The sequence below is a fragment of the Triticum urartu genome, chromosome 2A (genome assembly GCF_056163025.1).
Source record: "Triticum urartu cultivar PI428250 chromosome 2A, HENAU_Tu73, whole genome shotgun sequence".
NCBI classification, from domain to species: domain Eukaryota; kingdom Viridiplantae; phylum Streptophyta; class Magnoliopsida; order Poales; family Poaceae; genus Triticum; species Triticum urartu.
In genome coordinates, this window is record NC_141874.1 from 740,000,577 (window position 1) to 740,062,186 (window position 61,610).

At 45.6% G+C, this 61,610-nt stretch overlaps 1 protein-coding gene across 2 annotated transcripts; it reads right to left on the reverse strand.

The window, feature by feature from the left end:
• Positions 1-3,940: 3,940 nt before the first annotated feature.
• On the reverse strand, positions 3,941-60,003 carry LOC125534458 (WAT1-related protein At5g64700-like). 2 transcript variants are annotated; one of them, XM_087545361.1, is made up of 8 exons: positions 59,640-60,003; positions 43,216-43,387; positions 43,042-43,104; positions 42,445-42,561; positions 42,005-42,245; positions 5,889-6,047; positions 5,014-5,165; positions 3,941-4,100 (listed from the first exon to the last, which is right to left on the reverse strand). In XM_087545361.1, exons 1-8 carry the CDS (start codon positions 59,878-59,880, stop codon positions 3,941-3,943), a joined length of 1,305 nt encoding a protein of 434 aa, XP_087401487.1. In that variant the 5' UTR covers positions 59,881-60,003. The 2 variants fall into 2 exon arrangements, 1 of the variants encoding a protein (XP_087401487.1); XR_015617677.1 differs by lacking the exons at positions 3,941-4,100; positions 5,014-5,165; positions 5,889-6,047; ... (2 more) ...; positions 43,042-43,104; positions 43,216-43,387 and adding an exon at positions 54,928-55,181 and having other exon boundaries at positions 59,640-59,837.
• Positions 60,004-61,610: the final 1,607 nt, after the last annotated feature.

Consider the following 61,610-nt stretch of genomic DNA (forward strand, 5'->3'; position numbering starts at 1 on the left):
AATCCCCAACTATTTTATCCATCCCCCGTCGCTCTCCACCCAATTCCCGCCCTTTTTCCCACCCTCTCATTCCTTCCACTGTCAACGCATGGAACCAGAGGAGAACCTGTCTGAAGTGGGGGTGGCGGAAGTGCCATAGGATCTGAGCATCACGCTCGCCCGGAAGATCAGCTCGGCTATGCGGCAAATTCACCGCGTCAAAGTCATGTCCTCAAAGGAGGAGAAGCTACGAAGCAGTTGGGCGCCATTAGGCGTCATTGGGTGTGGTGGTTGTGGAGGTCGCGGCCTTGCCCGCGGTGCCCCGATGAGCGAGCCCATCGTACAACCGGCACCATGGCCAGAGCATTAGAAGCCTCCATACTTCTACAGTGCCAAGCAGCTCGAAACTGCCGCCGGGAAGGTGCCTCACATCGTGGATGTAAACGCGGCGCCGCTCTTCTCCGAGTGTTCTTCGTCGTAGCTCGTCTGAGCACGGACGGGTGCCTGCATGCTATTCGCTACAATGCCTAGAGGCGGGGAGCCGCCATACAATGACCCGGACTGGGAGATGCTTGACATCATCCACGAGGGAGGCAGAGGAGGCGGAGGTGGCTATGAGTTCAGGCAGGTGGAAGCCTCGGATCCTACCCAGTCCGATAACTACACGTAGCAGCAGTCCTATACCAAGACGGGAATGCAATAGTCCTACACCCAGAGCAGCGTGGGCACACAACAATAGCATCATTGGACTGCAGGACAGCAGCATGATGATGAGGAGGATGGCGAGGACGATGATCCAGATGATACTGCCAGCGATCCGAAGAAGAAGGGTAGAGGATAAAGGTTCAACATGCGGGAGGACGAGCTGTTGTGCGATGCATGGTTGGTGACTAGCCTTGATTCGATACATGTCATGGAGCAAAAAGGGCACAACTTTTTGGAACAACATTCACACTTGGTTCATGGACACATGCATGTCGTCTCCTACTCTGACGCGGTCATCCACAACCATGAATCAAAGTCCCTCAACCATCGATGGTATACCATCCAAGAGGGCGGGTCCAAGTATTGCGGGCACTTGAAACATCTCATCGCACGGTGACCTAGCGGCGCAAAAATCACCGAGCAAGTAAGTTGATCACTAGCCGGATATGCATAGTATTGTTGATCACTAGTCAGACATACATACTTTTGTAGCCGTATATGCAAATTTTATTGATCAATAGCGGGATATGCATAGTTTAGCTGAATATGCATAGTTTTGTTGATAGGTAGCCGGATATGCATAGTTTTGTAGCCGGATCACTAGCCGGATATGCATAGTTTTGTTGCTCACTAGCGAGATATACATTGTTGACAATGTTTAACTTTGTAGCCTTCTCGTGCTTGTTTGGTGTTCAAGAAGTTGGAGAAGAAAACTTCCACTGTCATGCATTGCTGGTTGAAGTTGAATGGGCAACTGAAGTGAAACCATTTCATATCCAAGACCACCGTCCAAGTCACCGAGGAACAAACCAGTGACCCTACCGACTCAGTCCAAGAACCGCCGAAGAAGGTTATAAGAGGGTTTCAGGAAAATAAGTGGGAGGAGGAAAGGGCGAAGCGAGAAGGTGCGGCGGCCAAGAAGGTGGAGGTTGCCTATGCGGCAGCGACGACACCTTGATTGGGGAGGAAGGCTGGGATTGCCGGTGGGGCTGATGTTCTTTTGGATTGGGGCATGTAAAAACTAAGCATAATTGCCTCTTTTTGGTTGTGATCGGGCATGTGATTCGGTGATGGTATGATCTGTCACGCTGTGTGGATTGGACTATATTTGAATTTCGAATTTCCCTTTACTAGAGGGCATATACATGATAGTATTGGATGGCCACCTCCCGTATCCTTCAATGTGATACGTCTCCGTCGTACCTATAATTTTTTATTGCTTCATGCCAATATTATACAACTTTCACATATTTTGGCAACTTTTTATATGATTTATTGGACTAACCTATTCATCCAGTGCCCAGTTCAGTTCCTGTTTTCTGCATGTTTTTGTATCGTAGAGAATCCATATCAAATGAAGTACAAATGCAATAAAATTTCACGGAGAATTATCTTGGAATATATGTGATTTTTGGGAGTTGGAATCACTGCAAACGGAGGCCCACACAGCCCACAAGACACCAGGGCGCGCCAGAGGCCCGTGGCGCGTGGTGGTGGGTTGTGCCCTCCTCGAACGTCGGTTGGAGCTCCACTTCGGGCGCAAGGAAGCTTATATCCGAAAAAACTCGTGTTAAAATCTCAGCACAATCGGAGTTACGGATCTCCCGGAATATAAGAAATTGTTTTCGGCCAGATCTGGGGAACGCGAAACAGAAGAGAACAGAGAGGGAGATCCAATCTCGGAGGGGCTCCCGCCCCTCCGCGGCCATAGGAGACCATGGACCAGAGGTGGAATTCTCCTCCCCATCTAGGGGGGAGGCCAAGGAAGAATTAGGGGGGCTCTCCCCCCTCGCTTCCGGTGGCGCCGCAGTGCCACCGGGGCAACGATCTAGACGGCGATCTACATCAACAATCTTGCTACCATCAACACCAACTCTCTCTCCCCCTCTATGCAGCGGTGTAAAACTTCTTCCCCCCACTGTAATATCTACTTAAACATGGTGCTCAACTTCATATATTATTTCCCAATGATCTATGGTTATCCTATGATGTTTGAGTAGATCTGTTTTGTCCTATGGGTTAATCGTGATCTTGGTTGGTATGATTGCATATTTTATTTATGGTGCTGTCCTACGGTGCCCTCCGTCTCGCGCAAACGTGAGGGGCCCTCTTTGTAGGGTGTTGCAATATGTTCATGGTTCGCTTACGGTGGGTTGCGAGAGTGACAGAAACTTAAACCCGAGTAGGTGGGGTATGACGTATGGGAATAAAGAAGACTTGATACTTAATGCTATGGTTGGGTTTCACGACCTTAATGATATTTAGTAGTTGTGGATGCTTGCTAGAGTTCCAATCATAAGTGCATACGATCCAAGTAGAGAAAGTATGTTAGCTCATGCCTCTCCCTCATATAAAATTACAAGAATGATTACCGGTACTTGTTATCGATTGCCTAGGGACAAATAACTTTCTTGTTGACAAAAGCTCTCTGCTAAAACTAATTTAGTTGTGTCTTTATCTAAACAGCCCCTAGATTTTATTTACGTGCTCTTTATTATCTTGCAAACCTACTATCACACCTACAAAAGTACTTCTAGTTTCATACTTGTTATAGGTAAAGCGAACGTCAAGCGCGCGTAGAGTTGTATCGGTGGTCGATAGAACTTGAGGGAATATTTGTTCTACCTTTAGCTCCTCGTTGGGTTCGACACTCTTACTTATCGAAAGAGGCTACAATTGATCCACTATACTTGTGGGTTATCACAATGCCGTGGAGAATTTGCGGGTTGGCGTTTGAGATGCCCTTAGACACTCTTTTTACAAGCAAAACAAATTAACTTGAAAGTTTTGACTTTCGCTCCCTTATTGGGTTGATCTTTCCATATATGTACAAAATGAAGAAAACACAATAACAAACGCAGCTTGCTGCAACAACATACAAAACAAGAATGCATCACCGAGAGATACAAAGTTTACCAATAATGTCATTGTATGACAACATACAAAGTATTAGCTTAACAAAACACTAACACCTTGCGCGTCGGTGGGTCCTACTAATACATTGAGCGAAAGTTTCATGATGTAGACACATAAGACCAAAATCACCAATTTGTGTGCATGTATTGTGGAGTTGAAGATATTATCCTATATGGTATCACAATTGTACAATCCAATAAGAAAGATACCCTACAAACTAGTGGTTTACTTCACTCGAAAATACTAATGCACCATCACACATCTTAGGATTGGTCAAATCATTAACAAAGTGGTATCAACTTCTAATATAAAGCTCACTCGAGACTAGCATCCTAAAAAATCAAGGACCAAATCTTGGAACCTCAAACTTTGAGTCATGGGTAGGTTGCGCCTGAAGCTTTTCATTGTTTGACCCTGATGACGTCTTCGCATGGAGTTCTCTGGCCTTTCCATAGAGGTACATATACAAACCACTGAAAACCAATGCACTACCTAACAAGCTGCCAAATAATAGCAAAATGTATTACTTATGGAACAAAAGAGTACGCAAGTGTAAACGTTAAAACAAGAAATGGTCAAGCTATTATATTTGATGTATTTCTAATGAAAATGTTAAGCTAAGGGCCAGTTCGTTTAGGTGGCTTAAAAATAAGTTGCCTCTTCCCAGCTTAAAAAATAGCCGCCTCCAAAATTTGTTGAGACTTATAATTAGTTATTACATAATTAGTTTAGAAGCCCCAATAAATAATAGAGATGGCTTATGGAAAAATTTGGGAAGCAGGTGGCTTATTTTTTAAGATGCCAAAAGAACTGACCCCAAATCACAACATTCGTTAAGGAACATTTTTACTCTCTCTATTCCAAACCACTGATGGCTATAGCGTCGCTACATTTACACACAACACATCAATTATACACAGGGACAGAGCCAGGGAGCATGTTGAGGCCATGCCCCCTTAGCTTTTTTCTCAAACAACCTCCTATTTATTATCTCAAGATAATCTAAATTCGTGTTTTTGCCACCTCCAAAATTTTATATCTTCCCATTGCTACCCCCTTGTATCACATTCCTAGATCCATCCTGATTATGCATTCACTAATCATATTGATCACAAGAGACGCTTACATGTCCATACATCATGATAAGCACAAATATATTTAAGCACCATTTTCTTGTAATTTAATAAAGGCACTTTTATATTTGTCACAAGAATGAGCTCGCCCTAGGCTATTGTGTCTTGAAGTCACACTTAATAATTTTGTGTAACTTCTTTAGATAATGGTAAGTACATTTAGAATACACACACCCCAGGGCGGGGACCTTACGTCCAATTACAATACATGCATAAATACATATACGAAAAAGCAAAAGCTTTGAATATGAGTCCGAGTATTAGAACAAAATACACGTACCTCCCAACCGTGATGCTTTCTCCTAGTAATAATGCCCCAAGAACCATGGTGAAGACAATCGATAATGTGTTGAACATTGGTGGAAAAACAGGTCCGCGCTTTTCCACGGCGTATAGATTCAACCAATAATTGGCGGTTGTGCCAAGTGCAGCCTATGTTCCAAATCAAGTATGGACACATTGTTTTCTATTGTTTTTAACTATCAAGTTAAGAGAAAATATAGAAACAAATGCTTTTAATATTCAACATCATGAAGCATTTGGATCTCAAACCATATGGGAAGTCCTTGCAAGCAAGTTTTACTACTTTGAACTGAGTTAACTTTTAACGGAGATATGCCCATTGGAATCCTATGATTCAAAGGATTTTCATAGGAAATTTGGAGGATTAGAATCCTTAGTAAATTTTCCCTATGTTGGTTATTTATTCATAGGATTGAATCCTAGTTCTGAATTATTCCTTTGCACCACTTCCCATATGATTTCTAGCATCCACTCAAATCTCTTTGAAATAATACTTTGTTTTTCTATGATGTAATAAAACCGAAATCCTATAGGATTGAGATGGTATTGACATTCCAATACTACTTCTTTCCTATTCCCATGTTCTTACAATCCCGCGAATCAAACATTCCCTGATTCTGGTAGCTAGAGTAAAGGTTGAATACACCACAACTCTAACCAATCTTGTCCTTAAAAGTCTCCTATGACTACAATCAGAACCTATCGTGCTTGTGTTCCTTGATTTTTTGCTTGGTAAACTAAGATTAGCTTCTACATATAGTGGAGTTATCAGTTAGATTGAACAAAAGTAATGCAAATTCAGGCAATAGCAAGGGATTTTCTAAAATTGAATGTATTCTAGAAAAGACTTACCGAGTAGACAATTGTTAATAGTTGAATGTTCCATCCTACTTGCCAAGCAAGTTTGTCCCTCCTCAAAAACATTCCTACGACACCTGTTTGTAAACCACCTAGAACACAGGTCAACATTGATGACCAATGTTTCCATGGGCACACCTTTAAAACTTTCACCTGCATTATTAGAAATTCTTCATTGTTACCGGTCAAGAACAAGGATAAAAAACTCAAATCATGTTATGCCTATTATGGGAAATCTGAAGGAAATATGCCCTAGAGGCAATAATAAAGTTGTTATTTTATATTATATTTCCTTATTCATGATAAAGGTTTATTATTCATGCCAGAATTGTATTGATCAGAAATTTAAATACATGTGTGAATGCATAAACAAATATCGTGTCCCTAGTAAGCCTCTACTACACTAGCTCATTGATTAAAGATGGTTAAGAGGTTTCCTAACCATAGACATGTGTTGTCATTTGATAGTGGGATCACATCATTAGGAGAATGATGTGATGGATAAGACCCATCCGTTAGCTTAGCATAATGATCTTCAGTTTATTGCTATTGTTTTCTTCATGTCAAATACATATTCCTTCGACTATGAGATTATGCAACTCCGGGATACCGGAGGAATACCTTGTGTGTTATCAAATGTCACAACATAACTGGGTGATCATAAAGATGCTCTACTGGTATCTCCGAAGGTGTTTGTTGAGTTGGCATAGATCGAGATTATGATTTGTCACTCCAAGTATCGGAGAGGTATCTCTGGGCCCTCTCAGTATACACATCATAAGAAGCCTTGCAAGCAAAGAGACTAATGATTTAGTTGCAGGATGATGTACTACGGAACGAGTAAAGAGACTTGCCGGTAACGAGATTGAACTAGGTATGAAGATACCGACGATCGAATCTCGGGCAAGTAACATACCTACAGACAAAGGGAATAATGTATGTTGTCATAATGGTTCGAACGATAAAGATCTTTGTAGAATATGAAGGAGACAATATGGGCATCCTGGTTTTGCTATTGGTTATTGACCAGAGAGGTGTCACGGTCATGTCTACATAGTTCTTGAACCCGTAGGGTCCGCACGCTTAATGTTCGATGGCAATATTGTATTATATGAGTTATGTGACTTGGTGACCGAATGTTGTTCGGAGTCCCGGATGAGATCAGGACATGAGGGAGAGTCTCAAAATGGTCGAGAGGTAAATATTAATATATAGAACGATAGTATTCGGACACCGGAAGCATTTCGGAAGGTATCGGGTATTTATTGGTGTACCGGAGGGGTTACCGGACACCCCCGGGGGAATATATGGGCCATATGGGCCGTGAGAGGGGAGCACACCAGCCCACAAGGGGTGGCGTGACCCCCTATGGAAGGAGGCTGATTGGGATAAGGAAAAAAGGGGGTTCACCCCCCTTCCTTCTCTCTTCCCCCTTCCCTTTTCTCTCCGGTGAATTATGGAAGGGGGGGCGCCACTTGGGGACTTGGGGCTGATGGGGAACGTAGCAGAAATTCAAAATTTTCCTACATGTCACCAAGATCTATCTATGGAGAGACTAGCAACGAGGGGAAGGAGAGTGCATCTACATACCCTTGTAGATCGCTAAGCGGAAGCGTTCAAGAGAACGGGGTTGATGGGGTCGTACTCGTCGTGATTCAAATCACCGATGATCCTAGTGCCGAACGGACGGCACCTCCGCGTTCAACACACGTACAGCCCGACGATGTCTCCCACGCCTTGATCCAGCAAGGAGAGAGGGAGAGGTTGAGGAAGACTCCATCCAGCAGCAACACAACGGCGTGGTGGTGATGGAGGAGCATGGCAATCCTGTAGGGCTTCGCCAAGCACCACGGGAGAGGAGAAGTACTTGGGAGAGGGGAGAGGGCTGCACTAGAACATTGGTATGGCTGCCCTCCCACCCCCCACATATATATAGGGGCAAGGGAGAGGGGGGAGGCGCAGCCTTGGCCCTTCCTCCAAGGAAGGGTGCGGCTAGGAGGAGTCCCTCCTCCCCAAGGCACCTCGGAGGTGCCTTCCCCCTTTAGGACTCTTCCTTTCCTTATCCCTTGGCGCATGGGCCTCTTGGGGCTGGTGCCCTTGGCCCATATAGGCCAAGGCGCACCCCCTTACAGCCCGTGTGGCCCCCCGGGGCAGGTGGCCCCACCCGGTGGACCCCCGGGACCCTTCCGGTGGTCCCGGTACAATACCGGTGACCCCGAAACTTGTCCGGTGACCAAAACAGGACTTCCCATATATAAATATTTACCTCCGGACCATTCCGGAACTCCTCGTGACGTCCAGGATCTCATCCGGGACTCCGAACAACATTCGGTAACCACGCACAAGCTTCCTTTATAACCCTAGCGTCATTGAACCTTAAGTGTGTAGACCCTACGGGTTCGGGAGACATGCAGACATGACCGAGACGTTCTCCGGTCAATAACCAACAGCGGGATCTGGATACCCATGTTGGCTCCCACATGTTCCACGATGATCTCATCGGATGAACCACGATGTCAAGGACTTAATTAATCCCGTATGCAATTCCCTTTGTCTAGCGGTATTGTACTTGCCCGAGATTCGATCGTCGGTATCCCGATACCTTGTTCAATCTCGTTACCGGCAAGTCTCTTTTACTCGTTCCGTAACACATCATCCCGTGATCAACTCCTTGATCACATTGTGCACATTATGATGATGTCCTACCGAGTGGGCCCAGAGATACCTCTCCGCTTACACGGAGTGACAAATCCCAGTCTCGATTCGTGCCAACCCAACAGACACTTTCGGAGATACCCGTAGTGTACCTTTATAGCCACCCAGTTACGTTGTGACGTTTGGCACACCCAAAGCACTCCTACGGTATCCGGGAGTTGCACAATCTCATGGTCTAAGGAAATGATACTTGACATTGGAAAAGCTTTAGCATACGAACTACACGATCTAGTGCTATGCTTAGGATTGGGTCTTGTCCATCACATCATTCTCCTAATGATGTGATCCCATTATCAACGACATCCAATGTCCATGGTCAGGAAACCGTAACCATCTATTGATCAACGAGCCAGTCAAGTAGAGGCTTACTAGGGACATGGTGTTGTCTATGTATCCACAAATGTATCTGAGTTTCCTATCAATACAATTCTAGCATGGATAATAAACGATTATCATGAACAAGGAAATATAATAATAATCAATTTATTATTGCCTCTAGGGCATATTTCCAACAGTCTCCCGCTTGCACTAGAGTCAATAATCCAGTTCACATCGATATGTGATTAACACTCAAGGTCACATCCCCATGTGACTAACACCCAAAGAGTTCTGGGTTTGATCATGTTATGCTTGTGAGAGAGGTTATAGTCAACGGGTCTGAACCTTTCAGATCCGTGTGTGCTTTACAAATCTCTATGTCATCTCCTAGATGCAGCTACCACGTTCTATTGGAGCTATTCCAAATAACTGTTCTACTTGGAGCTATTTCTAAATTGTTGCTCCATTATACGTATCCGGTATCTCTACTCAGAGCTATCCGGATAGGAGTTAAGCTTGCATCGACGTAACCCTTTACGACGAACTCTTTTACCACCTCCGTAATCGAGAAAATTCCTTAGTCCACTAATTACTAAGGATAACTTTGACCGCTGTCCTGTGATCCATTCTTGGATCACTTCTTGTACCCCTTGATGACTCATGGCAAGGCACACTTCAGGTGCGGTACACAGCATAGCATACTGTAGAGCCTATGTCTTAAGCATAGGGGACGACCTTCGTCCTTTCTCTCTATTCTGCCGAGGTCGAGCTTTAAGTCTTAACTTCATACCTTACAACTCAGGCAAGAACTCCTTCTTTGACTGATCCATCTTGAACACCTTCAAGATCATGTCAAGGTATGTGCTCATTTGAAAGTACCATTAAGCGTTTTGATCTATCCTTATAGATCTTGATGCTCAATGTTCAAGTAGCTTAATCCAGGCTTTCCATTGAAAAAACACTTTCCAATAATCATATATGCTTTCCAAAAATTCTACGTCATTTCTGATTAACAATATGTCAACAACATATACCCATCAGAAATTCTATAGTGCTCCCACTCACTTCTTTGGAAATACAAGTTTCTAATAAACTTTGTATACACCCAAAATCTTTGATCATCTCATCAAAGCATACATTCCAACTCCGAGATGCTTACTCCAGTCCTCAGAAGGATGGCTGGAGCTTTGCATACTTATTAGCATCTTTCAGGATTGACAAAACCTTCCAGTTGTATCACATACAACCTTTCCTCAATAAAATCGTCGAGGAAACAATGTTTTGACATCCTATCTGCAAGATTTCATAAATAATGCAGTGACTGCTAATATAATTCCAACAGACTCTTAGCATCGCTACGGGTGAGAAAGTCTCATCATAGTCAACTCCTTGAACTTGACGGAAAACATCTTAACGACAAGTCGAGCTTTCTTAATGGTGATACTTACCATCATTGTCCGTCTTCCTTTTAAAATCCATTTGTACTCAACAGCCTCACGACCATCGAGCCGTTCTGCCAAAGTCTACACTTTGTTTTCATACATGGATCCTCTCTCGGATTTTATGGCCTCGAGCCATTTATCGGAATCTGGGCCCACCATCGCTTCTCCATAGCTCGTAGGCTCATTGTTGTCTAGCAACATGACTTCCAAGACGGGATTACGTACCACTCTGAAGTAGTACGCATCCTTGTCATCCCACGAGGTTTGGTAGTGACTTGATCGAAGGTTCATGATCAATATCATAAGCTTCCACTTCAATTGGTGTAGGTGCCACAGGAACAACTCTTTGTGCCCTGCTATACACTAGTTGAAGTGACGGTTTAATAACCTCATCAAGTCTCCACCATCCTCCCACTCAATTCTTTCGAGAGAAACTTTTCCTCGAGAAAGGACCCGATTCTAGAAACAATCCCTTATTGCTTTCGGATCTGAGACAGGAGGTATACCCAACTATTTTGGGTGTCCTATGAAGATGCATTTATCCGCTTTGGGTTCGAGCTTATTGGCCTGAAACTTTTCCACATAAGCGTCGCAGCCCCAAACTTTCAAGAAATGACAGCTTAGGTTTCTCTAAACCATAGTTCATACGGTGTCATCTCATCGGAATTACGTGGTGCCCTATTTAAAGTGAATGCGGTTGTCTCTAATGCCTAACCCATAAACTATCGTGGTAATTCGATAAGAGACATCATGGTACGCATCATATCCAATAGGGTGCAGTTATGATGTTCGGACACACCATCACACTATGGTGTTCCAGGCCGTATTAGTTGTGAAACTATTTCCACAATTTCTTAATTCTATGCCAAACTCGTAATTCAGATATTCATCTCTATGATCATATCATAGATATTTTATCCTCTTGTCACGACGATCTTTCAACTTCACCCTGAAATTACTTGAACCTTTCAATAATTCAGACTCATGATTCATCAAGTAAATATACTCAACATCTACTCAAATCATCTGTGAAGTAAGAACATAACGATATCCACTACATGCCTCAGCACTCATTGGACTGCACACATCAAAATGTATTACTTCCAACAAGTTGCTTTCTAGTTCCATTTTACTGAAAAACGAGGCTTTTAGTCATCTTGCCCATGTGGTATGATTTGCATGTCTCAAGTGATTCAAAATCAAGTGAGTCCAAACGGTCCATTTGCATGGAGTTTCTTCATGCATATACACCAATAGACATGGTTCGCATGTCTCAAACTTTTCAAAAACGAGTGAGCCCAAAGATCCATCAACATGGAGCTTCTTCATGCGTTTTATACCGATATGACTTACGTGGCAGTGCCACAAGTAGGTGGTACTATCATTACCATCTTTTGGCATGAACATGTGTATCACTACGATCGAGATTCAATAAACTATTTATTTTAGGTGCTAGACCATTGAAGGTATTATTCAAATACACAGAGTAACTATTATTCTCCTTAAATGAATAACCGTATTGTGATAGACATAATCCAATCTCGTCTATGCTCAACGCAAACACCAAATAACAATTATTCAGGTTTAACACCAATCTCGATGGTAGAGGGAGCGTGCGATGCTTGATCATATCAACATTGGAAACACTTCCAACACATATCGTCAGCTCACCTTTAGCTAGTCTCCGTTTATTCCGTAGCTTTTGTTTCGAGTTACTAACACTTAGCAACCGAACCGGTATCTAATACACTGGTGCTACTAGGCGTACTAGTAAAGTACACATCAACACAATGTATATCCAATATACTTCTATCAACCTTGCCAGCCTTCTAATCTACCAAGTATCTAGGGTAATCCCGCTCCAGTGGTTGTTCCCCTTATTACAGAAGCACTTAGTCTCGGGTTTGGGTTCAACCTTGGGTTTCTTCACTAGAGCAGCAGCTGGATTGCTGTTTCATGAAGTATCCCTTCTTACCCTTGCACTTCTTGAAACTAGTGGTTTCGCCAACCATCAACAATTGATGCTCCTTCTTGATTTTTACTTTTGTGGTGTCAAACATCGCGAATATCTCAAGGATCATCATATATGTCCCTGATATATTATAGTTCATCACGAAGCTCTAGCAGCTTGGTGGTAATGACTTCGGAGAAACATCACTATCTTATCTGGAAGATCAACTCCCACTCGATTCAAATGATTGTTGTACTCAGACAATCTGAGCACAAGCTCAACAATTGAGCTTTTCTCCCTTAGTTTGCAGGCCAAGAAAAATCGTCGGAGGTCTTATACCTCTTGACGTGGGCACGAGCCTGAAATCCCAATTTCAGCCCTCGAAACATCTCATATGTTTTGCGACGTTTCAAAAACGTCTTCGGTGCCTCAACTCTAAACCGTTTAACTGAACTATCATGTAGTTATCAAAACGCGTATGTCAGATGTTCGCAACATCCACAGACGACGTTCGAGGTTCAGCACACTGAGCGGTGCATTAAGGACATAAGCCTTCTAAGAAGCAATGAGGACAATCCTCAGTTTACGGACCTAGTCCGCACAATTGCTACTATCAACTTTCAACTAAATTTTCTCTAGGAACATATCTAAACAGTAGAACTGAAGCGCGAGCTACGGCATAATTTGCGAAGACCTTTTGACTATGTTCAGGATAATTAAGTTCATCTTATGAACTCCCACTCAGATAGACATCCCTCTAGTCATCTAAGCGATTACATGATCCGAGTCAACTAGGCCGTGTCCGATCATCACGTGAGACGGACTAGTCAACACCGGTGAACATCTTCATGTTGATCGTATCTTCTATACGACTCATGCTCGACCTTTCGGTCTTCTGTGTTCCGAGGCCATGTCTATACACATGCTAGGCTCGTCAAGTTAACCCTAAGTGTTTTGCATGTGTAAAACTGTCTTACACCCGTTGTATGTGAACGTAAGGATCTATCACACCCAATCATCACGTGGTGCTTCGAAACGGAGAACTTTAGCAACGGTGCACAGTTAGGGGAGAACACTTCTTGAAATTTTAATGAGGGATCATCTTATTTACTACCGTCGTTCTAAGCAAATAAGATGCATAAACATGATAAACATCACATGCAATCAAATAATAGTGACATGATATGGCCAATATCATATAGCTCCTTTGATCTCCATCTTGGGGCTCCATGATCATCTTGTCACCGGCATGACACCATGATCTCCATCATCATGATCTCCATCATCGTGTCTTCTTGAAGTTGTCTCGCCAACTATTACTTCTACTACTACAGCTAACGGTTAGCAATAAAGTAAAGTAATTACATGACGTTTATGTTGACACGCAGGTCATAAATAAATTAAGACAACTCCTATGGCTCCTGTCGGTTGTCATACTCATCGACATGCAAGTCGTGATTCCTATTACAAGAACATGATCAATCTCATACATCATATATATCATTCATCACATCCTTTGGCCATATCACATCACAAGGCATACCTTGCAAAAACAAGTTAGACGTCCTCTAATTGTTGTTTGCATGTTTTACGTGGCTGCTATGGGTTTCTAGCAAGAACGTTTCTTACCTACGCAAAAACCACAACGTGATATGCCAATTGCTATTTACCCTTCATAAGGACCCTGTTCATCGAATCCGATCCGACTAAAGTGGGAGAGACAGACACCCGCCAGCCACCTTATGCAACTAGTGCATGTTTGTCGGTGGAACCGGTCTCACGTAAGAGTACGTGTAAGGTTGGTCCGGGCCGCTCCATCCCACAATACCGTCGAAACAACATTGGACTAGTAACGGCAAGCATATTGAAAAAAATCAACGCCCACAACTACTTTGTGTTCTACTCGTGCATAGAATCTACGCAATAGACCTAGCTCATGATGCCACTGATGGGGAACGTAGCAGAAATTCAAAATTTTCCTATGTGTCACCAAGATCTATCTATGGAGAGACTAGCAACGAGGGGAAGGAGAGTGCATCTACATACCCTTGTAGATTGCTAAGCGGAAGCGTTCAAGAGAACGGGGTTGATGGAGTCGTACTCGTCGTGATTCAAATCACCGATGATCCTAGTGCCGAACGGACGGCACCTCCGCGTTCAACACACGTACAGCCCGACGATGTCTCCCACTCCTTGATCCAGCAAGGAGAGAGGGAGAGGTTGAGGAAGACTCCATCCAGCAGCAGCACAACGGCGTGGTGGTGATGGAGGAGCATGGCAATCCTGCAGGGCTTCGCCAAGCACCACGGGAGAGGAGAAGTACTTGGGAGAGGGGAGAGGGCTGCACCAGAACATTGGTATGGCTGCCCTCCCACCCCCCACATATATATAGGGGCAAGGGAGAGGGGGGAGGCGCAGCCTTGGCCCTTCCTCCAAGGAAGGGTGCGGCTAGGAGGAGTCCCTCCTCCCCAAGGCACCTCGGAGGTGCCTTCCCCCTTTAGGACTCTTCCTTTCCTTATCCCTTGGCACATGGGCCTCTTGGGGCTGGTGCCCTTGGCCCATATAGGCCAAGGCGCACCCCCTTACAGCCCATGTGGCCCCCCGGGGCAGGTGGCCCCACCCGGTGGACCCCCGGGACCCTTCCGGTGGTCCCGGTACAATACCAGTGACCCCGAAACTTGTCCGGTGACCAAAACAGGACTTCCCATATATAAATCTTTACCTCCGGACCATTCCGGAACTCCTCGTGACGTCCGGGATCTCATCCGGGACTCCGAGCAACATTCGGTAACCACATACAAGCTTCCTTTATAACCCTAGCGTCATCGAACCTTAAGTGTGTAGACCCTACAGGTTCGGGAGACATGCAGACATGACCGAGACGTTCTCCGGTCAATAACCAACAGCGGGATCTGGATACCCATGTTGGCTCCCACATGTTCCACGATGATCTCATCGGATGAACCACGATGTCAAGGACTTAATTAATCCCGTATGCAATTCCCTTTGTCTAGCGGTATTGTACTTGCCCGAGATTCGATCGTCGGTATCCCGATACCTTGTTCAATCTCGTTACCAGCAAGTCTCTTTTACTCGTTCCGTAACACATCATCCCGTGATCAACTCCTTGATCACATTGTGCACATTATGATGATGTCCTACCGAGTGGGCCCAGAGATACCTCTCCGCTTACACGGAGTGACAAATCCCAGTCTTGATTCGTGCCAACCCAACAGACACTTTCGGAGATACCCGTAGTGTACCTTTATAGCCACCCAGTTACGTTGTGACGTTTGGCACACCCAAAGCACTCCTACGGTATCCGGGAGTTGCACAATCTCATGGTCTAAGGAAATGATACTTGACATTGGAAAAGCTTTAGCATACGAACTACACGATCTAGTGCTATGCTTAGGATTGGGTCTTGTCCATCACATCATTCTCCTAATGATGTGATCCCATTATCAACGACATCCAATGTCCATGGTCAGGAAACCGTAACCATCTATTGATCAACGAGCCAGTCAACTAGAGGCTTACTAGGGACATGGTGTTGTCTATGTATCCACACATGTATCTGAGTTTCCTATCAATACAATTGTAGCATGGATAATAAACGATTATCATGAACAAGGAAATATAATAATAATCAATTTATTATTGCCTCTAGGGCATATTTCCAACAGGGGCGCACCCTGGTTGCCTCCCTTCTCCCTCCCACCTATATATATATGGGGGGGCACCCCTAGCACACCCAAGACAATTACCTAGCCGAGTGCAGCGCCCCCTCCACCGTTTACCCCCTCGGTCATATCTTCGTAGTGCTTAGGCGAAGCCCTACGACGATCACTTCACCATCACCGTAACCACGCCGTTGTGCTGACGGAACTCATCTACTACCTCGACAACTTGGTGTATCAAGAAGGCGAGGGACGTCACCGAGCTGAACGTGTGCAGAATGCGGAGGTGTCGTGCGTTCGGTAGTTGATCGGTTGAAGCACGAGGAAGTTCGACTACATCTACCGCGTTGTTTAACTCTTCCGCTTATGGTCTACGAGGGTGCGTAGACACACTCTCCCCCTCGTTGCTATGCATCTCCATGGATAGATCATTGCGTGTGCGTAGAATTTTTTTGTTTTCCATGCAATGTTTTCCAAACAGTGGTATCAGGGCCAGGTTTATGCGTAGATTATATGCACGAGTAGAACACAAAGAGTTGTGCGTGGTAATAGTCATGCTGCTTACCGCCAACGTCTTATTTTTATTCGGCGGTATTGTGTGATGAAGCGGCCCAGACCAACCTTACATGTCCACGCACATGAGACCGGTTCCACCGATAGACATGCAACTAGTTTTGCATAAAGGTGGCCGATACGTCTCCATATCTATAATTTATGAAGTATTCATGCTAATATAGTATCATTCTTGGATGTTTTACAATTATTTTATAGCAACTTTATATCATTTTTTGGGACTAATCTATTGACCCAGTGCCCAGTGCCAGTTGCTGTATTTTTGCTTGTTTTTTACATCGTAGAAAATCAATATCATATGGAGTCCAAACATTGCGAAACTTTTTGTGGATTTTTTATGGGCCAGAAGACTCCTGATGGGCCAGAGCAGCACCTGGGGGTGAGGGGGGCACAACCCACTAGGGCGCGCCAGGGCCCCCTGGCGCTCCTAGGTGGGTTGTGCCCACCTCTGTGGCCTCCCATACCCCTTCTTTGCACTATAAATTCCCAAATATTCTGAAACCCGTAGAGGTTAACCTAGATCAGAAGTTCCGCCGCCGCAAGGATCTGTAGCCACCGAAAACCAATCTAGACCCCGTTCTGGCATCCTGCCGGAGGGGGGAATCATCTCCGGTGGCCATCTTCATCATCCCGGCGGCCACCACGATGAGGAGGGAGTAGTCCACCCCCGGGGCTGAGGGTTTGTACCAGTAGATATGTGTTTAATCACTCTCTCTCTCTCTCTCTCTCGTGTTCTTGAGATGCCGCGATCTTGATGTATCGCGGGCTTTGTTAATATAGTCGGATCATATGGTGTTTCCCCCTCTCTATCTTGTTATGATGAATTGTGTTTTTCCCTTTGAGATTTTGTTGTTACCGGATTGAATACTTTTATGGATTTGAGAACACTTGATATATGTCTTGCAATCGAATACTCGTGGTGACAATGGGGTATCGTATTGATTCACTTGATATATGTTTTGGCACTCAACTCACGGATTCCTGAGGTGACATTGGGGTAATCTATGCATAGGGGTTGATGCACGTTCTTGTCTTTGTTTCTCCGGTAGAAATCTTGGGGTACTCTTTGAAGTTCTTTGTGTTGGATTGAGTATTATATGAATTTGCTTTGGTGTTATTTTAGTATGAAATCTAGGATAGATCGAACAGAAAGAATAGCTTTGTGTTATTTTAGTATGAACTCTTGAATAGATTGAACGAAAATAATATCTTTGAGGTGGTTTCGCACCCTACAAACAATGTATTCTTATGTTCTCCGCTAGATAGGAACTTTGTAGTGATTCTTCATCGCACTTTGAGGGGTAATTATATGATCCAATTATATTAGCACTGTTGAGAGATTGCACTAGCGAAAGTACGGACCCTAGGCCTCATTTTCAAGCACTGCAATACCATTTTGTGCCCATTTACTATTTTCTACCTTGCTGTTTTTATTTATAAAGATTATAAAAATATATTTCTACCATCCATATTACACTTGTATCACCATCTCTTCGCTGAACTAGTGCACCTATACAAATTGCCATTGTATTGGGTGTGTTGGGGACACAAGAGATTTCTTGTATTTGATTGCAAGGTCGTTTGAGAGAGACCATCTCCATCCTACACCTCTCACGGATTGATAAACCTTTGGTCATCCACTTGAGGGAAAATTGCTACTGTCCTACAAAACTCTGCGCTTGGAGGCCCAACACGTGTCTACAAGAATAAAGTTGCGTAGTAGACATCAGTGGCTGGCGGGTGTTTGTTTCTCTTACTTTAGTTGAATCGAATTTGACTGCGGACGGTCCTTGAAGAAGGTTAAAATAGGAAACTTGACGAAACACCATTGTGGTTTGATGCATAGGTAAGAACGGTTCTTGCTAGAAGCCCGTAGCAGCCATGTAAAACTTGCAACAATAAAGTAGACGTCGTCTAACTTGTTTTTGCAGGGCATGTTGTGATGTGATATGGTCAAGACATGATGTGATATACGTTATTGTATGAGATGATCATGTTTTGTAAAAGTTATCGGCAACCGGCAGGAGCCTTATGGTTGTCTCTTTATTGTTTGAAATGCAAATGCCATGTAATTGATTTACTTTATCACTATGCGTTAGCGATAGTCGTAGAAGCAATAGTTGGCGAGACGACCACGATGCAACGATGGAGATCAAGGTGTCAAGCCGGTGATGATGGAGATCATGACGATGCTTTGGAGATGGAGATCAAAAGCACAAGATGATGATGGCCATTTCATGTCACATATTTTGGTTTCATGTGATGTTTATCTTTTATGCATCTTATTTCGCTTAGTATGGCGGTAGCATTATAAGATGATCCCCTCACTAAATTTCAAGGTAAAAGTGTTCCCCCTAAGTATGCACCGTTGCTATAGTTCGTCGTGTTGAGACACCACGTGATGATCAGGTATGATAGACTCTACGTTCGCATACAATGGGTGCAAGATAGTTTTGCACATGCGGAATACTTGGGTTAAACTTGACGAGCCTAGCATGTACAGACATGGCCTCGGAACACTTGAGACCGAAAGGTCGAACGTGAATCATATAGTACATATGATCAACATAGAGATGTATTGATGACTACCCCATCTCACGTGATGATCGGACATGGGTTAGTTGATTTGGATCACGTATCACTTAGATGACTTGAGGGATGTCTATTTAAGTGGGAGTTCTTAAGTAATTTGATTAATTGTCCTTAATTTATCATGACCTTAGTCTTGATAGTTTTGCATGTCTATGTTGTAGATCAGTAGCTCGCGATATAGCTCCCATATGTTTTTGATATGTTCCTAGAGAAAACTAAGTTGAAAGATGATAGTAGAAATGATGCGGACTGGGTCCCTAATCTGAGGATTATCCTCATTGCTGCACAGAAAAATTATGTCCTTGATGCACCGCTAGGTGACAAACCTATTGCAGGAGTAGACGTTATGAAAGTTTTGCAAGCTCGATATAATGACTACTTGATAGTTTAATCCGCCATGCTTTACGGCTTAGAATCAGGACTTCAAAAATGTTTTGAACACCACGGAGCATATGAGATGTTCCAAGAGCTGAAAATTGGCATTTCAGTTCATGCCCGTGTCGAGAGGTCACTACTAGGGAAAACCTTATACACAGAATGTTACCAGCAGCGCTCTTCAAAATACGACGCTACTGCTATTTAGCAACAACGTGTGCCAGAAAAACGCGCTGCTGAAAGAAAAATAACAGTAGCGCGTCATCTCTAAACCGCGCTACTGCTCTAATTGCCATGACCCCGCCGTCCAGCTAGATATAGCAGTAGCGCCTTACACCGTATCGCGCTACTGCTATTCTCCTTACATGTAGCGCTTTTTCATACCAGCGCTACTACTAACCCTACCTTATCACCACGCGGCCGACCCTCACTCTCCCTCTCAGTCACTCTCGCCCGCGCCGATAACCATTGTTGTTCGTCGCCGCCGCCGCCGCCGTCCGTCCGCCACCGAGGTACTCCCTCCTTCCGTCCCTCCTCCTCCCACCGCGCCCTCTACCCTCCTCCTCCCACCGCTCCCTCCCCCCTCCGCCTGCGGCCGCCCCCTCCTCCCTCCTCCGCTGGCAGCCCTCCTCCCACCGCCCCTCCCTCCTCCTCCTCCAGCCGGCCCCTCCCCCTCCTCCTCTGGCCGCCCCTCCCCCTCCTCTCTCCTCCCTCCCTCCCTTGTCTCTGTTTTTGCAAATCGTAGGTAACTAGTTTATTTAGCAAGTGATTAATATAACTAGCTTATTTATATTAAGTGCTTAATGGACCTAGTTTATTTAGTAAGTGCTTAATAGAACTAGTTTATTTAGTAAGTAGTTAATAAAACTAGTTTATTTAGTAAGTAGTTAATAAAACTAGTTTATTTAGTAAGTAGTTAATAAAACTAGTTTAATTAGTGTTAGGATTATATATAAGATATTTTCGAATATGTTTTTTCATATTTTGAACCATTGAAATGCAATGACAATCGATAAGTGGCCTATGTTTTGCCGGAGTGTTGATTAATTTCCGTTCCGGCAAATTTTAGGCGCTTGATGTGTCCTTTTTTAGCAAAGGTCATGCTAGATTTTTTGGGTTTTGCTGTCGAGTTATAATCTCTGAATTTTGAACACAGGAGATGTGTGATGACGATGGGATCCCGGAGTGCGGGTACTGCTATGATGACCAGGGTGTGTGCGACAGGTTTCCTCACCTGCAAAATGATAGGTTTTTCACCGTGAAGCTTGAAAAGACCTTCGATGTTTGTACGGTATGCAACGACAAGCATTTCATCGTAATTAATATCATCACTTGTGCTTCTTTTGTTCAACCTGTAATTTATGGATTTTTTTTCAATTCGATTATTACATCCCGTGCCATGCTAGACCATATGTATTGGAGAAGCTTGGTTTTGTTTTAGATGACTTTGAGAATGTGGAGACGAGGAGGGCTCACTTAAGAACTAAACATGGTTATGAGTTTCTGGTTAAGTTCTACAATGCGGTCGATCGCTCCCATTTCGGTTGCTCTAATTGGGAAGCTCTCTGCAAGGCATATGAATTTGAGGAGGGAATGCAAATAAGATTTGATATTCGTCCCGAAGATTATGATGATGATGATAATATCGACATCTGGGTGGATGTGGATATGCCTCCAGTTTTGCCTAGATGTGAGTTTGTCAAACTAATTTGTTAAGTTCAGTAATTTATGTTGTTAATTTAAAAATATTTGGTGTTAGTCCATAGTAAACTTATTTATTTATAATTTTCAGCTTATTTCTTATCTTCAAGAAATACTCGGAGGTAGTAGACAACACATACTACAGCTATGACTCCGAGCTTAATTGTGAGGAGAAATGTTATCTTGTCTCATTCATAGAAGATGTTGAGGCCTTCAAAACCAGTCACTCTATCAGCCAAAATTATACTAGATACGTGCCACTAGTCCATACATTGCTTGATGATAACTTCATTGCTAAAAACTTGGTAAGATTTTGTTAATGATGGTAACTTCATTGCATACATTATTCTTAAGTAAACCATTGCTAACTATATATGTTACTATTTCGTTTTTGAACAGAGGCTCCCGAAGCAGGTTGTGCCTGACATGCTATTTACCGAAGGTGATATGCATATGGTTAGCTTACGACCAACTCCTTCGGTTGCTTACCATACTGCATACTCGATTTCTTCAAACGATGGAAGGCTCAAAATCAAAGAATGGAGCAAAGTGATGAATGCGCACACGCAAATAATTGGAGACAAAATGAATGTGCGCAAGCCACAAGTTGGAGATAGGTTTATGTCCATTCTTCATTATGGTGAAGGACCGGTTTATCTGTTTTATGGTATTTTAGCTAGGAGAGAGGAGTAGGTGCTAAGTATTAAGAACAATTAGTTAGTGTTGATTATATATGACTACAATGTCTTAGACTTGATGGTGATGCTGAGTAGGAGTAGTGACTATGAGTACTATGATGATGATGAGGACGAGTTGTTATTATAACTAGTGACGAAGTTGTTATATGATGTCCCATCATGGACGAAAATGATGATTATGAGGAGTTATATGACAATGATATATTATGATGATAAGTTGTTAATGATATTATGATGATGATGAGAAGTTATTATGTCATTGGGTGAAAGAACATCCGATTAGTTTCACATGGATGGATCCAAAGTGACCATTGGTTACTTTGGATCCATGCACTTTAAACTAATCCAAGGTTCTTTCACCTAGTGATTTAATAACTCATTACGATGTAAAAACAATCTCTAAATTGCTACTGTATGAAAAATTGTATACAGGTATATGAATATGACCTAAAATTCAAAAGAAATGGAATAGGGAATAATAGTAGTAGCGGTTGTTTTCGAAAGCGCTACTAATAATTAGCGGTAGTGATTGACTTGGAAAGCGCTACTACTAAGTAGATATAGCAGTAGCGAGTGCCACTAGGCGCTACTGCTAAGCATTAGCTGTAGCGCCTTATCAGTAGCGCGCTTACCCGCGCTACTGATAGGCCAAAAACTAGCGCTACTGCTAGGCTTTTCCCTAGTAGTGGGTATGAGACCTCTGACATGTACTTTGCCTACAAGATGGAGGAGAATAGCTCAGCCAGTGAGCATGTGCTCAGAATGTCTGAGTACTACAATCACTTGAATCAAGTGGGAGTTAATCTTCCAAATAAGATAGTGATTGTCAGAGTTCTCTAGTCACTATCACCAAGCTACTAGAACTTCGTGATGAACTATAATATGCAAGGGATGACGAAAACGATTCCCGAGCTCTTCGCGATGATAAAATCAGCGAAGGTAGAAATCAAGAAAAAGCATCAAGTGTTGATGGTTAACAAGACCACTAGTTTCAAGAAAAAGGGCAAGGGAAAGAAAGGGAACTTCAAGAAGAATGGAAAGCAAGTTGCCACTCCCATGAAGAAGCCCAAAGCTAGACCCAAGCCTAAAACTGAGTGCTTCTACTGCAAAGGAAATGGTCATAGAAGCGGAACTCCCCCAAATACTTGGCGGATAAGAAGGATGGCAAAGTGAACAAAGGTATATATAATATACATGTTATTGATGTGGAATTTACTAGTGTTCGTAGAAACCCCTGGGCATTTGATACCGGTTCAGTTGTTGATATTAGTAACTCGAAACAGGAGTTGCATAATGAAGAGAGACTAATTAAGGGTGAAGTGACGATGTGTGTTGGAAGTGATTCCAAGGTTCATACGATCACCATCGCACACTCCCTCCACCTTCGGGATTAGTGTTAAACCTAAAATAAATGTTATTTGGTGTTTGCATTGAGCGTGATATGACTAGATCATGTTTATTGCAATATGGTTATTCATTTAAGTCAAAGAATAATTATTGTTCTGTTTACTTGAATAAAACCTTCTCTGGTCATACACCCAAGGTGAATGGTTTATTGAATCTCGATCGTAGTAATACACATTTTCATAATATTGATGCCAAAAGATGCAAAGTTGATAATGATAACGCAACATATTTGTGGCACTACCGTTTAGGTCATATTGGTATAAAGCGCATGAAGAAACTCCATGCAGATGGGCTTTTGGAATCACTTGATTATGGATCATCTGATACTTGCGAACCATGCCTCATGGGTAAGATGACTAAAACTCCGTTCTCCGGAACAATGGAGCGAGCCAATGACTTATTGGAAATAATACGTACCGATGTATGCGGTCCGATGAGTGTTGGGGCACGCGGTGGGTATCGTTATTTTCTGACCTTCACAGATGATTTGAGTAGATATGGGTATATCTACTTAATGAAACACAAGTCTGAAACATTTGAAAAGTTCAAAGAATTTCAGAGTGAAGTAGAGAATCATCGTAACAAGAAAATAAAGTTTCTACGATCTGATCGCGGAAGCGAATATTTGAGTTACGAGTTTGGCCTTCATTTAAAACAATGTGGAATAGTTTCACAACTCACGCCACCTAGAACACCACAGCGTAACGGTGTGTCCAAATGTCGTAACCGTACTTTATTAGATATGGTGCGTTATATGATGTCTCTTACCAAGTTACCACTATCGTTTTAGGGTTATGCATTAGATACAACTGCATTCACGTTAAATAGGGCACCGTCTAAATCCGTTGAGACGACACCGTATGAACTGTGGTTTGGCAAGAAACCTAAGTTGTCATTTCTTAAAGTTTGGGGTTGCGACACTTATGTCAAAAGGCTTCAGCCTGATAAGCTCGAACCCAAATCGAAGAAGTGGGTCTTCATAGGATACCCTAAGGAAACAATTGGGTACACCTTCTGCCACAGATCCGACGGCAAGTTCTTTGTTGCCAAGAATGGAATCTTTCTAGAGAAGGAATTTCTCTCGAAAGAAGTGAGTGGGAGGAAAATAGAACTTGATGTGGTAATTGTACCTTCTCTCAAATTGGAAAGTAGCACATTAGAGAAAACCGTTCTCGTGATGCCTACACAAACTAGTGAGGAAGCTAATGATGATGATCATGAAACTCCAGATCAAGTTACTACCGAACCTCATAGGTTGACCAGAACACGTACCGCACCAGAGTGGTACGGTAACCTTGTCCTAGAAGTCATGTTGTCAGACAATGGCGAACCTACGAACTACGAATAAGCTATGATGAGCCCAGATTCTGATAAATGGCTTGAGGCCATGAAATCTGAGATAGGATCCATGTGTGAGAACAAAGTGTGGACTTTGGTGGACTTGCCCGATGATCGGCAAGCCATTGAGAATAAATGGATCTTCAAGAAGAATACAGACGCTGATGGTAATGTCACCATCTATAAAGCTTTACTTGTCGCGAAAGGTTTTTGATAAGTTCAAGGAGTTGAATACGATGAGACCTTCTCACCCGTAGCGATACTTAAGTCAGTCCGAATCATGTTAGCAATTACCACATTTCATAATTATGAAATTTGGCAAATGGACATCAAAACAGCATTCCTTAATGGGTTTCTTAAAGAAGATTTGTATATGATGCAACCCGAAGGTTTGGTCGATCCTAAAGGTGCTACCAAAGTGTGGAAGCTCCAGCAATCCATCTATGGACTGGTGCAAGCACCTCGAAGTTGGAATATATGCTTTGATGAGGTGATCAAAGCATACAGTTTTATACAGACTTACGGTGAAGCCTATATTTACAAGAAAGTGAGTGGGAGCTCTGTAGCATTTCTGATATTATATGTGGATGACATATTGGTGATTGGAAATGATATAGAATTTCTGGATAGCATAAAAGGATACTTGAATAAGAATTTTTCAATGCAAGACCTCGGTGAAGCTACTTACTGTAACACCCCGGATGTAACTTTCCCTATTTGTATCCAACTCTTGCCCTTTCCGGTGTTAAGTTATATTTATTTCTCGGGTTCGGGTCTTTGTCTCCGTGTGTGTTTTTCTTTTCCATGCATCTCTTATCATGTCATCTTGTGCATTGCATTTGCATACGTGTTCATCTCATGCATTCGAGCATTTTCCCCGTTGTCCGTTTTGCATTCCGGCGCTTCGTTCTCCTCCGGTGGTCATTTCTAGCTTTCTTTCGTGTGTGGGGATTAAACATTTCCGGATTGGACCGAGACTTGTCATGCGGCCTTGGTTTACTACCGGTAGACCGCCTGTCAAGTTTCGGGTCATTTGGACTTCGTTTGACACTCCAACAGTTAACCGAGGGACCGAAAAGGCCTCGTGTGTGTTGCAGCTCAACACCCCCCAAATTTGGCCCAAAACCCACCAAACTCTTCTCCATGTCCTAGAGCGTTCGACCACGATCGCGTGGGCGAAAACCACACCTCATTTGGACTCTCCTAGCTCCCTCCATGCCTATATATACACCCCCCATTTCAGATCTCGTCTTCCTCCCCGTCCTCCTCGTTTTAAAAAAAAACAGCTCCACCGCGCCGACGGACGTGTCCGCCCCGGCCGGACAACGTCCGCCGCCGCCGCCTCCCGTCCAGTCCGCGCGCGCCACGTGGGCCGCGCCCACATCGCCGCCGCCGGGCCCGCCTGGCCCGCGCGCCGGCCCCCTTCCTCCTCCTCCCGGGCCAGAGGTGGCCGCCGCCACCGACCGCCGCCGCCCGAGGCCACCGGCCTCCGCCGCCGCCCGTAGCTCCGGTGGCCTAAGCCACCACCGCCGCCAACGCCGCCGCCTCTCCTCGCCCCGCCGCCTCCTCGCCGCGCCGCCGCGGGACGCCGCCCCCGCCGGCGCCGCCGACCGCCGCCGCCCCGGCCTCGCCCCGCCTCGCCGGCCTCCTCCCCAAGCTCCGGCTACGGCGAGCTCCGCCGGCTGCTACAGTAACTCCGGCGCCGCCTCGGGAAGCGTGCCGATCCCGATCTGGATCTGGATCTGGGATCCCCCGGTAGACTTTTATCTCCTAACCCTAGTTTTTTATGCGATGTTTGACTGCTCGTAACTCCGCAACCGTAGCTCCGTTTTGAGCATATGATATATCAGAATCTTCGCCTCGACATGTACATCATTTTGTTCCATTGCATCATTTGAGTTTGAGGTCATCTTGATGCCCAAAATGCTGTTAGAAGGAGGCTTCGTGAGTTAAATTGCAGATCCGTTAGTTCATCATGCACATTTGTCATTTTTGCCATGTTTAATCCGTGCATGATATGCCTGTGCCCCTTTGGGATGAATTGTTAAGCATTTTGTCTTCTTTCCAGAGGTGCCACCCATGCATTTTTAGGATGTGTGTGTTGTCTTGTGCAAGCTTGCGAAGAGAGGTACCTGAGATTGCTGATTTCAGGGACTTAGTGATTTTCACCAAGTCTGGGATATTTTAGTTCATGATGCTATATGTCCAGCTTGTTTCCTAGTGATCCGTGCCTCTTTTGAGGATGATCAGTAAGGGAGATTTGATATTCATGTTATGCTCTATCCATCCATGTCTTTGTTTGTATATGTGGAGTGCTCTAGGTTGACTCAATCGAGCTCAACTTTTGCTTCATTGTTAATCTGGGCAGATCGTCAACTTGTTTGCGATTTTGCCGATGCTACCGTTAGTGTTCCATGCATGCTATGCCTTTGTTCTTGCCATGTGTAGCTAGCATATTGTGTCATCTTTCGGGATATATGCTTGCCTCGCCATGACTTGCACCCTAGTGAGTGCATCGAGCTCGTTTACATGCCTTCGTGAGTTATAATTTCAGCATGTCTCCGTTTTCACTAAGTCTGAAAACTGATTGTGTTCGAGCTACGTTCGTGAGCTCGGTAGGGTATTTTGTGAACCCTTTTGGCCCCAGGTCACTTTGGGTGTTTTGTTAAGCTTGTTGAGTAGCTCCATGCCATGTTCTTACTTGTCATGGTCAGGTCGTGTATCATGTTGTTTTGCTGCTCCGAAGAGAGCATCGTGATCTGAAATTTCAGGCTAGTGTTAATTTCACTAAGTCTGGAATCTGTTTTGCATATTCATTTTTGCCATGCTTGTTTGAACCTCTTAATGGATGAATTTGCCTATGGCTCAGTGCTAGTGTTTTGTTAACCATCTTGTGTATATCACTGCCATGTATTTTGTTTTCATGTTTGGTGGCTGTAGCATGTTCATTTCGTTGCGTTTAGATGCCTACTTGCTGTAAATCGCAGACCGGTGTCATATCGTAAAACGCTTGCCATTTCCAATCCGTAACTCCGATTCCAATGATCTTTATATCGTTTTCAAGCGATTTCATCCCCTCTATCCAGTGGCACACTTGGTTTCCCAAGTTGAGGCCAGGTTCATGCATTCCCTGTCATATCTCGCATTTTGCATCCCGCATCGCATCCCGCATAGCATGTCATCATTTCATCATATTGCTTGGTCTTGCACGTGGTTGATTGTATCCTTGTTGCTTGTTTGTCTTGTTTGGGTAGAGCCGGGAGACGAGTTCGCTACCGAGGAGCCCGTTGAGTTTGCTTGTGAGGATCCAGTCAGCTTTGACAACTGTGCAGGCAAGATGATCATACCCTCGAAATCACTACTATCTTTGCTATGCTAGTTTGCTCGCTCTTTTGCTTTGCCACTGCTACGATGCCTACCACTTGCTTGTCAGCCTCCCAATTGCATGATTGAGCCTCTAACCTACCATTGTCCTAGCAAACCGTTGATTGGCTATGTTACCGCTTTGCTCAGCCCTCTTATAGCGTTGCTAGTTGCAGGTGAAGATTGGAGCCGTTCCTATTGGAACATCTTTTATTTGCTTGTTGGGATATCACTATATTGCTATGTTATCTTAATGTATCTATATACTTGGTAAAGGGTGGAAGGCTCGGCCTCTCGCCTAGTGTTTTGTTCCACTCTTGCCGCCCTAGTTTCCGTCATATCGGTGTTATGTTCCCGGATTTTGCGTTCCTTACGCGGTTGGGTTATAATGGGAACCCCTTGATATTTCGCCTCGATTAAAGCTTTTCCAGCAATGCCCAACCTTGGTTTTACCATTTGCCACCTAGCCTTTTCTTTCCCTTGGGTTCTGCAGACTCAAGGGTCATCTTATTTTAACCCCCCCCCCCCCCCCCGGGCCAGTGCTCCTCTGAGTGTTGGTCCACCTGTCAGCTACCGATGGCCACCAGGGGCAACTCTGGGCTGGCCTACCCGTACCTAGGACAATCTGAGTGTGCCCTAAGAAAGAGATATGTGCAGCTCCTATCGGGATTTGTCGGCACATTCGGGCGGTGTTGCTGGTCTTGTTTTAACCTGTCGGAGTGTCTTGAGTTACCGAGATACCGAGTCTGATCGGAACGTCTTGGGAGGAGGTCTTTTCCTTCGTTGACCGTGAGAGCTTGTCATGGGCTAAGTTGGGACTCCCCTGCAGGGATTGAACTTTCGAAAGCCGTGCCCGCGGTTATGGGCAGATGGGAATTTGTTAATGTCCGGTTGTAGATAACTTAAACCTTAATTAATTAAAATGAATCAACTGAGTGTGTTGCCGTGACGGCCTCTTCTCGGCGGAGTCCGGGAAGTGGACATGGTGTTGGAGTAATGCTTGCGTAGGTTGTACCTTTAGCTTCTCGCTCGTGCTTCGCCTTCTCTTCTCGCCCTCTTTGCGTATAAGTTAGCCACCATATATGCTAGTCGCTTGCTGCAGCTCCACCTACACTTGCCTTATCCTTCCTATAAGCTTAAATAGTTTTGATCGCGTGGGTGTGAGATTGCTGAGTCCCTGTGGCTCACAGATACTACAACTCCAGATGCAGGTCCAGGTGATTCCGCTCCAGGTGACGAGTACGAGCTCAAGTGGGAGTTCGACGAGGACTCTCAGCGTTATTATGTTTCCTTTCCCGATGATCAGTAGTGGTGCCTAGTTGGGGTTATCGATTCAGGGCCTTGTCGCATGTTGGGGGTCTTTTCCATTTTGGCACCGTAGTCGGGCCATGAGTGATTTGTATGATGGATGTTATTTATGTACTTTGATGTGACGTGGCGAGTGTAAGCCAACTATGTACCTCCCCTTTATAGTATTTATGTACATGGGATGTGTGATGATTTCCTGACTTGCGACATTGCTTTCAATGCGGTTATGCCTCTAAGTCGTGCCTCGACACGTGGGAGATATAGCCGCATCGAGGGTGTTACAAGTTGGTAATCAGAGCCTTCCCCGACCTTAGGAGCCCCACTGCTTGATCGTCTTAGCAGCCGAGTTGTGTCTAGAAAAATGTTTTGAGTCCTTAGGAATTATATATCGGAGAGCTTAGGAATTCTTTTTACTTCCCAGTCTCCTCATCACTCTGGTAAGGCATCCTGACGTAGAGTTTTGACTCTTCTCTTCTCAAATTTCACTAAAAAAAAATTTTAGGATCACGCGAGTATCTTGGTTTTGTTCCGATGGTTTTGTGACGAGAACATTGTTCTTGGTGCCTCCTGTCTTTAGGGGTTGTGGCAGTGTCCCGGGGAGTCGAGCTCCGAGGTGTTGTCGTCACAATTTTATCGTTGCAATTCTGGTATACTTGAGATTTGTGCGCGACATCGAAAATCTCTTTTATGCAGTTCGTTGGTGAGATAACCTCGACGCCACCCAGTACTGGGGCGGGAGTTCGGGAGTATCGCCATAACTTGTATAACGGATGCTTTTCGAAGGTTGAGATAGATGGTTTCCGAAGGTTTCTGGGTTATGTGTTGAAGGATGGATACAGCTGGATGTAGGATTTGCTAGCTTGGGTGAGATATTATGCTTCCCCTGTATCCCCAACACCTGATTGCATAACCGGGAAAATTTTGGGAATTTCATAGGTGGGAATTCAAGTAGCCTTAGGATATCTTTCCGACAGATGTATGATTTGAAATTGGGGTTCGACGTCTAGTGGTTCGCCTATTCACGGTCGATTTTACAGTGGTCTCGTTGTGTCTTAAAGAGTCCTTGGCTATGCTGACTCGGGGACGCTTCGTATGTCATGTGCACTGCCTTGTACATGATGGTGCTGTACGATCGAGCCCGTGTAGGTCCCACCACGAAAACTTCGGACGAAATTTCTATCATGTATTTGTTCCGGCTTATTCCGCAAGCCAACCCTTGGTTTTATTTTCAGTTGTGGCATTCGAGTTGCTCCGACGTCATATGATGATTCCATCCCTCGTTGTTGTACCCCTTCTACCTGATTCTTCGTGGCTTCGCAATTTAGGAATATGTGACCACTTCAAAAGAAATGCATTCGTTCATTTTGTTCGGATGTGAAGACTATATGTTGCAATTTTCATTCCGTTGGATTCAGCTTCAATATTTATCTATCAATGTGCTAATGGTGGTCAACATCTTCAGGATGGCTCCTCCAACGCGCACGACTCCGAATCCTGATCCGCCTCCACCTCCGCCTCCTCCAGAAGCATGGCAAGCTGTGATGGCCGCTACTAATGCAAACACTCAGCTGATCATGCAAATTCTCCAAGAGCGCAATCAAGGCAGTCAAGGGAATCAAGGCAGCAATCAGAGCCACTTTGCTACACTCAACCAGTTCCTTGCTAACGGGCCAAAGACTTTCAGTAATTGTGTTGAGGCAACCGATGCTGACGATTGGCTTGTGGATCTGTGTAAGCATTTCGAGTGCAGTAACGTCAGGCCGGAGGACTTTGTGAAATTCGCTTCCTTCCAACTCAAAGATCAGGCTGCAGAGTGGTTCCAGCAGTACAAGGATTCCAGAGGTGGACGTTTGATCACTTGGGATGATTTCCGTCAAGATTTCCGCGCTCATCACATTCCGCAGAGCGTGGTTGAAAGCAAGCGTGAGGAATTCCGCAATCTGAAGCAAGGCTCTTTGTCTGTCTATGACTACAACAAGTTGTTCCAGAAGCTTGCCCGTTTTGCCAAGCAGGATGTTCCTGATGAGAAGAGCATGATATATCAGTTCAGGGGTGGTCTTCGTGAAGAAATTCAGCTCGCTCTTGTCCTCTTTGAGCCGTTGAGATACGATGAGTTCTACAACATGGCACTGAAGCAAGAGGCTGCTCAGTTGAGGTGTGATGCTTCCAGGAAGCGAGTCAGAGATGTTACTCCTTCTTCCTCTACTCAAGTGGCCAAGTAGCAGAAGTATTGGCTTCCTCCTCCTCTGTTCCGTCAGCCATATCAGCAGAAGAGCAAAGGTGGCAGTGGTTCTTCCCACCCACCCAACCCAGGCTTTCAGAACAAGACTTCGTCTCAAGCTCCAAGACCGAGTGCTCCGTATCACCGTCCGCTTTCAGAGGTCACGTGCAACAAGTGCCAACAGAAGGGTCACTATGCCAACAAGTGTTTCAACCAGAGGCGTCTTCCTCCTCCTCCTCCTGTCAGATCGGCAAGTACAGCTGTGGTCAAGCATAATCTTAAGCACGCCAAGGTCAATTTGATGAATGCAGCTCAGGCAGAGGACTCGTCAGATGTGATCATGGGTAACCTTCCTGTTAATGATATTCCTGCAAAAGTTCTTTTTGACACTGGTGCATCGCATTGCTTCATCTCGAGACCGTTTACAAATAGGCATGAATTGGTTTCACAAGTTTTGCCTAGTCCTTTAGCAGTTGTCTCTCCCGGCAAGCGCATGCAGGCTAACTCCATCGTTCCGGATGTTTCTATCACGATGGGCGAGTTCAAGTTTCTTGCTTCTCCTACGGTTCTCGGTGACTCGGACATTGATCTTATTCTCGGGATGGACTGGCTCTCTAAGCATAAAGCTCAGCTTGATTGTGCAGCCAGGCAGATTCAACTGACTCATTCGTCTGAGGATGTCATTGTCTTTGCCGCTCGGGATAATACCATCCGGTTGTTTTCTCTCAATGAGAAGGGTGAATTGGATGCCATCTCTCAAATTCCTGTCGTTTGCGAATATCAAGACGTTTTTCCAGAAGAACTCCCAGGGATGCCTCCAAACCGGCCGGTTGAATTTGTTATTGAACTTGAGCCCGGTACGGAACCTGTGTGCAAACGCCCCTACAAGCTCGGCCCCGAAGAGTTGAAGGAGTTGAAGAAACAACTCGATGAGCAAGAAAGATTGGGTCTCATCCGGCCTAGTACTTCTCCGTGGGGTTGTGGTGTTCTTTTTGTGAAGAAGAAGGATGGATCGAGTCGACTTTGTGTTGATTACCGTCCAGTGAACAAGAAGACCATCAAGAACAAATACCCACTTCCCAACATCAATGAGCTGTTCGAACAACTCAAGGGTGCTCAAGTATTCTCCAAGCTTGATCTCCGTATGGGTTATCACCAGATTCGCATTCGTGAAGAAGATATTCCCAAGACAGCATTCAGAACAAGCTTTGGTTCATACGAATACACTGTCATGTCTTTTGGCCTCGTCAACGCTCCTCCGACGTTCTCTCGCATGATGAACTTCATCTTCAACGCCTACACCAATGACTTCGTTTTGGTCTATCTCGATGACATTCTGGTTTTCTCGAAGAACAAGGAAGATCATGCCAAGCATTTGCGTTTGGTTCTCGATAAGCTCAGGGAACATCAGTTCTATGCCAAGTTCTCCAAGTGTGAATTTTGGCTCGATGAGGTTCTTTATCTTGGTCATATCATCTCTGCCAAGGGCATTTCCGTGAATCCTGAGAAGGTGTCCGCAATTGTGAATTGGGAACCTCCTCAGAACGTGAAGCAACTCCGCAGTTTTCTCGGTCTCGCAAGCTATTGCCGAAGATTCGTTGAAAACTTTTCTAAGATCGCCAAGCCTCTCTCGAATCTTCTTCAGAAGCACGTCAAGTACGTTTGGTCTCCGGAGTGTGATATTGCTTTCAACACTTTGAAAGAGAAGTTGATCACTGCTCCAGTTCTGACTCCACCTGACGAATCCAAGCCGTACGAGGTCTTTTGTGATGCCTCTCTCCAAGGTCTCGGTGCAGTTTTGATGCAAGAGAAGAAAGTTGTTGCTTATACATCTCGCTAGTTGAAGCCTAATGAGAAGAACTACCCCACTCATGATCTCGAGTTGGCGGCAGTTGTGCATGCTCTTTTGACTTGGAGACATCTTCTATTGGGAAGAAAAGTGGACATTTTCACTGACCACAAGAGTCTCAAGTACATCTTCACTCAGCCTAATCTCAACCTAAGGCAAACTCGATGGGTTGAGATGATTCAAGAGTATAATCCGAGTATTGAGTATACTCCAGGCAAGGCCAATGTGATTGCTGACGCTTTGAGCAGAAAGGCCTATTGCAACAGTCTGATTCTCAAGCCTTATCAACCCGAGCTTTGTGAAGCTTTCCGCAAGCTGAATCTTCAAGTTGTTCCTCAAGGTTTCCTCGCCAACCTTCAAGTTTCTCCTACCTTAGAAGACCAGATTCGCCAAGCCCAGCTTCTTGATGCTATGGTGAAAAAGGTGAAGATTGGAATTGCAAAGAGTCAGTCCAAGTACAAGTGCTACCGCCTTGATGACAAGGACACTCTCTTCTTCGAGGATCGTATTGTTGTGCCCAAAGGTGAACTTCGTAAAGTGATCATGAACGAGGCTCACAACTCTCTCCTCTCCATCCACCCTGGTAGTACGAAGATGTATCAGGATCTCAAGCAAGCTTATTGGTGGACTCGAATGAAGCGCGAGATCGCTCAATTCGTGAATGAATGTGATGTCTGCAGAAGAGTGAAGGCAGAACACCAAAGGCCAGCAGGTCTCCTCCAACCTCTTGCCATTCCAGAATGGAAGTTTGACCACATCGAAATGGACTTCGTGACTGGGTTTCCAAAGTCCAAGCGTGGCAATGATGCTATATTCGTCGTCATCGACAAGCTCACCAAAGTGGCTCATTTTCTGCCTATCAAAGAGTCCATCACTGCAGCTCAATTGGCGGAACTCTATACCTCTCGCATTGTCTCTCTGCACGGTATTCCTCAAGTGATCTCTTCAGACCGTGGCAGCATCTTTACCTCCAAGTTTTGGCATTCTTTTCAGAAGACCATGGGCACCAACATTCGCTTCAGCACAGCTTTCCATCCTCAAACAAGCGGTCAAGTCGAGCGTGTCAATCAGATCCTTGAAGATATGCTCAGGGCTTGTGTGATCTCCTTCGGCATGAAGTGGGAGGATTGTCTTCCTTATGCTGAATTCTCATACAACAACAGTTTTCAAGCAAGTTCGGGCAAGGCCCCTTTTGAAATTCTCTATGGCAGGAAGTGCCGTACCCCTCTCAACTAGTCTGAAACCGGTGAACGTCAGCTGCTAGGTAATGACTTAATCACAGAAGCAGAAGATATGTGCAAAGTCATTCGTGATAACCTCAAAGCAGCCCAATCCCGCCAGAAGGGCTACTATGATAGTAAGCACCGTGATTTGGCTTTCGAGATCGGAGATCATGTTTACCTCCGTGTCTCTCCTATGAAAGGTACTCGTCGCTTCGGTATCAAAGGGAAGCTTGCCCCTAGATACGTGGGACCTTTCAAGATTGTCAGCAAGAGAGGCGACCTCGCCTATCAACTTGAGCTTCCTTCAAACTTTGCAAATGTTCATGATGTGTTCCACGTCTCTCAGCTGCGAAAGTGCTTCAAGACTCCTGACCGCACCGTTAACTTCGAGGACATTGAGCTCCAAGAAGATCTCTCCTATCGTGAGCACCCAGTTGCTATTCTTGAAGATACTGAACGCAAGACTCGCAACAAGTCAATCAAATTTCTCAAAGTCAAGTGGTCACACCATTCCGACCGTGAAGCTACCTGGGAACGCGAGGATCACCTCCGTTCTGAGTACCCGGAGTTCTTTCAGTCCTAGATCTCGGGACGAGATCTTTTCGTAGTGGTGGAGTGTTGTAACACCCCGGATGTAACTTTCCCTATTTGTATCCAACTCTTGCCCTTTCCGGTGTTAAGTTATATTTATTTCTCGGGTTCGGGTCTTTGTCTCCGTGTGTGTTTTTCTTTTCCGTGCATCTCTTATCATGTCATCTTGTGCATTGCATTTGCATACGTGTTCATCTCATGCATTCGAGCATTTTCTCCGTTGTCCGTTTTGCATTCCGGCGCTTCGTTCTCCTCCGGTGGTCATTTCTAGCTTTCTTTCGTGTGTGGGGATTAAACATTTCCGGATTGGACCGAGACTTGTCACGCGGCCTTGGTTTACTACCGGTAGACCGCCTGTCAAGTTTCGGGTCATTTGGACTTCGTTTGACACTCCAACAGTTAACCGAGGGACCGAAAAGGCCTCGTGTGTGTTGCAGCTCAACACCCCCCAAATTTGGCCCAAAACCCACCAAACTCTTCTCCATGTCCTAGAGCGTTCGATCATGATCGCGTGGGCGAAAACCGCACCTCATTTGGACTCTCCTATCTCCCTCTATGCCTATATATACACCCCCCATTTCAGATCTCGTCTTCCTCCCCGTCCTCCTCGTTTTAAAAAAAAACAGCTCCACCGCGCCGACGGACGTGTCCGCCCCGGCCGGACAACGTCCGCCGCCGCCGCCTCCCGTCCAGTCCGCGCGCGCCACGTGGGCCGCGCCCACATCGCCGCCGCCGGGCCCGCCTGGCCCGCGCGCCGGCCCCCTTCCTCCTCCTCCCGGGCCAGAGGTGGCCGCCGCCACCGACCGCCGCCGCCCGAGGCCACCGGCCTCCGCCGCCGCCCGTAGCTCCGGTGGCCTAAGCCACCACCGCCGCCAACGCCGCCGCCTCTCCTCGCCCCGCCGCCTCCTCGCCGCGCCGCCGTGGGACGCCGCCCCCGCCGGCGCCGCCGACCGCCGCCGCCCCGGCCTCGCCCCGCCTCGCCGGCCTCCTCCCCAAGCTCCGGCTACGGCGAGCTCCGCCGGCTGCTACAGTAACTCCGGCGCCGCCTCGGGAAGCGTGCCGATCCCGATCTGGATCTGGATTTGGGATCCCCCGGTTGACTTTTATCTCCTAACCCTAGTTTTTTATGCGATGTTTGACTGCTCGTAACTCCGCAACCGTAGCTACGTTTTGAGCATATGATATATCAAAATCTTCGTCTCGACATGTACATCATTTTGTTCCATTGCATCATTTGAATTTGAGGTCATCTTGATGCCCAAAATGCTGTTAGAAGGAGGCTTCGTGAGTTAAATTGCAGATCCGTTAGTTCATCATGCACATTTGTCATTTTTGCCATGTTTAATCCGTGCATGATATGCCTGTGCCACTTTGGGATGAATTGTTAAGCATTTTGTCTTCTTTCCAGAGGTGCCACCCATGCATTTTTAGGATGTGTGTGTTGTCTTGTGCAAGCTTGCGAAGAGAGGTACCTGAGATTGCTGATTTCAGGGACTTAGTGATTTTCACCAAGTCTGGGATATTTTAGTTCATGATGCTATATGTCCAGCTTGTTTCCTAGTGATCCGTGGCTCTTTTGAGGATGATCAGTAAGGGAGATTTGATATTCATGTTATTCTCTATCCATCCATGTCTTTGTTTGAATATGTGGAGTGCTCTAGGTTGACTCAATCGAGCTCAACTTTTGCTTCGTTGTTAATCTGGGCAGATCGTCAACTTGTTTGCGATTTTGCAGATGCTACCGTTAGTGTTCCATGCATGCTATGCCTTTGTTCTTGCCATGTGTAGCTAGCATATTGTGTCATCTTTCGGGATATATGCTTGCCTCGCCATGACTTGCACCCTAGTGAGTGCATCGAGCTCGTTTACATGCCTTCGTGAGTTATAATTTCAGCATGTCTCGGTTTTCACTAAGTCTGAAAACTGATTGTGTTCGAGCTACGTTCGTGAGCTCGGTAGGGTATTTTGTGAACCCTTTTGGCCCCAGGTCACTTTGGGTGTTTTGTTAAGCTTATTGAGTAGCTCCATGCCATGTTCTTACTTGTCATGTTCAGGTCTTGTATCATGTTGTTTTGCTGCTCCGAAGAGAGCATCGTGATCTGAAATTTCAGGCTAGTGTTAATTTCACTAAGTCTGGAATCTGTTTTGCATATTCATTTTTGCCATGCTTGTTTGAACCTCTTAATGGATGAATTTGCCTATGGCTCAGTGCTAGTGTTTTGTTAACCATCTTGTTTATATCACTTCCATGTATTTTGTTTTCATGTTTGGTGGCTGTAGCATGTTCATTTCGTTGCGTTTAGATGCCTACTTGCTGTAAATCGCAGACCGGTGTCATATCGTAAAACGCTTGCCATTTTCAAACCGTAACTCCGATTCCAATGATCTTTATATCGTTTTCAAGCGATTTCATCCCCTCTATCCAGTGGCACACTTGGTTTTCCAAGTTGAGGCCAGGTTCATGCATTCCCTGTCATATCTCGCATTTTGCATCCCGCATCGCATCCCGCATAGCATGTCATCATTTCATCATATTGCTTGGTCTTGCACGTGGTTGATTGTATCCTTGTTGCTTGTTTGTCTTGTTTGGGTAGAGCCGGGAGACGAGTTCGCTACCGAGGAGCCCGTTGAGTTTGCTTGTGAGGATCCAGTCAGCTTTGACAACTGTGCAGGCAAGATGATCATACCCTCGAAATCACTACTATCTTTGCTATGCTAGTTTGCTCGCTCTTTTGCTTTGCCACTGCTACGATGCCTACCACTTGCTTGTCAGCCTCCCAATTGCATGATTGAGCCTCTAACCTACTATTGTCCTAGCAAACCGTTGATTGGCTATGTTACCGCTTTGCTCAGCCCTCTTATAGCGTTGCTAGTTGCAGGTGAAGATTGGAGTCGTTCCTATTGGAACATCTTTTATTTGCTTGTTGGGATATCACTATATTGCTATGTTATCTTAATGCATCTATATACTTGGTAAAGGGTGGAAGGCTCGGCCTCTCGCCTAGTGTTTTGTTCCACTCTTGCCGCCCTAGTTTCCGTCATATCGGTGTTATGTTCCCGGATTTTGCGTTCCTTACGCGGTTGGGTTATAATGGGAACCCCTTGATATTTCGCCTCGATTAAAGCTTTTCCAGCAATGCCCAACCTTGGTTTTACCATTTGCCACCTAGCCTTTTCTTTCCCTTGGGTTCTGCAGACTCAAGGGTCATCTTATTTTAACCCCCCCCCCCCCGGGCCAGTGCTCCTCTGAGTGTTGGTCCACCTGTCAGCTACCGGTGGCCACCAGGGGCAACTCTGGGCTGGCCTACCCGTACCTAGGACAATCTGAGTGTGCCCTGAGAAAGAGATATGTGCAGCTCCTATCGGGATTTGTCGGCACATTCGGGCGGTGTTGCTGGTCTTGTTTTAACCTGTCGGAGTGTCTTGAGTTACCGAGATACCGAGTCTGATCGGAATGTCTTGGGAGGAGGTCTTTTCCTTCGTTGACCATGAGAGCTTGTCATGGGCTAAGTTGGGACTCCCCTGCAGGGATTGAACTTTCGAAAGCCGTGCCCGCGGTTATGGGCAGATGGGAATTTGTTAATGTCCGGTTGTAGATAACTTAAACCTTAATTAATTAAAATGAATCAACTGAGTGTGTTGCCGTGACGGCCTCTTCTCGGCGGAGTCCGAGAAGTGGACATGGTGTTGGAGTAATGCTTGCGTAGGTTGTACCTTTAGCTTCTCGCTCGTGCTTCGCCTTCTCTTCTCGCCCTCTTTGCGTATAAGTTAGCCACCATATATGCTAGTCGCTTGCTGCAGCTCCACCTACACTTGCCTTATCCTTCCTATAAGCTTAAATAGTTTTGATCGCGTGGGTGTGAGATTGCTGAGTCCCTGTGGCTCACAGATACTACAACTCCAGATGCAGGTCCAGGTGATTCCGCTCCAGGTGACGAGTACGAGCTCAAGTGGGAGTTCGACGAGGACTCTCAGCGTTATTATGTTTCCTTTCCCGATGATCAGTAGTGGTGCCTAGTTGGGGTTATCGATTCAGGGCCTTGTCGCATGTTGGGGGTCTTTTCCATTTTGGCACCGTAGTCGGGCCATGAGTGATTTGTATGATGGATGTTATTTATGTACTTTGATGTGACGTGGCGAGTGTAAGCCAACTATGTACCTCCCCTTTATAGTATTTATGTACATGGGATGTGTGATGATTTCCTGACTTGCGACATTGCTTTCAATGCGGTTATGCCTCTAAGTCGTGCCTCGACACGTGGGAGATATAGCCGCATCGAGGGTGTTACACTTACATATTGGGCATCAAAATTTATAGAGATAGATCAAGACGCTTAATAGGACTTTCACAAAGCACATACCTTGACAAAGTTTTGAAGGAGTTCAAAATGGATCTGTCAAAGAAAGGGTTCTTACCTGTATTGTAAGGTGTGAAGTTGAGTAAGACTCAAAGCCCGACCACAACAAATGATAGATAGAGAATGAAAGTCATTCCATATGCCTCAGCCATAGGTTTTATAAAGTATGCCATGTTGTGTACCAAACCTGTTGTGTACCTTGCCATGAGTTTGGCAAGGGGGTACAATAGTGATCCAGGAGTAGATCACTGGACAACGGTCAAAATTTATCCTTAGTTACCTAAGAGGACTAAGGAAATATTTCTTGGTTATGGAGGTGATAAATAATTCATTGTAAAGGGTTACGCCGATGCAAGCTTTGACACCAATTCAGATGACTCAGAGTCTCAATCTGGATATATATTGATAGTGGGAGCAATTAGCTAGAGTAGCTCCATGCAGAGCATTGTAGACATAGAAATTTCCAAAATACATACGGATCTGAATGTGACAGACATGTTGACTAAACTTCTCTCACAAGCAAAACATGATCACTCCTTAATATTCTTTGGGTGTTAATCACATGGTGATGTGAACTAGATTATTGACTCTAGTAAACTCTTTGGGTGTTGGTCACATGGCAATGTGAACTATGGGTGTTAAATCACATGGTGATGTGAACTAGATTATTGACTCTAGTGCAAGTGGGAGACTGAAGGAAATATGCCCTAGAGGCAATAATAAAGTTTTTATTTTATATTATATTTCCTTATTCATGATAAAGGTTCATTATTCATGCTAGAATCGTATTGATCAGAAACATAAATACATGTGTGAATACATAAACAAATATCGTGTCCCTAGTAAGCCTTTACTAGACTAGCTCGTTGATCAAAGATGGTTAAGGTTTCCTAACCGTAGACAACTGTTGTCATCTGATAGCGGGATCACATCATTAGGAGAATGATGTGATGGACAAGACCCATCCGTTAGCTTGGCATAATGACCGTTCAGATTATTGCTATTTCTTTCTTCATGTCAAATACATATTCCTTCGACTATGAGATTATGCAACTCCCGGATACCGGAGGAATACCTTGTGTGCTATCAAACATTACAACGTAACTGGGTGATCATAAAGATGCTCTACAGGTATCTCCGAAGGTGTTTCTTGAGTTGGCAAAGATCGGGATTAGGATTTGTCACTCCGAGTATCAGAGAGGTATCTCTGGGCCCTCTCGGTAATACACATCATAAGAAGCCTTGCAAGCAAAGCGACTAATGAGTTAGTTGCAGGATAATGTATTATGGAACGATATTGAACTATGTATGAAGATACCGGCGATTGAATCTCGGGCAAGTAACATACCGACAAACAAAGGGAATAACGTATGTTGTCATAATGGTTCGACCGATAAAGATCTTCGTAGAATATGTAGGAGCCAATATGGGCATCCAGGTTCCTCTATTGGTTATTGACCGGAGAGGTGTCTCGGTCATGTCTACATAGTTCTCGAACTCGTAGGGTCTGCACGCTTAATGTTCGATGACAATATTGTATTATATGAATTATGTGATTTGGTGACCGAATGTTGTTCAGTGTCCCGGATGAGACCATGGACATGACGGGGGGTCTCGAAATGGTTGAGAGGTAAAGATGGATATATAGGACGACAGTATTCGGACACCGGAAGCATTCCGGGAGGTATCGGGGTACCGGAGTGGTTACCGGACACCCCCGGGGGAATATATGGGCCATATGGGCCATGAGAGGGGAGCACACCAGCCCATGAGGGGTGGTGTGTGCCACCTATGGCAGGAGGCCGATTGGGAGAAGGAAAAGAGGGGGTTTACCCCCCTTCCTTCTATCTTCCCCCTTCCCTTTTCTCTCCGGTGAATTATTGAATGGGGAGGGGGGCACATCAAGTAGGATTCGGATCCGATTTGGGGGCACCCCTAGCACACCCAAGACAATTGCCTAGCCGTGTGCGGCGCCCCCTCCACCGTTTACACCCTCGGTCATATCTTCGTAGTGCTTAGGCGAAGCCCTGCGATGATCACTTCACCATCACCGTCACCACGCCGTCCTGTTGACGGAACTCATCTACTACCTCGACAACTTGTTGGATCAAGAAGGCGAGGGACGTCACCGAGCTGAACGTGTGTATAACGCGGAGGTGCCATGTGTTCGGTACTTGATCGGTTGAAGCACGAAGAAGTTCGACTACATCAACCATGATGTTTAACGCTTCTGCTTATGGTCTACGAGGATACGTAGACACACTCCCCCCCCCCCCTCGTTGCTATGCATATCCATGGATAGATCATTGCGTGTGCGTAGAAAAATTCTATTTTCCGTGCAACGTTTCCCAATAAAATCATAGATACAAGCCTTAGTATGAAAACTCCGTATCATAATTTGACATACCTGTATGGGATACCAAAATGCATAACATATGCAATCACCCAACAAAAGCAAGGTTCCCCTCATATGATGTTGTCCTCCGGCTACTCCATTAGAAATCTTAATTATGCCTTTTATAACCGAGGTAAAGAGATGCAGTTCCTTTCCGTTGTACATGCTAATCAGCAAAGCCCCACCAAAACATAACAATGCACCAACCACCTTGGCGCTGGCCTCTTTGGATTTGAGGCGCAAGCTCTCCATACTGCAAAATATATCTTGAGAGTTGCATTTTTAATATCCAGTAATTAAGGTAAGTAACTAAGTTATTTATACACAGGGACGAAGTTACTAGTAATTGTAACTAATTAGTAGACTAAAGCTGGATTTGGGTAGCTCTAGTAGATTGGAGGAAAGGAGTTAGAGTATGTTTTTGTACGGTGGAGGAAAGGGTTGTTTATTACCCAAGCAATATTGACAGGACAAACGTGAAGAGCGGAGTCAAACTTGAGAAGATCACACCATAGGAGGCGCTTGTGTCATGTAGCCCATAGTAATACATTGCCATAGGCAACGAGTATCTGTACAATGTAAGGATATCACTATCAACATCAATATACCTTATTCCTTAATAATATACTCAAAGAAAAAGTAACTAAATCACATTTAACATTTGGTCTATATAATTGACTATGAAATTTTAAACATAAGTTTTGCATCAGCCTGTTAATATTTTGTTGTGGTTACGGAGAAATAAAAAAGTCATAAGATATTTGAATAATATGGCACACAATTTTTCCATTTGTTTCTAGGAGGATTTGAAAAAACTTTTAGCATATGGGGATTGTAGACCAGTCGGGTTCAATTTAATTTTTGGCATGGAGCCAAAGAGTTGACTAAGTTAGTTGGCTAATGTATGCTTGGTCATTTTCAGACCAACGTATAACCAATTCGCTTGACTGATTTTGATGGGAACAAAATATAGAGTTACCAGATAAAAACAAAATAATTATTTTGTTTTAGTTCAAATGTATATAGGATAGTTCATTGAGTGTATATACCCGACAAAAGCATTGATGGAGAGCCACACAAGAGCCTTTGTATCCAATTCTTTCCACTCCCCTCTGCAAATTTATCATACACAATCTTGAGTCAATGGTTAAAAGTTATAGTAGTACTTCCCACGATAATAATTTATATTGTTAACAAAATTATCGAGAAACAAAATTATTGACCTTTCGAGGAGTAGAGCAAATGGCAAGATGAAAATGACACCTAGAATGCTTCTATAACAGAGCAATGAGAATACAAACATGCCGCCATCAACTGCTACCTTGCTTAATAGTATAGTTCCTGTGTTGATGAGCTCCCCAAGGAGCACACAGACAGTTGGTTTCCACCTGCTTCCTGTGCAGCAGTTTCAGTCACAATGTTAGAAGTAGCGCACATTCCCCGCAAGCAAAACAAATGCGTTTTATCCCAGTTTAAAAAGTAGAACATCGTCAACATCCGTACAAAAATCTCCATATAGATGCACCTAGTGGATAAATAGTCAGTTGTGACGCACATACACGGAAAAGATTTCCATATTCCGTGAAGAACGTGTCCGTTACATGGACCTAAGTATCCATTTTTTTCATCGAAATAGCATTCACATAATCAGCCATAAACGTTTGCAAATATGAGCACTGAAAAGCTATGAACTTTCCACTGTATATTTTGTTGAGCTTGCAGAAATTGAAATGAACTTTCCCACTTTGCATCAGAATGGGTGATATTTCCAAATGTGAGAATTAACTTCTCAAAGGCTGAAATCCAGCTGCTTTCAAGCAAAAAAAAACTTTGCATCAAACAGATATGCCTATTACTGATACTGAGCGTGGATTTGGTGAACATGTTGGTTCCACCGAACCCCTTACAAATAGTAAATTCAAAAAAAATAGGGAAAATAAAAAAACTAATTTTATTTTCTAACATATGTGGCCGACTGGTATACTCGTGCATGAAGTTTCATGAAGAAATGACATACATGGCATTCTGAGCAAAAATACTACTATATTTGAAAACACTACTTGAATGAAAAGCAAGGTCACATTGCATTTTTTTCACTATGGAATATGTCAGAGGTGGCATTCCTTCACAAAACTTCACACGTGAATAGAATGGTCAATAAAGTTTGATACCCTGATTTTTCAGATTTTTTTCTAGTATCTTTTTTAGTTCACTATTCAAGTGGGTGCATGTTGAATAAGAGCACCTACAACCGGACATACCTAATACAAGTTGCCAAACGCCCGTGGGGGCGTCCAAGCACGTGTGCGAATGGCTACCAGGCATACCCCAAATTTCATCACAAACAACCACAATAGAGATATCGGATTACCATTTTCATACAAACTCATGCAACCACATATGATCTACATCTACTGCTATCAACTACTAAACTACTAGTCCTCATCGTCGGAGATGTTGATGATGTTGGTGCCGAAGCCGCCAGCCTCATGGTCATTGGTGGCCGGGCACACGGCGGGCCCGTCTTCCTCCACAAGCTCGGCGATTCGCCTCACCTCGTGCTCCGACTCGAAGGACTCGAGGAGAACAGTTGCTCCGCCATCTCCGTTTGGGCCCCCTCAAACTTCGCCATGGCGTAGGCCATGTTGAAGCGGCAGAAACCGGATCCGCCTCCACCGCCACCTCCGGCTCCTCCTCGAACGCATCATCCTCCGTCGGCTCCGGTTCCTCCTTCTCCATGGCAGTGTCGTCCTCATCCGGCTCCGCCGCCTCCTCCTCGAACACGTCCTCCTCCGCCGGCTCTAGTTCCTCCTCCTTCATGGCAGCATCGTCCTCATCCGGCTCCGCCGCCTCCTCCTTCTCCTTTGGCTCCGGTGAATCCGATGAAGGGCGACAGTGATACGAGCAACACGCCAGGACCGGATCTCCTTCGGCAACTACAAGCGGTGCTCTGGCATCAATATGGTGTATGTAGTGATCCTCTGCCCGGCCATGTCTATCGGCTACGACGAGCAAATGAAAGTTGGTGGCGTGGGTGGGAGGGAGATGGAAGGAATGGGACGGGCTAAGGTTGGGTTGCCACCGTCCAACTTAAATAGTCAGACTTGCTCCCTCGGGCGGCATGTTGTAGCGTCGCCCCGCGGCATGGAAGGGAAGCAGGAGGCCGTCAGACCAACGGTCTCTGTGTGTCACCGCCCGGGCCCCTGCGGTCAGTCCTACATGTTGCCCACGTCCGGACGCGTCCGGGCGTCCTCATATCTGCCCTAGATATGTGCTAGATACAAGGAGTGCCTGTCAGTCTGGGTATTCGTGCCGGATTTGCTAGACGCGGCTGCGTGTTTGGGGCGGGTATGAGGGGCTGGTTGTAGATGCTCTAACAACTTTTAAATGAAGTGTAATAACTGCTACGTACACATTACGCTTTATACACATCCAAAGGGACTCTTTACGGTGGCCATGGATAGTGGTGTCCTGGCCGTCGACAGCAGTAGCGCACACCACGGTCGTGCCGCGGCCAACGCTGTTTGATGAAGTCCAGCTCAAGCCCGTGTCAGCTCCAGTCGTCGGCGGCGGGCGAAGGGCCGGGGAACGCAGCTGGCCGGGCCAGCGTGAGGCGTGAGGGCGAGGGAGAAGATGGGCAAGGTGGGGGTGAGCTTGGATGCTGCCATGGCAACGGTACTGTGCGTGTGCGTGAGGGGAAGATGGCCCGAAACGATGGATCTGGCGGGGTAATATATACATATCCAGTGACACAGTAAATACACTAGTCAGTGGATATATGGGTCGAATTAACAGTCGTGGGTCGAACGTGACAGGTTGAATTAGTGGAGTAGTTCAGGTTTGGGACCATTTTGAGAACCGCGTGTGCATGCATGCGCACGTTTTTCGTCCAGAAACTGAACCCCCCAGCGCGGGCAAGTGGTAGGTTACGGTGCCCCGTACGCCGTCTCCCGGCACCACACATGCAGTCGACCGTACTAGCGCATGGTGGCGACGGCGGAAGGCGGGGGAGAAGATTCGGCGACCGATCGCAGGGGCGGCTAGTGCATAGTCGCCACCGGCGAGTGGCAGTTACAGTGACAGATAGTTTCCGCCCGCAAGTCGACCGGCCCCAATAATTATTAACTTGGGACATTCGAAAACAAATGAATTTATAAGAATAAATATATGTGCATATGTATGATACGTGTCTGTACTACATTGAAACCTGTCAGGATCCTGATTCCAAGTCACATCGATCTAGCATGTAACACCTCATATCGCTTTGCGGCCTCACGCACGGTATTTTCACGGGTGTCGCCTTACTATGGCCCGGGACCGTTTGCGTCTTTTGACTCACGTATATGATAGTGTCGCTATCATCCATATGACAGAGAACCCGGGCCGACATGGCTAGTCGTGAACCCAAAGCGGTATCAACCTATGGGGACAGGCATACATGAATCAACTTCAAGCATGTCGGTCAGCAGCGTGTGAATCCGGGCTGTAGCACTGGGCTAACAGGACTCCGATAACCCGGGCTGTAGCAGGCTAGGCAGGACTCCGGATGTCACCGACATTTCCCCGAAGGGACAGACGCAGGAACGAAGTGAAACACATGCCGGCCAGTCAAGTGTCCTGAGCAGTAGTACTGGGCTAGCAGGACTCCGGTGAACCGGGCTGTAGCGGACTACTATGGCTCATGGAAGCACAAGACTACATTTCCCCATAAGAGAGGCTACCAAGGATAAACCACTAGGTTGTCGGATCCCACACATACCAAGCATTTCAATCATACACACAATATGCTCGATATGTGCAAATACAACATGGCATCACAACATAACTCTACGACTCAAAGTATTTATTCATTAGGCTCCGAAGAGCGAGATATTACAAACATGGGTCTCATGACCCAACATTCAGAGCATACAAGTCAAAGCACATGCGGAAGCCTAACTTGTCTGAGTACAGACAACTAAAAATGAAGAAGGCTGAGGAGTCTGACTATCTACCAGACCCTCCCAAGGGTACAAGATCGTAGCTGAGGTAATAAGCTAAACGTCGAACCCACGTGGAACTACTAGCGAGATTGAAGTCTCTCTGCAAAACACAAATAAGCAAACGTGAGTACAAATGTACCCAGCAAGACTTACATCAGAACTAGCTACATATGCATCGGTATCAACAAAGAGGGTGGTGGAGTTTAACTGCAGCAAGCCAGCTTTGACTCAGTGGCTAACCTGAACTACGGCTGCAAGTAACTCTTTTCAGGTGGCGCACACGAGTCCACAAATTCACCATACCAATACACCACTATGGATCCGCTCCCGTCTCCCTGCGAGAACGCCATCCATAGCACTCACGTTTATCTTGCGAGTTTTAGAGTATCCACTTTCACTTGTCTATGAACTATGCAAGGGGTCCAAGTTTCCATATCCGAGGAATCCGGCTATTCGAATAGATAATGATAACCCTGCAGGGGTGTACTTCTTCACACACGCTCTCGCCACTTATAGCCCTGCACACGTCATGTACCTCCGCAACCTTCAAGCGGAAGCCGGGCGAGGGAGTCGGCCACGACCTGACTAACCAACAAGTCTCTAGTCCAGGTTTATCGCCTATTCGGGTTCCATCCGCAAGGAGATCCGGCCGGGGTGTCGCTCATGGCCCCAAACGATGTGTGCAGGGTTCCCAAGCCCACCATCCGGGTGCCACTTGGTACACCGTGCCACTGTGCCTAGTCTGTCCCAAGCCCACCTGTATCGGGTGCCACTTGGTAGACTACTAACACTACCTACAAACACCAGAAACTAGTTGCAACTCCTGGACAAAGATCGAGTTGATTAATAAGCCGAGAGGGGCCGAGTTACCGGAACCCAATGTGTGGTAGTAACTGTTCATGGATCACAAACACAGGGCTCAGTTTCTGAGGACGGCTGCAATGAGACAACCCACCATGTACTCCTACATGGCCTCTCACCGCTACCTTTACCAAATCATGTTCACACACTTAGCTCTCAACGGTAGGACATGTTCACAACGTTCCAATTCATTCCCGATGAATCAGACCGGACTCAACTCTAAGCAGTAGCAGGCATGACAACAAGCATGAATGAGTAGGCACATCAGGGCTCAAACAATTCCTACTCATGCTAGTGGGTTTCATCTATTTACTGTGGCAATGACAGGTCATGCAGAGGAAAGGGGTTCAGCTACCACAGTATGTAACAGTTGAATCGGTGTTGTCCTAATGCAGTAAAAGAGAGCAGGAGCGAGAGAGTGGGATTGTATCGGAATGAACAAGGGGGTTTTGCTTGCCTGGCACTTCTGAAGACAATATAGTTCTTCATCGGTGTCATCGATCACGTCGTCGGAAACATCGTCGTCTGAGAGGGGACGGTTACCGGCAACCAGGGAAGGACACAATCAATGCCATGCAACAATATGATGCATGAATGTGACATGGCAATATGCTGTTGATTGGCCTAATGCAACTAGCAACAAGTTAAATGGAGTTGGTTTGAACACTAGGTTCAAATTCAAACTCCATATGTGATTTATTAAATGCCATTTATTTGTTTTGTCCAAAACAGGGGACAAACATTGTTCAAACATGCATGAAAATGCCATAAACAGATTCCTTGAATTTTTCTGATAATTTTTCATATATAAATTATTTCATTCTGACATATAGATTATTTTCTATGATTTTTAGAAGTTTTAGGCATTTTCTGAAATAAATAAATCATTTAGATTTATTTAAAATCCAGAAAAGGTTTTACTGCGTCAGCATGACGTAAGTGTGACGTCATCAGGTCAACTGTGGCTGGCCAGGTCAAACCTGACCAGTGGGACCCACTGGCCAGTAGTTAGTTAACTAACTAAAGTTAGTTTGTGTTAAACTAATACTAATCCTAGTTTAGTTAGTGGCCTGGGGCCCACATGTCAGTGAGTCAGGGGAAAGTCAAACCCCGGTCAAGCTGCGTCAAACCCGCCGGACCAGGTCAACGACTCGTCGCCGGCGACAACAGAGACGGCGGAGGGCTTCGGGAATCGCCCACAGGCGACCAAATCGACCGCGGTTTGGTCCTACGCGTAGCTGGGGCTCTTGCGCATCTAGTGGGGCAAGTGGGAGGAGCTGGGGTGGAGCGAGCTCGCCGGAATCGAGCTCGTGGCGGCGGCCGGAGTACGGGTGCACTCGGGAGCGGGGCTACGGTGCCCGTGGGGTGGCGTGCTTGGCTCCTACGGCACCTACGCGGCGTGGTGAGCACGTGGGTGTGCTCGGTTGGAGGTTGCGGCAGCTGTGGCCATGGCGGCGAGAGGCTCGGCGGCGGCGGCGTTCGGTCTCCGGCGAAAAGCACGGCTAGAGGAAGGGTTCGAGAGGAAAAACAAGGGGGAAACGATGGAGGCTCACAGAGGGGTCGAACGGAGGCGAAGTCGGGGCCGGGGAAGCACGGACGGCGGCGAATCGAAGACGAGGTCGCCGGTGGCCGAAGGTTCAAGAAGAGCTTGAAGGCGACGCTGCAGGGCTTCCGGCGGGGCGTGGTTCAGTGAGGGGGTCGAGGACGACGTCGCGGAACTCGTGGGCACAACCGAGGGGCGAGGGGGTAGCTGTGGCCGTGGTGGTTCTTGTCGGCGGCGGCCGCCACGTTCGGTGGTGCGAGGGAGAGAGCCAGAGGAGGGGGAGGAGCACGGGAGAGAGAGAGAGAGAGAGACCCGGGAGGCTGCGTGGCGTCCCCAGGGCGTCGAGGGGGAAAGCGGCAAGCAGGAGGTGGCCGTCGGTGGCCGTGCGCGTGCTGGCGCACCGCGGGCACACGCCCATCCTCCTGGCAAATGAGGAAGACGACAGGGGAGGGGGGCCAGGTGGGCTGGGCCAGCACAGGTAAGGCCTAGGAGGCGCCAGGTTTGTTTCCTTCTCTCTCGCTTTTATTTAGTTTCTGTTTTCTATTTTTCTGTAATTGTTTTGACTTAAATAAAATGCTAAGGCATTTTCAAAAACCCTGAAAATAAATGTGGGCTCTGTATGGAATATTTCCAACATCCCTCACTTAAGTTCAGAATTATTTGGACATTTAAGATATTATATAGCATTTAATTGTCCAAATTCAAATACATATGAATTAACTCCAAAATCCAGAAATGTCCTAGAAATGTGTGCATCATTTTTGGAAGAAGTTTTCACCCATTCCAAAATTGATGAACTTTTCTAAACGCCATTTTGGGTAGATGGAAAGGATTTAATTTGACCCTAGTTGTATTTCACTTGCTGCTAGGGTTTATCAGTCCCCATTTCAAAATTAATAGATGTTGAAAATGATGCATGGATGCAATGCCACTAATTACAAGAAGATTTCTAGGGCTGTGACAACTCACCCCCACTAAACAAGAATCTCGTCCCGAGATTCAAGAAGTGAAGTAAGAAGACAGAGGGGTCACAAAACTATCACAGTCTTCTCGATCGAACTGCCCTTCTCGAAGATACCGATATATTGCATCACATTGATCTTGACGTCTTGCTTTGAGAACTACATCCAACATGACAACAAGAAGAAAGGGAAAATTTAGAAGAATCGATCTTCTGGAGGTTCGAGCAACTTAGGATCATCTTGATGATCACAAGATCAACTCATGGGATGAGACATAGAAACATCTCTGGAGCTGAGAGGCAAAACTTGCATCAGGAGCGACAGAAGAAACAATTTGACGAGGGTTTCAAAGTAGCGAGGGAAATTGCCATGATTCTGAAACAGGGCACCTCGGGGAAGGTGACTCGAAGAACTATTCCCTTAAGTGGCAAAAGAATTACTTTTGATACAAAGATCATTGAAACTCTCTATACCAGCCTAAGGCAAACACAACGATCGTTTGAGGAAGTTCGAAGAATGGCATACTCCGACTAGAATGGATGATGTGGACTATCTTGTTGAAGACAACGCAATGGATGATTTTTGCTTATCATCGAAAATGGATGAGACCCATGGTAAGTCCACTTTTGAAGATGATCCTGAACAACAACTATTGAGGTGCAAGCTGGGAACAAAATGCAAATGTTGGGAATGATTCTGGTAACTGGGGAAGAGCTCAACAGTCGAGAGTGAGTCCACTGTTTGAAAAGGTTATAACATAACCGAGGAAACTGGAAGCAAATCCCAGTTAACACCAACGGTAAAACCTGGTGCTAGCGCGTGCTCTCAAGAACTTGAGCATCTCCATATTCATCAAGGTTTTACCAATATCCGTGTCAAGGATCCTGGCAACACAACATACCACCATGATGAATGGTGATGGATAATGCAGATGCAAAGGAAGATAACACTTTCTCAGATTTCACCTTAGCGAGGCCAAGGGAACAAAATATGGATGATCGACCGAGAGACATTTAGCACTCCGCTTCTAATGTTCTCCTTGATGTGCTAGGATAACCCATTTATTGATAAGGTTTGGTATCTAGGACATCAAGTAAAAGGTCGGACTTCGGGAGCACAAGAATCCGTAAGGATTAACTACGGAGGTAAATCCTACGAATTCCTCATGGGGAGGTGGCCAACTTTCTTCAATCGAGATACTACAATAATAGGTCTTCCGGCTGGATGTGTTGGCCACGACATCCACTTTACCGGTTATCGAGGGACCAATATTATAGTTCTTGGAAAATGCTCCAACCATCATATCTGCCTGAGATTCAGATTTGGTTGGTGTTAGGATATTCCAGACTCATCGAGTCTAGAAAGGAAAATGAAAGTTTGCAACACAAATCGACGAGACGACGTTGTGAGATTCTCGGGGAATGAACTGCGATAGCAAGCTCCAAAACATGAGATAGTTCTGCTACAACATGTGAACACGTTGTCCCAGACAAGTATGACCACATAGTAGTCTTATAATAAAACACTACCGAGTTCTGGTGGGGAACCATCATTGAGGATATCGAAATCTTGTGCATGACCTAGGATAGCACAACAACTTCTTTTCCTGGAACAGGTCAATCAGTGGCTTAGTGTGCTATGGAATTCATATGGAATGAAGATGATCAGTCTATCAGACCATGGAATACTTCGCACGTGCATGACTGACTTGGGATGATTCCAGAGGAAGCAAAACTAACTTTCTCGAACTCATGGCGGCAACTTGCACCAAATGCACGTGAATCAGAGGAAGTCACTTCTTTCATCCAACATATGCTTCATGAGCTAGCATGAAGAGATGCTTTCAAAAGTTTCCAACACTCGCTTAATGTTTGACAAAATCATGGAGAGGACATGGATGTTGTCGATGGGCTCAACAACAATTCATCCAGGTTTCCATATAAATGGAATTCCATAATTAAGTGAACAATGTGATAGTATTGGTCAGACCAAAGGATGTAATGGTGTATGCTCGAGGAACAACCACGAGTAAGACAACATTATGAATATCGTTGGCTCTAACTTGATTTGACGATAGCCCACACTCAAATCAAGGTTTGGACAAGATGATAGATTCAACAACCGATCACGAGGAACAATCGATGAAGGTATCATCTCTCGTCAACACACACACACAAGATATCCCCTTTGGAGTGAACTAAGTGGATTAAGCTTTTTTTCTTCCAACTCTCCAAGTTGTTATTTAGCTTGACCAACTAGCTCAGGGGTATCCAACACAGATTCTTGGAGAAGGAGTGGTTTACAAGAAACCAACTTGATCACGAACTCAACATAGCGGTCAGGTGACAACCTGGTAACACTTTCGAGAAGATATTCGGAAATTCACGAACCACCAATATGTTACAAAGCTCGAGAACAATCTTGCTTTGCGAGGCAAGACGATGTGACCAATAGAGAAAGGGTTTGACACAATCCTAACTCATTGATCGAATAGTGCACCAGAAATAAGGACAAGGTAGCACGATCAATCCTAGAATAGTGATTTGATAACCAACACGCTAAGAATGATAATAATGTCCATAACTACCAAGCAACACAGTTGCTAGGAGTATTGATTTCACACATCATGGTTCACTCGTCGGCATTCCAGTTACAACAACACGGAACCGAGGAATGAATAATGATGGAGAGAAGTATCACTGCGTCAAGAGTTCATAGGAGGCGGTGCAATTCTCATGGCATTCCTGACATAAAGATGGTAACACTCCAAGGTAGAACAAAGCAAAAGCTGGATTGGCATTTTGATCTGTGAAATACAACTGCTTTGACCCAATCCAAGAAATGGATAAGGTACCAGAGTTTGTTTCTCCTAGTCATTCTGAACTAGAATGGCTTGACGGACCACAAGAACGATAAGCACCGATGAACGAATGCTCACATACTCTTGACTATCAACTGATAGATGAAGGTCGGAATATAACTGAAGGGGGACAACTCAAAGGAACATATAACTTTCTGAGTTGTGGATGCATAGATTAGTATGTCGAACGAGTTCAACATATTTCTTCCGGATAACCCATGCAGAAAGGTAGAACTGGCAGAGTCACAATTTAGAATGGAGAACTCCTCAAGAGCACTTTGGTTGTGATCTTTTGGTTCAAAAGAACTTCTGCCATAAGCAGTTCATGGTATTTGGAAGAAGGAAATACCACGGACCTCGAGGACTATCGCAAAGGTTACTAATATTCTAAAGGAACTAGCAAACACTATCAACAGAAGGTAAGTGGAGTGAATCTTGGGTCAGGAACCCAAGAGTAGAATACCTACTACTAAATGGCATCACGCGATGCTTTCAAGAATGATGGCCAGAATCATCACACGGGGAACACAAAACATAGCTAGATTACTAGGTAATCTTCTAAGACACCTAGGATCATAATAATAACTCCAACATGTATGTCGAGGCAATAAATTACCTCAACGCATCGGATAGTATGGTTAGACTGGCCCAAAAGACATCGAACACAGGAGAAAGGGATTTGCAAATGCATCAGATTGTTTAGAAACCTGGGATGACTCAGACAGCATAACGGCTGTAAATGCTCAAAAAGATTTGAGACATCCTACAAAATGGTGGCATAACCACTCAAAATCACGATATCAAGGTTCTCAGGCCAGCCATGAACATATGGAAGTAGTAGGAGCTGAACTGAGGCTTAAACCCAACAATCCCAGGCAACTACAGTTTAGTAATACGTCATCCTGAGAGATAGAAGAGAAGCCTAGTTCTTAACCCTGTAGAAAAGATAAGATGATTCAGATCAGAAGGTCATGAGGATAAGGAGTAAAAAGAGCCTTACGTTCCCTTCCACAATCAATTCCCTTATATAACTAAAGCATTTCTAGACTCAACTTCGACCAGCTTGGCTTGGTAATCCTACAGGCAGTCAGGCTCTGATACCCAAGCTGTCAGGATCCCGATTCCAAGTCACATCGATCTAGCATGTAACACCTCATATCGCTTTGCGGCCTCACGCACGGTATTTTCACGGGTGTCGCCTTACTATGGCCCGGGACCGTTTGCGTCTTTTGACTCACGTATATGATAGTGTCGCTATCATCCATATGACAGAGAACCCGGGCCGACATGGCTAGTCGTGAACCCAAAGCGGTATCAACCTATGGGGACAGGCATACATGAATCAACTTCAAGCATGTCGGTCAGCAGCGTGTGAATCCGGGCTGTAGCACTGGGCTAACAGGACTCCGATAACCCGGGCTGTAGCAGGCTAGGCAGGACTCCGGATGTCACCGACATTTCCCCGAAGGGACAGACGCAGGAACGAAGTGAAACACATGCCGGCCAGTCAAGTGTCCTGAGCAGTAGTACTGGGCTAGCAGGACTCCGGTGAACCGGGCTGTAGCGGACTACTATGGCTCATGGAAGCACAAGACTACATTTCCCCATAAGAGAGGCTACCAAGGATAAACCACTAGGTTGTCGGATCCCACACATACCAAGCATTTCAATCATACACACAATATGCTCGATATGTGCAAATACAACATGGCATCACAACATAACTCTACGACTCAAAGTATTTATTCATTAGGCTCCGAAGAGCGAGATATTACAAACATGGGTCTCATGACCCAACATTCAGAGCATACAAGTCAAAGCACATGCGGAAGCCTAACTTGTCTGAGTACAGACAACTAAAAATGAAGAAGGCTGAGGAGTCTGACTATCTACCAGACCCTCCCAAGGGTACAAGATCGTAGCTGAGGTAATAAGCTAAACGTCGAACCCACGTGGAACTACTAGCGAGATTGAAGTCTCTCTGCAAAACACAAATAAGCAAACGTGAGTACAAATGTACCCAGCAAGACTTACATCAGAACTAGCTACATATGCATCGGTATCAACAAAGAGGGTGGTGGAGTTTAACTGCAGCAAGCCAGCTTTGACTCAGTGGCTAACCTGAACTACGGCTGCAAGTAACTCTTTTCAGGTGGCGCACACGAGTCCACAAATTCACCATACCAATACACCACTATGGATCCGCTCCCGTCTCCCTGCGAGAACGCCATCCATAGCACTCACGTTTATCTTGCGAGTTTTAGAGTATCCACTTTCACTTGTCTATGAACTATGCAAGGGGTCCAAGTTTCCATATCCGAGGAATCCGGCTATTCGAATAGATAATGATAACCCTGCAGGGGTGTACTTCTTCACACACGCTCTCGCCACTTATAGCCCTGCACACGTCATGTACCTCCGCAACCTTCAAGCGGAAGCCGGGCGAGGGAGTCGGCCACGACCTGACTAACCAACAAGTCTCTAGTCCAGGTTTATCGCCTATTCGGGTTCCATCCGCAAGGAGATCCGGCCGGGGTGTCGCTCATGGCCCCAAACGATGTGTGCAGGGTTCCCAAGCCCACCATCCGGGTGCCACTTGGTACACCGTGCCACTGTGCCTAGTCTGTCCCAAGCCCACCTGTATCGGGTGCCACTTGGTAGACTACTAACACTACCTACAAACACCAGAAACTAGTTGCAACTCCTGGACAAAGATCGAGTTGATTAATAAGCCGAGAGGGGCCGAGTTACCGGAACCCAATGTGTGGTAGTAACTGTTCATGGATCACAAACACAGGGCTCAGTTCCTGAGGACGGCTGCAATGAGACAACCCACCATGTACTCCTACATGGCCTCTCACCGCTACCTTTACCAAATCATGTTCACACACTTAGCTCTCAACGGTAGGACATGTTCACAACGTTCCAATTCATTCCCGATGAATCAGACCGGACTCAACTCTAAGCAGTAGCAGGCATGACAACAAGCATGAATGAGTAGGCACATCAGGGCTCAAACAATTCCTACTCATGCTAGTGGGTTTCATCTATTTACTGTGGCAATGACAGGTCATGCAGAGGAAAGGGGTTCAGCTACCACAGTATGTAACAGTTGAATCGATGTTGTCCTAATGCAGTAAAAGAGAGCAGGAGCGAGAGAGTGGGATTGTATCGGAATGAACAAGGGGGTTTTGCTTGCCTGGCACTTCTGAAGACAATATAGTTCTTCATCGGTGTCATCGATCACGTCGTCGGAAACATCGTCGTCTGAGAGGGGACGGTTACCGGCAACCAGGGAAGGACACAATCAATGCCATGCAACAATATGATGCATGAATGTGACATGGCAATATGCTGTTGATTGGCCTAATGCAACTAGCAACAAGTTAAATGGAGTTGGTTTGAACACTAGGTTCAAATTCAAACTCCATATGTGATTTATTAAATGCCATTTATTTGTTTTGTCCAAAACAGGGGACAAACATTGTTCAAACATGCATGAAAATGCCATAAACAGATTCCTTGAATTTTTCTGATAATTTTTCATATATAAATTATTTCATTCTGACATATAGATTATTTTCTATGATTTTTAGAAGTTTTAGGCATTTTCTGAAATAAATAAATCATTTAGATTTATTTAAAATCCAGAAAAGGTTTTACTGCATCAGCATGACGTAAGTGTGACGTCATCAGGTCAACTGTGGCTGGCCAGGTCAAACCTGACCAGTGGGACCCACTGGCCAGTAGTTAGTTAACTAACTAAAGTTAGTTTGTGTTAAACTAATACTAATCCTAGTTTAGTTAGTGGCCTGGGGCCCACATGTCAGTGAGTCAGGGGAAAGTCAAACCCCGGTCAAGCTGCGTCAAACCCGCCGGACCAGGTCAACGACTCGTCGCCGGCGACGACAGAGACGGCGGAGGGCTTCGGGAATCGCCCACAGGCGACCAAATCGACCGCGGTTTGGTCCTACGCGTAGCTAGGGCTCTTGCGCATCTAGTGGGGCAAGTGGGAGGAGCTGGGGTGGAGCGAGCTCGCCGGAATCGAGCTCATGTCGGCGGCCGGAGTACGGGTGCACTCGGGAGCGGGGCTACGGTGCCCGTGGGGTGGCGTGCTTGGCTCCTACGGCACCTACGCGGCGTGGTGAGCACGTGGGTGTGCTCGGTTGGAGGTTGCGGCGGCTGTGGCCATGGCGGCGAGAGGCTCGGCGGCGGCGTCGTTCGGTCTCCGGCGAAAAGCACGGCTAGAGGAAGGGTTGGAGAGGAAAAACAAGGGGGAAACGATGGAGGCTCACAGAGGGGTCGAACGGAGTCGAAGTCGGGGCCGGGGAAGCACGGACGGCGGCGAATCGAAGACGAGGTCGCCGGCGGCCGAAGGTTGAAGAAGAGCTTGAAGGCGACGCTGCAGGGCTTCCGGCGGGGCGTGGTTCGGTGAGGGGGTCGAGGACGACGTCGCGGAACTCGTGGGCACAACCGAGGGGCGAGGGGGTAGCTGTGGCCGTGGTGGTTCTCGTCGGCGGCGGCCGCCGCGTTCGGTGGTGTGAGGGAGAGAGCCAGAGGAGGGGGAGGAGCACGGGAGAGAGAGAGAGAGACCCGGGAGGCTGCGTGGCGTCCCCAGGGCGTCGAGGGGGAAAGCGGCAAGCAGGAGGTGGCCGTCGGTGGCCGTGCGCGTGCTGGCGCACCGCGGGCACACGCCCATCCTCCTGGCAAAGGAGGAAGACGACAGGGGAGGGGGGGCCAGGTAGGCTGGGCCAGCACAGGTGAGGCCTAGGAGGCGCCAGGTTTGTTTCCTTCTCTCTCGCTTTTATTTAGTTTCTGTTTTCTATTTTTCTGTAATTGTTTTGACTTAAATAAAATGCTAAGGCATTTTCGAAAACCCTGAAAATAAATGTGGGCTCTGTATGTAATATTTCCAACAGCCCTCACTTAAGTTCAGAATTATTTGGACATTTAAGATATTATATAGCATTTAATTGTCCAAATTCAAATATGTATGAATTAACTCCAAAATCCAGAAATGTCCTAGAAATGTGTGCATCATTTTTGGAAGAAGTTTTCACCCATTCCAAAATTGATGAACTTTTCTAAAAGCCATTTTGGGTAGATGGAAAGGATTTAATTTGACCCTAGTTGTATTTCACTTGCTGCTAGGGTTTATCAATCCCCATTTCAAAATTAATAGATGTTGAAAATAATGCATGGATGCAATGCCACCAATTACAAGAAGATTTCTAGGGTTGTGACAAAACCACAAATTATAAATTTGGCGCTGACCGTCAACGTGTTTCTATTCATCCCTCTGAATGAACATATGCACCTCTATTTCTATGAACAAACATATGCACACTCTATCCATATGACCATCTTTAAAATATTGAACCGACACAACATCTTGAGATTGAGGAAGTCACCACAAACGTCTTCGTAGTCGACGAAAACATCTCCTCCACTGACAAACATCGTCGGAAAGGTTGAAATAAATTCAGAAAAATGCAAGCACTAGTGCAAAGTTTAGGACTTGAACCCTCGTGAGCTAGTTCCAGCACAAGGAACCTAACAGTCTACGTGTTTCTAGCTCCTATGACCATTTGGTTTTTTCTTTCTATCAAAGGAGCCAAAACTCTATCCTTTCAGTGAACACCGGTATTAAATTGTAACTGGCTCTAGTGTAGAACGTTCCAACACAAACCGTTAAAATCCCCTTTTGTTGACACAATTTTGAACCAGCGTCTTGCGAGGTGTGTGATACGGGAGAGTTCATAGTAGATGGTTGCATTTGTTAGCTTGTAAACTTATTCTTTTGGAAAGTGTCATGTCATGGTAACTTAATATGTTGCCACCATGATCTCTTTCCTCGGTAATACGTGACATGCCACATATATGCCTAGTTAGCATTGCATGAGGATACATATTACTATCTATATTCCACCCATTATGATCAGTCTCATGAAGAGTGGACTTAGAGCCTGTTTAGATGTCCTACCTCTTAAGGTAAGAGATTATTGTCATGCTTGGATAAAGAATTACAGAGGCTCGGGATAGTTTGGAACTATGTTAAATAGTTCCAACTTAAGTATGCCTAGTACCATGTGTTTTTTGGGAGTGATCCCCTTTTTATCTTGCAGGATATCATCTTTATTTCGAATTATAAGACATTTTGTATATTTTAATATGAACAATATACAGACTGAAACAGGTTAAAAATCACACCAAACTATATATTTTTGATTCATAAAAGAAGATTAAACTCAAAACATCTTATAATTTGGAACAAAGGGAGTATCTTGGATGACGTAACTCTGTTGAAACCATAACGAAATGCGCCATATGCATTCCCCTAATAAAATAATAATAGTAGTAGTAATAGAATAACAGCCTTTGATCTGTAACTGCTATGTAGACTTTACACCCCAACGGAATACTGGATCCATCCATATACCTTGGTCCTGGATGGTGGTGTCCTGGCCGTGGACAGCACACACCACGGCCGTGCCAGCTCCAGTCGACGACGCCGGGAGGAGGGTTGAAGAGCCCGGCTGGCCGCGGGTGGCGGAGGAGGGGAGCGCGCGAGAGGTGGAAGGGATGGGGAGAGAAGAGTCGAGCAAGGTGTCGGTTAGCACAGACGCTGCCATGGCAGGGCAACGGTGGGAGGGAAAGATATGGATATGGCTGGAAGCCATTAGTAGTCATGGACGACCTGGATTTAGTGGCTAGCACGTTCTGTTCTCCCTCCCTGTCCCTAGTGAGTAACAGTGGCCACATTTACGGCACCGCACAAGCAGATGTGTAGCTAGATGACCGGCTGAAATAGTTCAATGTGGACGTACCAACCATAAGACAAAGAGAGATACAGTAAGAACTGGATGAGAGCATCTGCAACTGGCACCACTCAAACCCAGTCCATATCCGGGAAAATGTGGAAGCCTGGACGAGTCTGGACGCGTCTGTCACATCGGATCCGACAAACCGAACTCACACCAAATCCCTTCAAATCATTCCCAACCTAGTCCGACCTGCCCTCTATCTCTCCTCTCTTCTGCCTCGTCTGCGTCGATCCTTAGCTCCACCATCGTCCCGACCCCACAGCGCCGCCACCACCGGCACAAAACCCCTCCTCGCCATCCTTGCCGCCCCTCACGGTTGCCACCCCGGATGCCGCTGCGATACGTCCTGCTCCTCCGGTCAGACACCTTGCCCTCTATGTGTTCGACAGGCCGAGCTGTTTTTTTTACCCTTCTGTAGGTAAAACGATGGATTCGCCAGATGAGGAGTTTCAGAACAATGAGTTTGATGCATTCATTTAAAAAGAATTTGTGGATTTGTTGAATTCGTTGGATAAGGAGCTCATGATGATGACAGGCCTCCAGGAGGAAATGAAGAAGGAAGCAGAGCATATTCTAAACTACAAGGGTTTAATCAAGGGAAGGAGAATTGTTCACCGGGATAGGATCATCGGCGCACAACTGCTCTACAAGAACAACTTTCATCCCGAATAAAAGTTCCATGATGGATTTTTTTGGTGTCGCTTCCGGATGAGCAAACCCTTGTTCCTCTGCGTGGTGGAGGGCGTGGAGGCACATTATCCCTACTTCAGTCTAAAAAAAGATTTGATGTAGGGCCAAGCCCTAGTTTACCCGGATCTTCACGAATTGGAGTTACTTTGCACCAAACAAAATATGCCTTGTACTTTCAAAGTTGATAGAATAACAACTTTTAAGCTGCACTAGCTGCTACGCACACGGTACACTTTTACACACCCAAGTGAAACAATTGGTCCGTGCATATACCTTGGACTTGTATGGTGGCGTCCTGGCCGTGGACGGCAGTGGCACACACCACGGTCGTGCCATTGCCAGCGCCCTTCGAAGTCCAGTTCAAGCCACTATCAACTCCAGCCGCCGCTGTCGCCGGGTGAAGGGTTGGGGAGTGCAGCTGGCCCGGCGAGGGAGACTTAGCGAGGGCGAGGGAAGAGACGGGCAAGGTGGGGTAAGCTTGGACGCTACCATGGCAACGGGGCGAGAAGGGAAGATGGCTGCCGGCGTATATATATCGAGTGACAGGTTCAGTTCGCTGGCCAATGGATAAATGGTCGAATTAGTAGTCATGGACGGGAGACCTCGGTTTTGGGACCGTTTGTCCACAGTCCACAGACCTCAGTAATCATTCTCCCTCTGCTATTTGAATAAGGTCTGCATATATTGTTTCGAATTCTACTCCCTCCATCCCATAATGTAAGACATTTTCTGACACGGGTGTAGTGTGAAAAAATGTTTTACATTATAGGTCAAAAAACGTCTTACATCATGAGATGGAGGGAGTACAAGGTTATGCTCTAATGAGAACTTGTGTGAAAATGTGTTGGAGATGCTTAGGCATGCATGTCCGATGAGGCACTTGGGCACTCCGTTTG

Excerpts from the sequence above, each read along its gene's own strand:
- LOC125534458 (XM_087545361.1), bottom strand. The coding sequence starts at position 59,880 with ATGGCTTCCAGCCATATCCATATCTTTCCCTCCCACCGTTGCCCTGCC. Across the intron at positions 43,105-43,215 it reads TTTGCTCTACTCCTCGAAAG|AGGGGAGTGGAAAGAATTGG; the intron begins GTCAATAATTTT and ends ATAAATTTGCAG. Across the intron at positions 6,048-42,004 it reads CATTTTGGTATCCCATACAG|GTGAAAGTTTTAAAGGTGTG; the intron begins GTATGTCAAATT and ends CTAATAATGCAG.